This window comes from Rutidosis leptorrhynchoides, chromosome 5 (assembly GCF_046630445.1).
Source record: "Rutidosis leptorrhynchoides isolate AG116_Rl617_1_P2 chromosome 5, CSIRO_AGI_Rlap_v1, whole genome shotgun sequence".
Classification (NCBI taxonomy): domain Eukaryota; kingdom Viridiplantae; phylum Streptophyta; class Magnoliopsida; order Asterales; family Asteraceae; genus Rutidosis; species Rutidosis leptorrhynchoides.
In genome coordinates, this window is record NC_092337.1 from 417,121,962 (window position 1) to 417,194,050 (window position 72,089).

The 72,089-nt window shown below is 34.3% G+C and overlaps 4 protein-coding genes across 6 annotated transcripts; 2 read left to right on the forward strand and 2 right to left on the reverse strand.

Annotated features, from left to right (window-relative positions):
- Positions 1–14,788: 14,788 nt before the first annotated feature.
- Positions 14,789–19,457, reverse strand: LOC139847467 (pentatricopeptide repeat-containing protein At1g14470). Of its 3 annotated transcripts, none has more exons than XM_071837136.1 (3): positions 17,129–19,457; positions 16,525–16,641; positions 14,789–15,837 (listed from the first exon to the last, which is right to left on the reverse strand). In XM_071837136.1, exons 1-2 carry the CDS (start codon positions 19,411–19,413, stop codon positions 16,527–16,529), a joined length of 2,400 nt encoding a protein of 799 aa, XP_071693237.1. In that variant the 5' UTR covers positions 19,414–19,457; the 3' UTR covers positions 14,789–15,837; positions 16,525–16,526. The 3 variants fall into 3 exon arrangements, 2 of the variants coding, with proteins under 2 accessions (XP_071693237.1, XP_071693238.1); XR_011759517.1 differs by having other exon boundaries at positions 15,821–15,837; positions 17,099–19,457; XM_071837137.1 differs by lacking the exon at positions 14,789–15,837 and having other exon boundaries at positions 16,515–16,641; positions 17,099–19,457.
- Positions 19,458–20,673: 1,216 nt separating this feature from the next.
- LOC139847090 (probable serine/threonine-protein kinase PBL7) lies at positions 20,674–24,057 on the forward strand. Its single transcript, XM_071836697.1, has 4 exons — positions 20,674–22,172; positions 23,263–23,579; positions 23,658–23,793; positions 23,895–24,057. The coding sequence occupies exons 1-4, from the start codon at positions 21,002–21,004 to the stop codon at positions 24,038–24,040; spliced, it is 1,770 nt and encodes a 589-aa protein (XP_071692798.1). The 5' UTR covers positions 20,674–21,001; the 3' UTR covers positions 24,041–24,057.
- A 2,820-nt stretch (positions 24,058–26,877) lies between these two features.
- LOC139849972 (pentatricopeptide repeat-containing protein At1g14470-like) lies at positions 26,878–27,486 on the reverse strand. Its single transcript, XM_071839577.1, has one exon. It carries the CDS (start codon positions 27,484–27,486, stop codon positions 26,878–26,880), a length of 609 nt encoding a protein of 202 aa, XP_071695678.1.
- Positions 27,487–28,028: 542 nt separating this feature from the next.
- Positions 28,029–30,239, forward strand: LOC139849973 (uncharacterized). Its single transcript, XM_071839578.1, has 3 exons — positions 28,029–28,994; positions 29,345–29,524; positions 29,898–30,239. Exons 1-3 carry the CDS (start codon positions 28,029–28,031, stop codon positions 30,237–30,239), a joined length of 1,488 nt encoding a protein of 495 aa, XP_071695679.1.
- Positions 30,240–72,089: the final 41,850 nt, after the last annotated feature.

Genomic DNA, 72,089 nt, shown 5'->3' on the forward strand with positions numbered 1-72,089 from the left:
AAAATTCGGTCTTTGCTGATTATAAGTATTATTGGATACTTGTTGATTGCTAGGACCTTGTTGGTTATTGTATGGAATATTTCGGTTATAATTCTGGTTTTGATTGTAAATCGGTCTTGGCGGTTGATAATTATTCTGATAATTATTTCCAGACCTTTGGTTTATGTATGAAATATTCTCTCTTTGTTCCATTGTTAATTCAATACTGAGACAATCTTTTGTCAAATGTGGTCCTCCACACTGCTCACAACTAATTCGTATAGCATGAATATCTTTAGTCATCTTTTCCATTCGTCTCTCGAAAGCATCTATCTTTGCGGAAATGGAATCTAAGTCATGGCTAGAATCGGCTCTAGCTGCTTTAGATGATCTAATGATATCTTTTTCTTGGTGCCACTCATGTGAGTGGGAAGCAGTGTTATCAATAATTTTGTAAGCATCAGTTTCGGTTTTCTTCATAATAGAACCACCAGCTGCTATATCTATGTCTTTTCTTGTAGTGATGTCGCATCCTCGGTAAAATATTTGTACTATTTGACAGGTGTCTAAACCATGTTGCGGACATCCTCTTAGTAACTTTCCATATCTTGTCCACGCCTCATATAGAGTTTCATTTGGCTTCTGTGTGAACGTAACAATTTCTGCTTGAAGTCTTACGGCTTTAGATGCAGGAAAGAATTGTTTAAGAAATTTGTCAATTAAAACGTCCCATGTATCGATCGCCCCTTCAGGTAACGATTCCAACCAATCTTTGGCTTCTCCCTTTAAAGTCCAGGGAAATAACATGAGATATATCTGTTCATCCTCCACTTCTCGGATTTTAAATAGTGTGCAGATCCTATTAAAGGTACGTAGATGTTCATTTGGATCTTCCTTCGGCGCACCACTAAATTGGCATTGATTAGTCACCATGTGTAAAATTTGTCCTTTGATTTCATAATCTGGCGCATTAATGTCTGGATGAGTAATTGCGTGACCTTGGCCAGTGCGTTTAGCTCTCATTCGGTCTTCCATACTTAAAGGTTCCAGATTCTCCATAATTGAATTTGTTGAATCGGTATCACTAGATGGTTCTGATTTAATGGTTCGTTCCTCAACAATCTCTGTTTGAATGATTGGTGGTTCCGGAGGAAAGTTTAATGGTTTAGGATCTATGAACCGTTCCTGAATATTTTCTGGATTCTCAATTGTGAGGTTTGTTTCAAAAACTGGATTATCGGAAATTTGAACTGAAGTACTTGGTCTACTGGATGACGATTCTAAAGAAAAATCAACGGCGGTTATATTTGTTAAACGATGTCTTGATCGAGTTACAGGTGGTGAACGTACAAAAGGTGATGAACGTCTTGCTCGGTGCATTCACAGAATATCCTATTAGTTTTTAAAAGGAAAGAAAAATTATAATAAGTTATCCAATCAATAGACTTTTCTGATTTTGCCCACGTTTCGAATAGCCAAAAGATGCAGCAGAGGGGCAGGATTCGTTTGGTCTCAATATAATTGAGGACTGTTTGGCTCCAATAACCCGGTCCACGTACAAATCCAACTATTACTACGAACCAGAAAATTTTGATGTCTATTAATTTAACCACTTAAAATAAATTTTCGTAATTTTTAGAAATTTTAGATAAGAAGTAGAAAAAATTCTATGTCCTAAAAACTAGAATAGCGAGAAATAAGAAAGACAAAGAGTTCGTCGAAAAATGTCGAAAAAGAAAAAATGGTTGAAAAATAAAAGGTGACGGAAAAATAAAAGAAACTTATCAAAACTTAAAAATACTTAACTAATTTAACCTTATTACTACAACTAACTTAAAATTATAATCGCAAATTGAAATTACTAATTGGAATGATAATTGGTACATAGTAAAAGGTCTAAAAATATTAAAGCTTACAGGAAAAACTAAATCCCAAATGGAAATAACTTAAAAAGAAACTAAAACTTAAAAAGGCGTCGCAAAATTCTAAAGCACCTAAATCTTAGTCTAAAGAAAAAGCACTTAAGGAATTCTACGGCAAAGCCTAAAAATCTAGGAGTAAAAATAACTATAGCTAAAACTAAGTTTAAAATTAAATATGAGCTAAAAATATAAATATTACGCTACAATGATTAAAAAGGTACAAAATATAAAAATATACAAAAAGTTGTAAAAAGTACAATTTTTATAAAAAATATTATTTTTATATTATTTATTTAATAAAAACTACTAATTTTACAATTTTAATAAAACTAATTAAACAAAATACATAAATATAAAGTAAAAAGTAAAAATAAAACTAAAATTAATAATAATAATAATAATTAAGTAATTAATAATAATAATAATAAATTAAAACCCCGTAATCAATGCGAAATTAGGGTTTTGTCCGTGTGTCAGAGGACCTCCGCGAGTTGCGGTGAATAAAGAGTAAAACTCCGCGAGTCGCGGGGTTCAGTAATTCAGTTGACAGGTAGTACTTTTTACGCGTTTTCTTTATTTTTTTTTTTTTTTTTTTTTCTGTTTTTAATTTAAATAAACGATTTTTAATAAAATTTATATTTTTATAAATTAAAATAAAGATAAAGAAACTTATAAAACTTAAATATTTAACAAAATCCTAAAAATACTTATATTTTTGTTTTTCTTTTTATATTTTTGAATGATTAAAACGTAATTTTTACAAAAACGACTTTTAATAAAAGTAAATAAAAATCTTTTTTTTTTTTTTTATATTAGCGTTGCGCTTCCGGCTTTTAAGATAGCTCCCCGGCAGCGGCGCCAAAAATACTTGATGTGCAGCGGGGTGGTATATAAAATAGTTATTATTTTACTAGGAAAATACTATTAAATACGATACAATTTTACACAAGATATTTATTTATTTATAGAATGGATATACTTAAACCTTGCTACAACACTTATAGGCAGTGTACCTAATCGTACAGTAGTGTAGTTTTTAGTAAGTCCGGTTCGTTCCACAGGGAGATCTTTAAGCAAAGCTCAACGCTATATTAGTTTACTTTTATAAAAATACAAATATATATATAAGTAATATTATTATTATAAAGAGGGGTTTTTTTTTTTTACCGTTTAATGACCGGTTTGTCGATTTTAAAACTTTAGTCGCAGTTAAAACCTAATGTAAAATATAAAATAAATACAAGACTTTAAATTAAAGCGTAAAGTAAATAACGATAATGAAATTGCGAATAATAAAAATGCGATAAAATTAAATTGCGATAATTAAAAAGTACGATAATTAAAAGTGCGATAAAATAAAATAACAATAAATAAAAGTGCGATAATTAGAAGTGCAATTAAATATAAAATAAAGGAAATTAAATATGAAATAAAAGAATTATGCTTATTTAAACTTCCGTAATCATGATGTTTGACGTGTTGATTTTAGTTTTATGCCCATGGGTTAATTGTCCTTTGTCCTGGATTATTCAATATGTCCGTCTGGTTTTTGTCCATAACAGTCCATCAGTCATAAATATAAATTGCAAGTGTCCTTGTCAAATTATTATTATACCCGAAGATAAATATTCCAACTAATTGGGGATTCGAATTGTAACAAGGTTTTAATACTTTGTTTAATGAATACACCAGGTTATCGACTGCGTGTAAACCAAGGTTTTACTACTTTGTTAACAATTACACCAATTACCCTTGAATGTAATTTCACCCCTGTTTTGATTATTCTAGTGGCTATTAATCCATTCCCGTGTCCGGTTAAATGAACGATTATTCGTACATATAAATACCCCGCCCATCGTGTCCGATCGAGTGTATATGGTAATTTATAGGGACGCCCAATTGTAAATCTTTATATTAACATTAACAAACTTTCATTTAGTTAAACAAATATAAAGCCCATTAATAGCCCATAGTCTAGTTTCCACAAGTGTCGTTCTTTTGTCCAAACCCCAATTATGGTACAAAGCCCAATTACCCAATTTTAGTAATTAGCCCAACATCATGATTACTTCGTTTTAAACAAGCATAATAATAACTTAGCTACGAGACATTAATATAAAAAGGTTGAACATAACTTACAATGATTAAAAATAGCGTAGCGTTACACGGACAGAATTTCGACTTACACCCTTACAACATTCGCTAACATACCCTTATTATTAGAATTATAATTAAAATTAAAATATAAATTATAAATATAAATATATATTACTCGTATATATTGAGAGAGAGATGAAAATAATGATGATGTTTTTGATCAGAATTCGGGTTGATTTATAGCCAGGAATGATTTTTGGGGCTCCGCGACTCGCGGCAAAAAGCCCTTCAAACTCCGCGAGTCGCGGAGAGGTATTTTCATTTCACACCCTTGGAGTTTCTGGCTGCCGACGGTTTTTATTATATATATATAATATATATATAATTAATATAATTAATTATATATTATATTATATTTATATACATAGTTAACTTGTAATTTTTAGTCCGTTGCGTCGAGCGTTAAGAATTGACTCTGGTCCCGGTTCCGGATTTTCGAACGTCCTCGCGTACAATTTAATATCTTGTACTTTGCGTTTTGAATCTTGTACTCTTGTGATTTTGAGACGTTTCTTATCAATAATTGGAACCTTTTTGATTGTCTTTTGTTCTTTTGAGCTTTCTGGTCGTTTGCGTCTTCAAATCGTCGAATCTGTCTTTTGTCTTCACCTTTTATTATTTAAACGAATATCACTTATAAATAGAACAATTGCAACTAAAAGCTTGTCTTTCTTGAGGAATAATGCTATGAAATATATGTTCGTTTTTAGCATTATCAAGTACCTCGCGATGTAATCAACTGTTGTGAATCGTTTATAATCGATATGGACTTCGTCCGGATAGATTAGGAAGGGTCACTTCATAGACTAAGAATGATAGGCAAGTGATTCCCTAATAATGATAAGCAGGTAATTTTCGACACGAAATGATAAGCAAAACTTTTTGACATGCAGCTAAGGTCGATGAAATGTCCCGTTCATATCGATTATAAATGTTCCATATTAATTGATTTCGTTGCGAGGTTTTGACCTCTATATGAGACGTTTTTCAAAGACTGCATTCGATTTTTAAAACAAACCATAACCTTTAAAATATTACGACGATTATCAAATAATGATAATCTAAAATATAGCATTTTCACACGACCATTACATAATGGTTTACAATAATATTACACAACAATATATATGTCTTCGAATGCAGTTTTTAAACAATATTATACAAGCATGCTGACTCCAACTCTTGTCCATAAATTAGCATGCAACAGCGGAAGCTCTTAATAATCACCTGAGAATAAACATGCTTTAAACGTCAACAAAAATATTGGTGAGTTATAGGTTTAACCTATATATCAAATTGTAATAATAAACCACAAGATTTCATCTTTCAATAACATGCAATCTGCATAAAAATCATTCATATGGTTGAACACCTGGTAACTGACATTAACAAATGCATCTAGAATATCCCCATATATAAATATCGAAGTACTAAAGCAGTTCAAATTCTCTGACTGGGGCTTGTCAAAGCCCATAGATCTATCTTTAGGATTCGCGTCAATTGGTGGCAATTATAACAAACACCAATTCTTAGGCTACCAAGTTCAACAAGGGCGATATCTGGTATAACGATTCAACATAGAATGTAGTTTCAATACTTGTGTCTATTTTGTAAATCATTTTCAAAACTGCATGTATTCTCATCCCAAAAATATTAGATAGTAAAAATGGGACTATAACTCACTTTCACAGATTTTCACTTCGTCAGAAAATAAGACTTGGCCACGGGTCGATTCACGAACCTATAACAAATATGTACATATATATCAAAGTATGATCAAAATACATTCACAACATTTTTATTACGTTTTAACGATTTAAGTTTATTAAGTCAGCAGTCCTCGTTAGTAACCTACAACTAGTTGTCCACAGTTAGATGTACAGAAATAAATCAATATATATATTATCTCGAATCAATCCACGACCCAGTGTCTACAAGTCTCAGACTCGATCACAACTCAAAGTATATATATTATTTTGGAATCAACCTCAACCCTGTATAGCTAACTCAAACATTACTGCATATAGAGTGTCTATGGTTGTTCCAAATAATATATATACATGGGTCGATATGATATGTCAAAACATTGTATACGTGTCTATGGTATCCCAAGATTACATAATATATGTTAGAATACATGTATAATACAATATAAGTTGGTTAAGTTATGATTTGTATAGATTTATTACAACTTTCACGTAGCTACAACAAATAAAATTATTCAATCATTTTACCCATAACTTCTTCGTTTTAAATCCGTTTTGAGTGATTCAAGTTGCTATGGTTTCATATTGAACTTACATTTATGAATCTAAATAGAAGAAGTATAAGTTTATAGTCGGAAATACAGGTTACAAGTCATTTTTGTAAAGGTAGTCATTTCAGTAGAAAGAACGACGTCTAGATGACCATTTTGGAAAACATACTTCCACTTTGAGTTTAACCATGATTTTTTGATATAGTTTCATGTTCATAATAAAAATCATTTTCCCAGAAGAATAGCTTTTAAATCAAAGTTTATCATAGTTTTTAATTATCCAAACCAAAACAGCCTCCGGTTTTACTACGACGGCGTATATCCGGTTTTACGGTGTTCTTCGTGTTTCCAGGTTTTAAATCATTAAGTTAGCATATCATATAGATATAGAACATGTGTTTAGTTGATTTTAAAAGTTAAGTTAGAAGGATTAACTTTGTTTGCGAACAAGTTTAGAATATACTAAACTATGTTCTAGTGATTACAAGTTTAAATCTTCGAATAAGATAGTTATATATATTAATCGAATGATGTTATGAACATCATTACTACCTCAAATTTAGTAGGTAAAACTACTGGAAGTGACAAGAAATGATCTAGCTTTAAAGGATCTTGGATGGCTTGAAAGTTCTTGAAGTAGGATCATGACACAAAAACAAGTTCAAGTAAGATTTTTACTCGAATTAAGATAGTTTATAGTTATAGAAATCAAATCAAAGTTTGAATATGAGTATTACCTTGAATAAGAAAGATAACCTACGATAAATAACAAAGGCTTCTTGATCTTAGATGATTACTTGGAATGGATTAGAAATCTTGGAAGTAAACTAGTAAACTTGAAAGGATTTTTGAAGTGTTCTTGAAGTGTTCTTCCTATGATGATTATAGCTTGATTCTTGAAGTAATTTTTGATGAATATGATGATTAGTTTACTGGAAAAATTCATTAATAAGTGTGTGTAGGTGTTGAGAGAGAATTAGAAAGAGAATTGGAAGTAAAATGAATTGATTGGTGAGTGGTGAATGATGAGTGGTGAGTGGAGTTAAAAGGAGTTCTAGTTAGTTGACTAGTTCATGGTAGAAGTTAAATTTGATTAGTCATGCATGACATAATCAAGAGTGGAATCCCATGCTAGTTTCTATTGGTATAAACTCATAGTAAGTACGTCTAGAAGCTGTGTATAATACGGATACGAATACTGAATGACTACGAGTAGAATTGTTGATGAAAATGAATGGAAATGTAATTGTAAGCATTTTTTCTAAGTAGAATTACTTTGATATGTGTCTTGAAGTCTTTCAAAAGTGTACTAATACATCTTAATACACTACATGTATATTCATTTTAACTGAGTCGTTAAGTCATCGTTAGTCGTTACATATAAGTGTTGTTTTTGAAAGCTTTAAGTTAACGATCTCATTTAATGTTGTTGAAAGCTTTAAATCAAATTTTAACACATTTTTAATAAAGCGATATTAACCCAAACAAAAAAAATTCTGAGCTGACCTGGCAGCTCGATCCCAGCCAGGGGCTCTGCCCCTTGGACCCCGGTCAACTTGGGTGGTCAATTGTCTACATGAAGCCTATTTCAATTAATCAAGTCTTAACAAGTTTGATTGCTTAACATGTTGGAAACATTTAATCATGTAAATATCAACTTCATTTAATATATATAAACATGGAAAAGTTCGGGTCACTACAATCGAAGTCCAGACTCGCTAATGCATCCTAACGACCATCAGTTAGACACACTAATGCAGACCTGGTTCGCTAAGACTACCGCTCTGATACCAACTGAAATGACCTGTTCATATCGATTATAAACGATTCACAATAGTTGATTACATCGCAAGGTTTTGACCTCTATATGATACATTTTACAAACATTGCATTCGTTTTTAAAAGACAAACTTTCATCACATTTAAAGTTGACAGGCATGCATACCATTTCAGAATATATCCAATCTATAATTGACTTAATAATAGTCTTGTTGAACTCAACGACTCGAATGCAATGTCTTTTGAAATATGTCATGAATGACTCCAAGTAATATCTCTAAAATGAGCAAATGCACAGCGGAAGATTTCTTTCATACCTGAGAATAAACATGCTTTAAAGTGTCAACCAAAAGATTGGTGAGTTCATTAGTTTATCATAAATAATCATTTCCAATAATATAATAGACCACAAGATACTCATATTTAGAAAACAATCTGTGCAGGTCTACTCCTGCTATAAAATCATTCATATGAAGAACACCGGAACATTTCAAAACAACTCACCAGCGGTAGCTAATGCGTCGTGCAATGCAAACTCATCTCACCGTGGTAGTTAATACAATATAATTTCAATAACGGTAGCTAATGCATCGTGCAATGCAAAAATTTCTCACCGTAAATAATTTTACAATGGTAGCTAATGCATCGTGCAATGCAAAAATTTCTCACCAAGGGTAGCTAAAACGGTAGCTAATGCGTCGTGCAATGAAAAATCATCTCACCATTACTAACTACTAAATCGAACCATTTCGGTAGCTAATGCGTCGTGCAATGCAAAATCATCTCACCGAGGGTAGCTAAAACGGTAGCTAATGCGTCGTGCAATGCAAAATCATCTCACCATTACTGACTACTAAATCGAACAATTTCGGTAGCTAATGCGTCGTGCAATGCAAAATTATCTCCCCGATGGTCGATAATACAATCTTTATAGAAATCGAACCTCTGAATCCAAATAATTCTATCATAGAATGTAGTTTTGAATACTTGTGTCTATTTCGTTAATCATTTATAAAAAAACAGTTCATGTATTCTCAGTTCAAAAATATATCTCAAAAGCATTTAATAAAACAGTTATAAAAACAGCGCATGTATTCTCAGTCCCAGAAATTTAAAGAGTAAAAGGGAATCAAATGAACTCACTATACTGTATTTCGTAGTAAAAATACATATGACAATATTGAACAATGCAGGGTTGGCCTTGGATTCACGAACCTATACCATTTGTATATACATTAACACACATAATTGAAATCGAATAAATTTATATATATATAAATTTATTAGTTATATCATTTATATATATATATATATATATATATATATATATATATATATATATATATGTATATATATATTCATTTATATAAACTTTTGTTTTGTTATAAGTATTAAATATATTTTTATATATGTATTATATGTTTGTTAAGATGATTTTTATAATAATGCTAAAATAATATTAATAATGGTAAAAATGATTATAATACTTAATATTACTAATAAAGGTAATATTATTAAAATAATAATTTTAATACCAATGATGATTTTAATACTTTTAAGGATGATGATAATAATAATAATAATAATAGTAGTAGTAATAATAATAATAATAATAATAATAATAATAATAATAATAATAATAATAATAATAATAATAATAATAATAATAATAATAATAATAATAATCCTACTCCTTTTATTAATAATAATAATACATATATTAGTAATACTAATAATAAAAATAGTAATAATTATAATACTTATGATGATAATAATAATAGTAATAGTCATGATAATGATAACTATGATAATAATAATAATTATATTACCAATTATAATTAGAATACTAGTAATAATACTAATACTAATACTTGTAGCAATAACAATAATCAATAATAATAATGATAATCATAATAATAACCTTAATACTCATCATACTTAATAATAATGCTATCAATGATGATAATACTTACTAATACTTAATTATTATAATAATAATAATAATAATAATAATAATAATAATAATAATAATAATAATAATAATAATAATAATAATAATAATAGTTATAATTGTAACTATAATATTAGTAATAATAATATTTGATAGTATATACTTTTATTAGTAATAATAATATTAATAATAGTTATAATACTAATAATAATAATAATAATTAAAATCATAATAATAATAATGATAATAATTATAATTCCAATAATAATAACAATAATATTAATAATAAAAATTTTGATATGAAAACTACCTCAAAAGAAGCTTTAAAAAAATATTGTCGCGAACCAGACTCGAACCCGTGACCACTCGTTAACCCGTAAACACGCTTAACCGTTGGGCTGTTGCCCAATTTCTGGAATTAAACCCCACAAAATTACTTATAACCCGTAATAAACTGTTTCCATTTCCTTCTTCATCTTCTTCATTAAAACTGACTGTGACTAAAACAATTAAAATCGAGAATTACAATTTCGAATTAAGACATGGTATTGGAATAGAATCGACCAAAATTGTGTTTGTCTTGGATTAACAAACAAAGAAAATGAAAAAAAAAATTACTAATAAAAAGAAGAACAGAAGTTGTTCGCGAAAAAAAAATATATGAACTCAACATTTGATTTTGAATTCACGAGCGTTTTAGATAATACTTATAACATGAATTGTGTTTCAAATGACTCCTATAAACTTTCTCAATCATTAATTTCAACAAAAACGATCTATAAAACTTCAATTTGATTGAAGAACACATGTTTGACTTTTAATTTTTGAAAGTTTGACTTCAAAATTCATGAGCAATTTGAGAAATTAAGTAATGGAAACTTACAGATAGTTTGTATGGATGATTTCTAAGAACTCTGCATTAATACATTTTGGGAATTCATTCGATTTCAAGCTTTTGAATAATTGATACAAGTACAGGGTGTCCGAGTTTTTTTTTTTATAAAAAAAAATTCTGTTTAATTTCATAAATTAAAAGCAGATGATAGCAATGTATGTTTGATGAATATGGTGGAAGATTGAATATCCTTTCAACAATTTGAGATGCTCGATTTTTATAGAAAATTATGGTGTCGACAAGAAGTATCGAGCAGAGGATGAAACAAACAAGAAAAACAAAAAAAATAAAGCCCGATGGTGATGGCTAAAAGAATTCGTCCAATTATCTGATATGATATCTAAAAATCTTGTTCTCATCTAATTTATTATATTAAGTATCAGTAATAATAAAAAGCTGTTAACATCTTTAATAATAACAAAATACTTACTATAATAATAATATTAATATTAATATTAATAATAATAATATCAAAGTAATAAAAAATACTGATATAATAAGAATAATAAATAAAATGGAACTTTTAATGAAAAGCTAGGTTTAATACAAATTAATAAAATGATGATAATAACTATAAAAATGATAGTAATAATATTATTAATGAATATAATAATAAATTGTATTTATTTTTATGATAACTATAATAATAATAATAATTTTTAATGATAATGGTAATAATAATATTTAATAATAATACTAATATTAATCATAATAAATAAAATTATAATTTTTACTACTAGTTATAATAATAATAATGATAATAATAATGATGACAATAATGTTAGTAATAATAATTTAAATATATCAAATTTCATATCTATATATTATTAATAATACTGATATTACTATTAATATTGATATTTATTTTAATAATAATAATGAAAGTAATAAGAATAATATTAATATAATAATTATATTTAAATCTTGTAATTATATATATTAATATTACAACTCATTAATTATAATATATATATATATATATATATATATATATATATATATATATATATATATATATATATATATATATATGGGCAGGATCAATGGGGAAGTAACCAATCGGGGGGAAGCGGGGGGAAGCAAAAAAATTTTTTTGAAATTTTTTTTTTTGAAATTTTTTTTTTTGGCATCAAGATCACACAAAAATATGAACATTTAGAAGAGACACTTCGTGACGAATGTTATTATTTATGCGGGAAAACGATCGACAAAACTAACATTCAAGATAATATTGTTCGTGAAGAATATGAACATTTTTTTTTCTTCATGTTTTGTGAAGTAAAATTTAGCCCGATTTAGAGTTTAGGGTTTGGTGTTTTGGGTTTATAGAATAAACCCAAAACACCAAACCCAAAACTCTAAACCCTAAACCCGAAACCCTAAACCTTAAACTCTAAACCGTTCGTGTTAAAAACTCAATCTAAATCCTAAATCTAAACCCTAAACCCTAAATTTCTAAACCCTAATATCTAAACCCTATAAACCCTAATATCTAAACCCCAATAGCTAAAACCTCAAAATACGCTCGAAAAACACGATAATTGTTATATATTACTTCTTCGAGCGTTTTCCCGCCAAAATAAAAACATTTATCACAAAGTGTCTCTACTAAATGTTCATATTTTCATCTCATCTATAATGTTCGTGAACAAAGTTTTTTCAAAAAACGAAAAAAAAAATGTTTTTGCTTCCCCCGCTTCCCCCTGAATGGTTACTTCCCTCTTGATCCTACCACTATATATATATATATATATATATATATATATATATATATATATATATATATATATATATATATATATATATATATATATATATATATATATATATATATATATATATATATATATATATATTGAATATTTATTAATTATACATTTTAATTATATTACACTATACATATAATCATTAATTAAGTATAGAAATTATATATGTATTCATTTTAATAGAACTGAATTATTCTGTGTAATAGTTTACAATTTAAATTTTAAATGTTTAAATTGTGTTTTATTATTTCAAATTATTATGTATACTTTTGTTTATAATTATTTATATATATATATATATATATATATATATATATATATATATATATACACACACACACACACACACACAATTGTTCGTGAATCGTCGGTAATAGTTAAAAGTCAAATGAATTCATGAAATAGTTCAAAAATTTAGAGACTCAATATTACAGACTTTGCTTATCGTGTCGAAATCATATAAAGATTAAGTTTAAATTTGGTCGGAAATTTCCGGGTCGTCACACTTGATCTTTTAGGTTTGAGATCTGGATAGTAGATGAAAGAAAAAAGGGTGAAAAAATGAGATACCACTACAGATCGTGTTATATAAGTGGGTTTCTTAAATTAGAGTAACAGCACCTCAAATGTACTTTGTTTAATGGGTTTATTTTCATGTTTAATTGTTTATTAATGTTATTGATTGAATTAGGAAAAAAAATTAGATGAAAAGAAAGACAAGTAGAACTATGGTTGTTGGGTTTTAATCTTTAAATACATACCAGGTTCTATTTTTATTTTTATTGAAGTGATTTGAATTTACTTAATGGATCTAGTGATTTTAACTTAATTTTAATTTTTAGGGTTTAAAGGGTGTTGATTTGGGGAAGATGAATATATACAAGTGATAAAATTAAAAGATAAAAGGAAAAAAATAATAATGAAAATGACGAATTTACCCTCATGTGAGTGGCATGTGACTAGAGTTAACGGACTTTTTTAACGTCCGTCAGTCAGAGGGACGAAATCAGCACTATTTGCAAACCACGAGGATGAAATCCATAAAAAAACCATGAGGACTAAATCAGCATTTTGGTACAAACCACATGGCCTATTTCAGCAATTTTGTCTTTAAATTTTTACTATTGATATGAATTTTAATCACTAATTAGAATTATAACTACAACATTATTTGTTTTTTAATTAATTATGGAGACATCCATCTTAATTAGTTACTGTATTTGTTTATCTCCAGATTAATTTCCGTCTCATTTCTAATAAATTATAAATTTTAAATTGTAGCTAAATAATAATAATTGTTATTATTATCATTATCATTTAATTTATTAGTATTAATTCATGATGTCGCGAGCTATAAACCACTAGTAATATAATATAATATATGATATGATATGATAATCATCATATGATATGATAATAATACAAGCCCTCAAAATAAAATTTAACTAGAAGAGTAGAAGTTTAACGAGTTGTTTCTTATAGAACACAATTAATGATGTACCATCTTTTAAGTAGAAGTTTGAAAGTCACCTTAACTGATAATTGTTAAAATAAGTTTCATGTTCAAATTTCATTAGCTTCAAACCTCAAATATGCAGCGAACGGGTCATAATACGCCCAACGCCGAGTAAAAATATTCACACATTTCGTGTGCGGGATAGCTAAATTAGAGAACTAGATTGTTCCCTTATGTTTTAATTAGATGTGAAGTTCTAGTAATTATGTTTATTGTTTTACAAAAATTACAACTCAAACATTCACTAACACGAATTAATCCACGAATATATATAATTATTTCATCCCAATACTTAAACCCCAATCTTATGGTTAGAAAGATCACTTCGATATCGATATCATTAGATCAATGTTTCTTTGATAAATTTGTTTAAGTTGTAATACATTACAGGGTATGATGATCTTTGAATTGCAAAAGGGAGTTTAAGAATCAATCCGTAATTGGTTAGCAAAGTTTCTAGTTACTCAAATTATTGATTTATTAAATTAAATTAGAAACACAAAAAGTTTACATTAGATTAGCACTGAGCAGATTGGTAACATCATTTTTGTGTCTGCGGACCAAATTAGTATATATGAAATCATTATTGAATCGTTACAAACGCCAAAACTCGAGTGAGCTGAAATTGGCTAGCGACGGAGATGAAGCATAAATGGAGTCATTCATACTAATGTCAGCAAATAATCTTAATCTTTTGAGTTTTGAGTCAAGGCATAATAACTTTACCAAGATCCAGTCTATCTTTACGTCTTAGCTCTGCACAAAAAGAGAGTACTTTGCCCAAAAAAAAAGAGTACTGGGCACTCGCGAATCCATATCTCAGCAAAAGTTTCTTTCTTAATATCGCTATCGATTCGACATTTCAAACCCATTAGTGGTTTAGCTGTTATTAACTGTAAAAACATAACCCTAAAGGAAAAACATCCGACTTTACACCAAGCATTCCTGTTTAGCTGGTACTCAGAATCTATAAAATGTGCCTACTGCAGAAGTCATATGGTATCGAGTTAGTGAATCTTGAACCGAAGCTAATACCAACATGGCTAACCCTACGTCAGCGGAGTATTTTACTAGCAAAGTTACGGCCAAGGTAAAATGTTAGCGAGTTTGAGGTTGTAGGACACAATCGGTTTGGCCGTTGGTTCAATGGAGGAAAAGCAATCCGCTGCAAATCTTAGATGCTGTTCTGAACCAATGTTACCATGAAAGTGGTGGTATTCTGTTCTTTCCTGTAATACCATCTTCTAAGCTTCCATTATGCATGTATTTATATAGCTAAGCAGCCGTATTCTGGACTTCTTGTTATAACTACTGTCATCACTCATCTCCCTTGAGTAGCATCGGGTCTAAGAACTTAAACGGAAACAGTTGTGTGGTCTAAATGACACTTGTAGACTTGAACATACCCACCTTCACCGGTTCTACGAAAGACTTAAAAAATATTTGGTTGCTTCTTCAAGTCCTTCAATGGTGCAACACCAACAGTGGCCCAAATCCCGCCATTGGCAGGGCAATTTCTTTAGAGGTATACCTTCTATATCTGGAATCTTATTGAGTAAAAAGAAGACTCGGCTTTGACTTTTTTTTAGATTCAAGCTCTGTGATCTTCTGATTTCTATAGCATACAACAGCCACATGATCTGTTAGGTGAGCCGCATAGGTTGATAGAACATTTTGTCTAGCTTTATATCTTTATTAATAATTTGTAAATGTGGCGAAATGGGCATGTTGGTGGTTCAGTCAGGTTGGATCCCGGGTCAGAACTAGTAATTGTTGAAAGAACTGAAAAAGGGGGTGGGCTGAATTTACCTAAAACACTTCTTGGCCAATATTATATCATCTCAAATCAAGTTTTAAGCTTTAAAAACACTTCGACAGACTTTTAACCTATTAGGACCATACGATCTCTTCTCTTTTTAGCTAAGTTTATATTCCTCCGTGTGACCCGATAGAGCTTAAACAAAACCCAAGTCGTCCATACTCCCATTCATAAGTGAAGGGGTTAAATTTGCTTCTAAATAATTTGCGTAGTAAAAATATAAGAACGGAAAATATCTTATAACAATAACAGTCCAACTTTGTTTTTTTTATTATACTTTCTAGATATTATACTTTTATGCATAAAAAAAAACTCTCAGGGAGACTTTTAACCCTCTTGACCCATTCAACATGTTCCCTTTTTGGCTACATTTGTTATTTACCATTACCAATTTCACCCCTCATAATGGCTATGACCAGTAAAATGAACAATTTGACTGTTGAGGTCAAACAAATGAAAATCTAAAGAAGAAAGTTAGCAGACCTTTAATTTTGCTGTAAGGGCTTCTTTGCATGCTGTACGGTACAATCCATGACCAAATCGGATTGTTTCCGGTTTGTCAACCTGGGTACTTTGTATCGAAGCAACCATCGATCATTGCTGCAAAAAAAAAAAAAAACATTTACAATTATCACCAACAGATCTAGGCAGAATTGATCAAGCAATCATATGGGAAATATGTTTTAAAGCGCTTGTCAATCAGTTCAAGCAATCTATCATTAGTTTATGCTTTAATTGTTATCCATTTGCTAACCTTTCTAACTCTACACATCCCCAATCACTGTAAACAAAGGAGGCCCCATTAACTTAATTTTACAGGCACCAAAAGTTTAACATGATTATAATTTGATCAAATACGAACCAGGAGAAGGGAAACTAACAGTATATCAGTGATCATGAATACATAGTGTATGTGTTTCAGACTATACAAATAAGTCATTATACTTGGTAAAAGCTGCAATAAGTGCACTTCTATTTAACTGTGTGTTTTAATGGGCAAAATAAATAAATTTTGGACGGAAGATGTATATAATGCCTAATCACATATTCAGCCTACCTGCCCATTTTGCCACCATGTACAAGTTACCAGTAATCTTTGCAAGAGCATAAACCGTCAATAAAACAATGAAATCTGTTGTTATCCCTCACAATTATCTCTCTTTTCTCCAACTTTGAGATCATCTTCATAGCATCATGACAATCCCAACAGATCCTTAAGTTTTTCACAATTCTAATAACAGTCCCAGGTTCACTAACAAGAATTGCAAACGAAACAGCTAACTTCTCACTATGAGTCCCCACCATTTCTTCCTTTTCTTCATCTTCAACATCTCTAATACCACTCTCCTTATCAACTACATAACCAGCCATCCTCATTTTCTTTCTTAATTCTAGCAACATTTCATATATATCGTTTGATCGTTCATGCGACTTGTCACCTACTATAAACTTATGTAATTTTCCATTAAACTCCACCCAACTCCATCCAGTTATTTTTTTGACACCCGTTAATTTCATTACACATCTAATTCTCTCAACATCGCCCCATTTCCCCAACGATGCGTACATATTCGAAAGCAAAACATAATTCCCAGAATTTTCTGGTTCAATTTTTATGAGCTCCCGTGCTGCAAATTCCCCGATATCAATCCGTCTACGAATTCGACTAGCGTTTAAAAGTGAACCGTACACTCCTGCATGTGGGGCCATGGGCATGTTTGCAATTAAATTCATCGCTTCATCAAGTTGACCCACTCGACCTAACAAGTCGATCATGCATGCATAATGATCCACATCTGGGTTACTAATCGACTCAAATACCCTTCTACCTTGTTCTAATAGTCCTGCATGGCTACAAGCTGTTAAAACACCAATATAAGTTATTCTATCAGGTTGAAAACCATGTTCTTTCATCTTATAAAATAAATCAACGGCTGAAAATCCATCACCATGAGCTGCAAATCCTGTTATTAATGTGTTGAAGGAAATAACATCTTTCGTCTTCATATTATGAAAAACCTGTTTGGCGTCTTGGATGTTTCCGCATTTGGAGTACATAAAGATTACAGCGTTGTAACCCGAAACGCTTAAAGTAATTTGATTTTCATCTATGAACTTTAAAGCCCATATTCCTAACTCCAAAGCACCTAAATGACCACACGCAGATATCACACTCACCATAGTAACTTCATCCGGTTTAACATCTTTCGAAGTTGTCATCCCTTTAAAAACTTCAATCGCCATTGTTGATTCACCATTTTGTGCATAACCAGCAATCAATGAATTCCATGAAACTACATTCTTTGTTGGCATCTTATCAAAAACTATTCTAGCCGAACTCAAATCACCAACACGTGCATACGCAGATATCATCGCGTTCCACGCAACAACGTTTTTAAACATACCCAACTCATCAAATATCTTCCTAGCAGCCACAAGATCCCCACATTTTGCATATATGTCGAGTAAAGCAGTTTTAACAAACTTGTTCAATCTAACACTCTTCTTTTCACTGATCATCTTCACGAGTGAATTCACAAGTTTAAGATCGCGTCGTATAGAACACGATGAAATAACAGCAACCCATGTTGTTTCATTAGGTTGAACACCACCACCACTACACATCTTTTTAAACAATTCTAATGTTTCTTCTGCATATTCATTCTGTGAATACCCAGATAACATCGCGTTCCAGGAAACAACGTTTTTCTCCGGCATCAGATCAAAAAACCTCCGTGCAGTAACTAAATCTCGTGCCTTAGAATAACCCGTAACCATTGCAGTCCAAGTAATCACATTTCTCTCAGGCATCAAATTAAACAACTTTTCAGCTTCAACATCATTCCCATATCTCCAATACCCAGAAATCATCGAGTTCCAATCAGCTACCTTCCTGTCAGACATTTCATCGAACACTTTGCGTGCAAACTCAACAAACCCATACTTAGCATACATATCCATAACAGCATTACGCACATAACAATCACACTCATGTCCCATTTTCAATACATGACAATGCAGCTCGACCGCTATTCGACCGCAAGATTTTATCAAAATCGGATAAACAAACGCATCAGGGATGATACGGGATACCTGCATTGAATGGAACAGGGTGATGACGTCATTATCGGCTCCCAGTTGGGAGTAGAACTTGAGCATGTTGGTGTATACATATACATTGGGTTGGTGTACGGAATCAAATATGAGACGGGCGTATAGAGGTGGTGCACGGAGGCGCGTGCAGTGAGTGATGAGGAGTGAAATCCAGTAGTTATGGTGATGCAATGAGTAGTGAATGATTTGTGCATGGAGTTGTGATAAGTGTTTGAAACTGGATATTGCTGTTTGTGCAATTACGTTCAAGTGTGACATTAAAGGCTGCAGGTTGTTACATGTGATCACAGTTGGTATCGAACTTTAGCGAGTCAAAATTAAAAGGGCTAACTCGGTAGCTGACGTGGATCGTACTTTTTGTGGCGAATAATATTCAATGAAAAAGATGATTTATGCTTATTTAAGAATCTTGAATGTTGAATGAGTAAATATGTAACTATATAAATCTTCTTATGCTGTTTCCAACCCAGCGTCACTTTATCTCCGTCATCCCACATGGCAAGCTGTTTGACTCCCTTGACGCCTCTAACGCGGCGTCAAAATTTGACGCCCGAGGCGTCAGTCGGAAATTTCACGGGTGTGTCACTTTTTTTTTCAGCCAATCAGATTTTTTCAAGTTTTTTTTTATATTATTAATTAATATATTTTATACCCAACTACCAATAATATTTTACCACATCACCCATTCACAAATTTAACCCTCAAATTTGACACTCCCCTTTATTTAACTTTCATCTCTTGACCTTACCACATCATCAAAAAGTACATCACTTGTTTTTGACGTCACCGGCACGGTTAGAAACAGTCCCTGTTAACAATACTAAAACCCAGATTTACAGTCGCACCAGTTACAAATCTGATTGCAAATAAATCAAATACTGAATATTCGCCTTTTGATTGCTTCTTAGGTTATCCCGTGACTAATATTATTATTTTTTTTTAACTTTCGCTAATTAAAATATATTGTTTTTGACGAAAAGAAAACGACAGTTTTTATAAATCAAGAGGTACTGTGATGGATTATTAACGGTTCAAACTTGATATTAGAATGGGTAAAACCAAGTGTCAACTAGATAATACGGAGTAATTGCTAAATATTAAATTGTACTTATACTTATAGAATTTTTTTTTGAAATAGTAATATTTTTTAATATGTTTACAAAACTAGAAATTTTGAAAAAAACTTTACAAAACTAGTAAAACCGGAGTTTCAAACTCCGTTTTGGCCAAATCGGTGTTCCAAAGTCCGGTTTCTATCTACTTTGTCCACATGGCAGAGTGACATGGCAAACCGGACTTTGAAACACCGGTTTGCCACGTGGGGATTTTTTTTTTTTTTTTTTTTTTAGAATTCTGGGATGAGCTCGTTTATTTGTTTAGAAAAAAATTTTAATACTTCAAAAAAAAAATATTACTATTTCAAAAAAAAATTCTATACTTATATGCTACCTTGAAATATTCAAACACTCTCTCTCTCTCTAAGGTTTTGGATAAGCAAAAATAACTACCCGTACTACGTGTAACAACACCAATTTGACCAATTCTTCTATTTATATTATTCTATCTATAGTCAATAGTCAACTAGTTGTTGACTTGTTGTTCATGTGAAGAATCTTGTATCCTGAGACCTGAATCATTCATGGCTGCTTTTGTTAGATTTTGTTTTTTATTTATGTTACTGCAAAACGTATCATCCACAGTTGTTAGTTTTCTAGATTATTCCGGCAACAACAATCGATATCATGATTGCTGTTGTTTTCAGACCGATTCTTGGACTTCACAAAGATCGAAGTCAATATTATAGACCGGAAAAGTTCAAGAAGTTGTGTCTGGTTTGATACTTGTTATGGTTCTGATAAACGTTGTTGTTTATAAGCTGAAGAAATTAAACGAAACAAGGCTCGATGACGATAAAAGTAACAATAATAATAAGCTGAAAAGGTTATCATTATCAACCGAACATTCATGTCGTCAATTTACGTTTGCTGAGATGCAGTTGGCAACCAACGATTTCGATGAATCAATGATTATAGGAAAAGGTGGATTTGGTAAGGTTTATAAAGGTATTATTGACCGTGTTGGTGTCACAATGACAGTTGCAATCAAACGGTTGGATTCGAAATCGAAACAGGGAGTCGATGAATTCTGTACAGAAATTAGTATGCTTTCTAAGTTTCGTCACAGCCACCTTGTTTCGCTCTTCGGATACTGTAACGAAGGTGATGAGATGATGGTTGTGTACGAGTATGTCTCCGGTGGAAACCTCGCAGAACGACTGCATAAAAAAGCGTGTAAATATGATCAGGGTCAACCACTTTCATGGGTCGAGCGTCTCAGAATATGCATCGGGGCTGCACGTGCGTTAGATTATCTTCACACCGGGACAGGAACACGTCACCGTATAATACATAGAGATGTTAAAAGCTCGAATATATTGTTGGATGATGATAAGGCAGCTAAGCTATCTGATTTTGGGGTGTCAAAAATCGGTCCAGTTGATCAGGCGTGTACACATGTGAGTACAGATGTTAAAGGTTCGTTTGGTTATTTTGATCCTAATTATTTCATGACGCGTAGATTAACAAGGAAGTCTGATGTTTACTCATTTGGGGTGGTTTTATTGGAAGTTTTGTGTGGGAGGCCTGCAGTTGATCCAACTCTTGGAGACAATGAACTTGGTTTAGTTGGTTGGGCTCAACGGAGCATTAAGGAAGGACGCTTGAACAAAATAATTGACCCGAGTTTGATGGGTTCTTGTTTTAGGGTGATGGGCCAAATCATGCCTAAATGTCTAACAGCGTTTGTAGAAATTTGTGTTAAATGCTTACAGGGTCATCCTAATGAACGACCGACTATGGCTGAGGTCGTAGTAGCACTTGAAACAGCATTGGCACTGCAACACAGAGGAGAACTCTTTGTTGTCCATAAAGAAGAAGGTGTGAAGTCTGGAAAGTTGTTAACATTTTCAAGAATGCTGAGAAATATGTTACCGGTCAAAACCCCAGTTAGATCACCCGGTAAGTCAAACTTTGTATATTGTTTTTCATATGTAATCCTAGAAAAATTGGTTTAAAAACTTAGTAAAAAGAATAACTACTACTACTTTTATGAGTGAAAAGGATCGGATTAGGTTGAGTTGAAACAGACTGGATTGGGTTGGATGGATGGACACAAAACCCTTACTTTAACACGTACATCTAAGTAAAAGTAGTGGCCTTCCTTAGGTTTGCCTGAATAGGAAAAGCCTTATCAGTTTAATTTATATCTGGCAATTGAGACCCATAATCTCAAATTTGGGTCAATTAGGTCAAGTTTTCGGGTCAACTGGGTCTTGAGAGAAATTAGCCATGGCAATGCAATCCAAAACTTAAAAAAAGTTTTAGTGGGTTTCCCTCCAACCTACAACCTATTGGGTCTTATACCAAATTTAAAGGAACGGGTCAAATGGGTATCAATTCCTAGCCCCATGTCCCTTTAAGCATGAGTTACGCGATTTGCCTCTCACATGTTGGCCGTGGGACCGGTTGGTGTGGGGCCGCCAGAGGGTTGGTTTTACCTCCTTCTTTTTTTACATGGACAGTTCTAATGGTTTATGTGAATGGTTAAATGGGTCAAGCATAAAAAGTTTTATTCGTCAAACATTTATGAAAGTAAACATGGTTATATCGTTTATTGTGTATATTAATTTTTCTTATATATGGTAAATCGTAAATTTAAACGTAAAACGTAGTCATAAATGAAAAAGTTGCATGTGAAAGTAAATATCCTGTTTGGACTCATTTGACCAATGACCCGTTTCAACCCGTTCGACCCGTTACCCAGCCCGACACAACCTTGCACATTTGGACCCAATTAAAAATTTAACCTGTTTGGTCCATGACCCATTTCAACCCAAATTAGTTTTGACCCGTTACCCAAACCGACCCATTTGCCAGGTATAGTTTAATTTCCTGTGGCGGCTATCGACACATCTACATCTGACTCTTTATTTTTTGATAACTTCTTATATTTACTAGTGCTAGAGATAAAATATACATCGTCTTTTGCATACAAGTAGATAAGTTAAATTTGTGTCACTAATCACAATATTTGCGGTGGGTGACATAGAGCCATTTGAAAAGAAGGAACGCCCAAAGAAATGGGTTCTCTCCGGCATACATTCTAACAGGGACGGAAAAGGTGAAGATACTCTTAAAGAAGCTAAAGTTGTAGATTCATCGTTGAAAATATTCAGTTTAGATGGACTTAAAAATGCAACTAGGAATTTCAGTGACGATAATGTGTTGGGAGAAGGAGCATTTGGAAAAGTTTTCAAAGGGTGGGTTGAACGTGAAACATACGTTCCTTCAAAGGTTGGTTCCGGGATACCTGTTGCTGTTAAAAAGCTCGATCCAGATGGTTTACATGGACTTGAAGAATGGAAGGTAATTTATATGCCATCATTTGTCACACCGAAATTGTAACAAAGTTGCTTCAGTTGTTAATTGGTATTATGAATGCAGGCTGAGGTGGAATTTTTGGGAAAATTGAGTCATCCAAATCTTGTCAAATTGTTGGGATACTGCTCACAAGATGATGACCTATGCCTCGTTTACGAGTTTATGCCCAAGGGAAGCCTAGATGATTACATACTGAAACGTAAACATATTTCTTCTTTTTTACCATAATAATATTCCATAAGATATATAAGATATATGCAACTAAGTAGACATTCAACTGAAAGATTGTCACATATGCAGAAGGATTAGTAAAAACACTTTCATGGTCAATGAGGGTCAAAGTCATGGTTGGGATAGCTAAAGCCATTGCTTTTTTGCACAGTACAGAGAACCAAATCATATTCCGTGATTTGAAGACTTCCAACATATTACTTGACCAGGTATAGCTTGCTTTTAGTTATAATTTGTACCTTGGTTTCCAGGCCCGCTTTGAGTGTCGACTAATGCCATGCTGACTACCCGCTTTGCGGGCAACCCGGATTCATCGGAGGTTCATTTTAAACAAGATTGGCATCACATTTGTGTTGACATTTTACAGGAGTTTAATGCAAAAATTGCCGATTTTGGGTTGGCAAAGCGTGGTCCAATAAATAGTGAGACACATGTTTCTACACGGGTTATGGGCACATATGGGTATGCAGCGCCAGAGTATGTTGCAACAGGTTAGTTACCTAGTATCTCCACTAGTTCCCTTGATTAATATGTGACAGTTTCAACCCATTTACCTGTAAGTACCTCGTTTTGGGTTATGTTTTTAAACGTAAAGATCAAAGAACTCGAAAATCCGAAAGTCTATTCAAATGCATAAACATCTCCCACGTCTCTTTATCAATAAAATTAGACTACTATTCTTTTACTAATATATTTTTTTAATTATTTTATATGTTGTTCATAACTAATATAATTTGTTAGGATAGGCAATTTCAACCCATTCACCTTCATATGGGTCAGTAAGGTAGTACTGATATCTCTAATCCGTCAAACATGTAAAATCATTATGAATACCTAAAAGTGAAATACTTCTCGGGTTGAGCACGCCAAACGAGTTGCAAGATGCCCCAAAAGTGTATTTATCAGGCATGAACCTCCTTTTTTGTTAAAAATATACTGTATATTTTTTATTAGAACATACATATTTTAAATTTTATTTTTTAAAATATTTTCATTTTTTAACAATATTAAAAATTCTGATTTTTTATTAGCAACATTCAAAACTTTTGGCATAAACTATTACTGTCAATCCAAACCTATGTGAATATACGTTTTTTGACAAATCTGGTGTGAAGTACTAAATATTGCCATGTACAGGTCATTTAAATGGGACGAATGATATATATGCATTTGGAGTGGTGCTATTGGAAACTCTTACTATCGACCCGAAACTTCCGGAAAACGAGAAAAATCTGTTAGAACTGGTGAGGCCAATGCTACCCAACAAGAAAAAGCTCAAGACTATTGTAGACCCGAGTCTTGATCATGACTACCCACCAAAAGCAGCCTACCAATACGCTCAACTTATTTTAAAATGTACTCACCACGAACCACAAGAAAGACCGTCCATTGAACGTGTTTCGCAGCTTAGAACGAGCTAGTGGTGTCAAAACAAAAAAGTTCAAAGGGAGGTTTAGAGATCATATGACCTGATTTACGCCTGCTAGATTGGTAGTGAAACTTGGATGTTTTGTAATTAACTGATGAGGTTTAGTTTTAATAGGTACATATAGTCAGCTTTGTTTTGTACTTGACTGATGAGGTTTAGTTTTAATAGGTTTAGTTAAACTTGATGTTTTGTTTTTGACCAATGTTTTTGTTGGGTTAAATAAAATAGATATGTGCACTTTCAAACTTATTGAATATAAATCCACGATCAACATAGTCTGAAGCCTAAGGAGTAAGGAACTACAATACACCAATGGCGAAGCCAACTTGTTAATTGATTAAGAAATATCCGTATTAATAATCGGTTAAAAGATGCAAACCATATCGAAAGTATAAAGAAACTCATGTATGCATATAAGCTTATGCATTTGAACAGACTTTCGGGTGACTTTCAAGTTCTCTGACCTTTACGCTTAAAAACATAATCCAAAACGAGGTACTAACAAGTAAATGGGTTGAAACTGTCACCTAATAATCAAGGGAACCAGTGAAGACACAAGGTAACTAACCTGTTGCAACATACTCTGGCGCTGCATACCCATAATTTGTTAGCAAAGTTTCCAGTTACACAAGTAGATGATTTTATTAAATTAGAAACACGAAAGTTGACATTAAGTAGCACTGAGCAAGTGAGAAGATTGGTATCATCATTTTTGTGTCTATGGACCAAATCAGTATATATGAAATCATTACTGGGTACCTTGTCTTGTTTTCTACAAGATAAAATTCAAGCTCATCTTCAAGATGCATGCCTTCCTGAGTTTCTGCTACATCATAAAACAACTTAGGAGACTGGATGAATTAACAGTACACTCTTGGGCGACATTCAACCCATTTGACCCGTTTATTATTAGTACAATTTTTTAAATTTGATAATCTAACTCGTAAGGGGTAAAACATAAAAACGACCTGCAAATAAATAAATGGGTCTTGTCTGTAGATTTGGAACTGACTCTGCTGAACTTAAGACAGTTGACTGAAAGTATGGAGATGAAGCAAAAACGGAGTCATACATACTCTTGTCAGCAAAGTGATCTCAATCTTTTGAGTTAAGTCATAACAACTTTATCAACATCCAGTCTTCATAACAACTTTATCAACATCCAGTCTATCTTTCTGTCTTAGCTCTGCACAAAAAAAAGTACTTCGCAAAGCCGAAAGCCTCATCAACGGGCCAAAGTTGGGCACTCCCGAATCCGTATCTCAGAAAAAGTTCCTTTCTTGATAGCCCTATAAATTTGATTACTCAAACCCATTAGTAGTTTAGCTGTTATATAACTGTAAAAACATAACCCTAAAGAGAAACATCCAACTTTACACCAAGCATTCTTGTTTGCTGGTACTCAGAACCTATATAACAAAACATGCCTGCTGCAGAAGCGTATGGTATTGAGTTGCTGAATATTGAACCGACGCTAATACCAACATGGCTAACCCCACATCAGCTAGTTTACTAGCGAAGTTACAGTCAAGTCAAAATGTTAACCAGTTTGAGGTCACAGGACACAACCAGCTTGGTCGTTTGTTCAATGGAGGAAAAGCAATCCGCTGCAAATCTTAGATGCTATTCTGAACCTATGTTACCATAAAAGTGGTGATATTCTGTTCTTTCCTTTAAGACTTGGCTTTGAGCTTCAATATCATTCCCATTTCTCCAATACCCAGATATAATCGAATTCCAATCAGCCACCTTTCTGTCAGACATTTCATCAAACACTTTGCGTGCAAACTCAACAAACCCGTACCTAGCATACATATCCATAACAGCATTACGCACATAACAATCACATTCATGTCCCATTTTCAATACATGACAATGCAACTCAACCGCTATCCGACCGCAAGATTTTATCAGAATCGGATAAACAAATGCATCAGGAATGATACGTGATACCTGCATTGAATGGAACAGGGTGATGACGTCATTATCGGCTCCCAGTTGGGAGTAGAACTTGAGCATGTTGGTGTATACATATACATTGGGTTGGTGTACGGAATCAAATATGAGACGGGCGTATAGAGGTGGTGCACGGAGGCGCGTGCAGTGAGTGATGAGGAGTGAAATCCAGTAGTTATGGTGATGCAATGAGTAGTGAATGATTTGTGCGTGGAGTTGTGATAAGTGTTTGAAACTGGATATTGCTGTTAGTGCAATTGCGTTCAAGTGTGTCATTAAAAGCTACCGGTTGGCGGTTGGTTGTTACATGTGATCGGAGTTGGTATCAAACTTGAGCGAGTCGCTCGGTACCATTTTGACTATAGAAGTCAAACATTTAACTTAAAGACAAAACATTTTAGCTGATTGGGTTAAGTGGGCCTAACATACACAAAACTAAAGCCCAATTCAAACTCACAAACCGACCCGTTTGTGTCGATATTTTCAGCAACCCGAATAAACGACGGCGGGATTTGTTCAAAAACCAAAATAATAAGCGGGTAATTATATCAACTTTGGATTCTTAAGTTAGTTTTCTATAAGTTAAAGAAGTTAGTCTCTGTTATGATTTGATAAGATCTAGAATCATAAAATTATTAGCATAGGAATAATTTATTGATGCTGTATTCAATTGATTGTTGCTGTATCCTGATTCGTGTTACATATTTAGTTGGGGTTGTTTGCATTTTACATCAATATTACTCGTATTTTTTATCCAAGTAATTGATACAAATTTATACATTGTCAACTACAGGTTAAACTCTTGTTATATCGAGTAAATGGACTTTGACCATAATAATGTTAGAGCAGCACTCAATGACGATAGATTGAGCAGCTTGCCTCTTGAGCTTATTCATCAAATCCTATCTCGCTTTGACACCAAATTTGTTGTTCAAACGTGTTTGTTGTTGTCTCCAAGATGGAAGCTTATCTGGACATCTATGCCCTGTCTCAACTTTTTAAGTTATGAATTTAAAACTTTACCAAAGTTCTCAAAATTCGTGACCCATGTTCTATCTCACCGCAACCATCAAGTAGAAGTGTCCACTGTAAATCTAAAATTCCATGGAGCTGCTACTCAAGCGTTTGTGAGAAAGATTGCAGATTATGCATTTTCTCACAATGTCCAAAAACTAACCGTTGATAGTAGTCCCAAGGCACACTATGGATTTCCTCCATGCCTTTTTACGTCTCAGACTCTTAAGCATCTCACCTTTAGAACCTCCTTTTATTCGCATTGCCTTTCACCCAAAACACCTTGGGATTTTCCAGCGTTAACGACACTGTATCTGGATGATATTTGGTTGTGTGATGATGATCAACACGAATCCTTTGATCTTTTCTCTAAGTGTGTCAATTTACAGAACCTCACTTTAGAACGCTTTAGGGTCAAGGCTAAGGTTTTTGACATTATTACACCTCGACTTTCTAATCTCACACTTATTAAAGGCATAGACTCAATTGTTATCAATGTGATTGCACCTCTACTTGATACTATCACTATAAATGATTGCGAAATGAAGGACTTGATTATTCCATCAGGACTTTCATCATTCTACTACCGAGGTTACCATCCTCCACAATGGCTTAAAGATCGTTTTCACCCTGTGAACAAAGTGACTGTGGTTTTTCCCATATATTGTCCAAAATGGCCATATAAGCAGGAACAAGCTCATGGTATTATTAACATGCTTCAACAGCTCCATAGTGCCAGATTTCTTACACTTAACTTGGACATTGTTGGGGTACGAATATGTATTATCAGCTATAATGAATAATGATATGTTAATTGTCTGATTATTCTTGTGTGACAATCTGACACCATTTTCTTAGCATAAATAATCAGAGTTGTAATTACAGTTAAATGGAAAAGAAGTAGATTTGAATGCATAATTGTTTCCATTACCTATACTGGCTTGTTTTGATTGACCATGTCATAATTCTTTTGTTTTTTTTTTTTTTTTTTTTTGGCGTGCCATTTTAAGGTCTTATTCAGATGACCTGATGGCCTGAAATATCTTTTAATGCGCAAAATTTCGATAGGAGAATGGGAGTTAAATTTGTTCTATATTTATATAAATCTTTATATTTGCAGTGTATTTCCGCATTCCCGGATTTACTATATGGTCAGCCTTCGCCCTTTAGCAACTTGATTAGCTTGAATATTGACTCTGGCACGAGGGATACATGCAAACATAAAATGTCAACTGAAGCCAGAAATTTCTTGCTTGAGAACTCTCCAAACGCCACATTCATCATGAAGGTATTTTCATCAGTTTGGTATTTTATTTATACTTTTTATAAATATAAATAGAATATACTTGTACAGTAAAAAGACAAAAGATAGTAATTCATTTTCATTCTTTCCAATTCCAATATGAAATATTAGATCGGAGCCTTTGCGCACAACTCGCGTATTTTCCTTGTCTGTTTAAAGCGGAAAGCATCCTTTTGGTATTTTTATTAGCATTGATAATAATTAACGCCGTCTTTATAGATATCTGAACCGATTATTTCATTCTAATTTTTTTTTCACATGTCTAAATAAAAACTGGAAGATCTCTCATGTCTTAACTTTACCGTTTTCTATTGATGTGAGTTATAAATAATGGACAGGGCACGTGATATTCTTGTAAACTTGCTTGCAGGAACTACCTACGCAAGCAATGAAAAACAAAGAGATTAATGACAAAAAAAAGGCCAAAATGGTTGCAGACATTAAAGATCTTATGAAAGAACTAGAAGCATCACTAGAGCAGGACACTATAATTATTGAGAGAAACCAAGCTATCGATCAGACAAAATTAGTTTTTGAGAACCTTTTGGATGATATAAAAGTATGGAAAAAGAAAAAAAATTTGCAAAATGAATCCGAAAGGGGTGAAATAGAGGAGAATATGACTAGGCTGGTGGTACAGTTGTGGAAAAGTGTGGTAGAATTGACGGATATGTTTACTAAAGCAAATCGCGATGTCGATCCCTTGATATAAAAAATGGAGCAGGTCAGATTCTTATTGGATAGCTTGCCTAAACAAAAGAGGAAACCGTTGGATGCACGCTATATACGACAGCTTCAACAAGCTGAAACACTGATTGCTCATAAAAACTCGCATAATAATTTCCTTCACAAAATTATTGATGCGTTTAGTAAAGATAATTCTTCAACATCTGAAGGTGTTTCCAGTGGCACACATCCTCTGCCATTACAAACATCATCTTCTTCAACAACTGTAAGTTCTTTGACTTCATATTTGACTCTGTTTATCCATAGTTGTTAATATAAGTAAACTTTGGATACTTTCAACTAGTCTGATTCTTACTCCTTTTCTATATATTATTCTAATTCTATTCTATATGCGTAAAATAAAGCTCAACTAAAGTCGACCCATTCATAAATCATAACCAAATGGGACCTCAATTTCCACATCTAATAGTTTAATCTCAGGTTCGTACATCCTCCACCTCAACTATCAAGCCAGTGCCATGAGGTCTGAACCACCGGCCCAGGTAACTATTCTTCTATACAACGGCTTGCCTGTTTATACATAGATTTAAATCATGCATTGTGCTGTTTGAGAACGTATCCCAATTACATAACTGTTTTATTCTTTTTCTTCACATTGTAGTTTCTAATTAACTGATGTACATCGAAGTTACATTTTCTTGTGTATGCAATGCATTGACAATTATTTGGCGAGTATCATGAACTCAAATGTGATGACCTCTAAATGATACAATTAAAGTGCTAACAAGTAAATTGTGTACTTACAGTCATCGTGTCTTTGAACATGTTGCTTATATGACTTAACTCTGCAAACTTAGTTGCTTTTGGTTTCATTCAATCTATTTGAATTATTGATTTCATACACTCTTAATGTTATTTTCGATGATCTAACCCAAATCTATGCAGATCATACCAACTTGAAGATGGTGGCTGTTAAGGATAGTGCCAACTTGAAGATGTTTGTGCTCGTTGGATTAATGAATTGTTTTCAAGAAAATGTTAGGTTATCATCATTGTTAGTGCATATTTTGTAATCCCTAGTTCCATGAACTTTAATGTTTTATTCGATCATGTTGTAACCTGTAATATTGTTAAACGTTGAGTGTCGATTTGTTACTTTATATATTTGTAATCGTTTAAATGTAATGTGTAATGTTACTCGACAGTCGGCCGACTGACCTAGTCAGTCGACCGACTGTCAACCACAGTCGACCGACATAGGATCTGGGATATTTAAGCCAAGTTAATCTCCACTAATTTGGTTAATCACTCTACACAATTTTACATACATACAAACAGTTCTAAGTCCGGTTTCACTCAATCTTTATGTCCAAATACCACAGAATGTCAGTCTAGGCTTCGTGTTTATCAAGATCTAATCTTGGTTTGACTCGTACGAACCCGAAAACCATTAGATATTCGTTTAAGCTCGTTCTAGTGTTATTCCGCCTCTAGATCGTGTTAAGTTGATTCTAAGATCCTCTCCCAGCGTCTACAAAGTGGTATCAGAGCGATGGCTTGTTAAATCAATTGTTTTAAACGAGTTCTTGGTATATTTTTGGGTCAAAAATTGGTTTTGGATTGAATTTTGCATACTTTTATGTTAAACTTTTGGTCTTAATTGCTTTAGAGTGTTTACAGAAGTAATTCTAAGTTGTTTAAGATGTTGGTCAGTGGTTTTAGTTCGTAAATTGAGCTTGAAATCGTTTAGAAGTCAAAAACCTGATTTTTGGATTCTAGTTCTGAGAGAAATAACAGTCGACCGACTTAGGTGTCAATCGACCGATTTTAGTTTATTTCGACCGATTGTCATTAGCTCGACCGATTGTCAGTAGTTCGACCGATTATCTGAAAAGCGACCGACTTTAGTTCTAAACCGACCGACTTAAACTCTAAACCGACTGATTGAAGTAACATCGACCGATTGAGAAAAGTAATACCATTTGACTAAATGTAAACAGAACTTCGACTGATTAACCGTTGACAGTCGACCGACTGTAGCTATTCATCGACCGATTGTAACTCAATCGACCGACTTTGGATCAGATTCAACCTTAATTAATTTTAACGATGTCTGATCAGGCAATGGCAATTACCTCCGGCGTTCAAAATATTTTACTATTTGATAGTGAATCAGGCAGTGCCAATCGTGCTCCTAGACTTGATAATATAAATGATTACATTAGATGGAGGTCTAGGTTTATGAATTACATTAGAGGCCTTGATCCTAGAATGTGGGATTTGATACAACATGAATATAAAGAGCCTTTAGGTACTGATGGTAACAGTAAAAAGTATGAAGATTATAGCGTGACCGAAAAAGAAACATATGCCTTAGAATGTAGATGTTATGCTCAATTGACTCAGGGTTTAGATGGTGATATTTATCATCAATATCAGATGCACTCAACATCATATTCTCTTTGGAATGCTATTAAGATAGGTGTAGAAGGAAATAAGGCGTATCGTGAAAAGAAAGCTAAAGTAATCAAAAGTGAATGGAAAAGGTTTGTTGCTCTAAGTCATGAAACGTTAGAGGAGACAATCATTCGTTATCGTCATCTTGTCTCTGAATTGGGTAACTTAGGTGTAGAAGTTACAGAACAGAAAGCTATCAAACAATTAACAGATGGTTTACCACACAAGTGGGATGCGTTTATTGAACAGGTAGAAGACAGATCTTCGTCTGCTGGTGAAACACTTACCCTAGATAAATTCACATCAAAATTGATGGTAAAGGACTTGGATATGGAAACCAAGAAGAAACGCCTTGAGGGTCAGCAGAGTCCTATAATTTACAAAGCTGGTACTTCTGGATTGAGTAATGTTCATGCTCCCTTACAAACAGCGTTTGTTTCTAGTGATAGTGCTGTAAATAGATCACAACCTGCTCAAAATGTGATGTTTCAAACCCAAGTAAATAAGCCTATTAGTACAAATCAGTCCACTATTAGACTGGAGACAAAAACTGTAGTTCTCAACACTGAGAATTTAAGAACTAGGCCCCTTGCAGTTGTAGAGGAAGATATGGCTTTAGTTGCTTTGGTAGTTAATTCTTATAATGAAATGGTTGGTGGTCAAATTAGTAATGCTCATTTAGAAGCAGAAGATTATGAGCAGATTGACGAGGATGAACTTGAAAAGATGGATATTCTCTGGGCTATGGGTAGTGTGATTAGACGAGCGAAGAAATTTCTGAAAATGACAGGTCAACAGAGCTTAGGTGTTACTAGAGATACTAAGTTAGGCTTTGATATGTCAAAAGTGAGATGTTTCAATTGCAATGAGTTAGGACAATTCAAAAGAACATGTACCATGGTTTTCACAATCCATTTCACAATCAGTATAATAAGACAAAGGTTAATGTGCCAGTTGAAACAACTAGCAGTGGTACTATCAGAAATGATAAAGCAAAAGGCTTAATTGCAACATATTCAGACGAAGGTTGTGATTGGACAGTATTTGCTGATGATGAAAATCATGCTAATGTTGTTAGAATGCCTAAGACCGTAGAATAAACTGAAAGTGAGAAACAAGAGAGAGAGAAAGCTGATTGTGTTGGTACTGCAAATGAATGCATGTGTTACATCTGCAAGATGGAAGCAAGAATTGAGCGAACTTATGCAATGATCAGATATGTTAGAAGAGGTGTTCTTAACAAGAGAGTGTATGAGAAGTTCAAATACGCAATGCACAATGACGGCGATGTATGGACTGATTACAGTAGTTCATCTTCATCAGATGGCGAAACTATTGTGGTAGATGATGTCAAGACTTCAGTTGAGTTGAGTAATTCTGACTGTTCCAGTTCTAGTTCAGAATCTGAACCTGAATCAGAGACTGAAGAAAAGGAATATGCGTTCATGGCAAACACATCAAGTGATTCTAAGGTACAAACTGAATTTTCTTTGGTATGTAACGATTGTGCTGATCATAAGTTAGAAATTGCTAAACTTGAATGCATAGTTTCTAAACTGAATGATATCCCCTTAGGATGTATTTATTGTCCTGAAGTAAAACAGGAACTTAGAATTGTTAAAGCAGCTTATCTTGAGGTAAAACACCTATATGAGACTAATTTAACTCAGTTTAACAATAAAAAGGAATTCAGGGAGACAATCAAAACTCTAGAAAATCAAGTTCATGATTTAAGAGCTACAATTTCAGGTGACCAAAAGGCCATAATGATGTACTTAAATCAACTTGAATGTCCTAAGAGAGAAAATGAAGAGTTTAAGATTAAGTATGAGTCAGAAAATGCTAGAAATGACACTTGGCAACGAATGTCATATGTCATTGACTATACTGTCTACAACAAGAATGATAGTAAAAAGGGTTTAGGTTATAAAGAGTGTCCTCCTCCTCTTAGGAATGAGTACATTAATAAACCTTCTGATTCTTGCCTTAGTGAAATCCTAAGTGTTCAGCCTGTAGAGAATGAACAATCAGACAGTACTAAGCATGTTGTCGAAGGCTTATTGGAGGACAGTAAATCTGACTCAGAGTATGAAAAAGTTTCTGAGATTGTAACACCAAAATCCAAACCAATCACTATCCTGAAAAATCCATTGAATGCTAGTAAGGTTAGTGAAAGCAGAGGACCCACACCTAGAAAACAAGTAAACTCTAGGAATTCTAATGGAAAGAAAATATTTCAGACACCTGTTAAGTATCAGCAGGGACTCAACCTAGATAAAGAATATGTTCTTACACAAGCACCCGAAGAGCTATTTAATAAGAGGAGCCCTAATACTGACAATGTGCCTAAATATGTACACCCTAACCGTCGATCGGGCTTGAAACATCAAGTTGAGAAGCCTATGTCACCTAAGAAACAGTCTTTTCCCAATAAGAATCTGAGTTCAAAAGCACCTACTCAAGGAACTCAAAACTGTAATAAATGTGGGAAAAAGGGTCATTGTGCTGTTAACTGTCAACAGGGTTGGAAAACACCAAACAGAAAATCTGACATTGAAATGAAAACTAAACACTATGCTTCTAGTACCAGTTCCATAGGTACTTCAAGTAATAGTTCAAAAAGTTTTTATAGACCAAAGTCAAATTCTGTTGCTAATTCATCCACAAGGGTACAGTCAAGGGTGAACACCAATTTTCAAACGAATGACTATTATAAGAAATCTGTTGGTAAACGTACCGTTTGGAAACCTAAAACCGAGACAAAGGTTGTTGACAAGTCCAAAGATCCATCAGGATCAAAGGGTCAATGGATGGATGTGCAAGTTATTGGTGTTGATGGGAAACCCACTGCCATTCGGGCATGGGTGTCCATCTCAAACTAACTTCTTTTCTTGTTGTGCAGGTCGCCTAAGATCCGAGTAGAAATACCTGGATTGTTGATAGTGGGGCGTCCTGGCACATGACAGGAAACATGTCCTTACTTTCTAATGTCAAGTCAGTAAATGGAGGATCTGTTTCTTTTGCAGGAGATGAAGGAGGTTTTATTACAGCTCAGGGTGTGATTTCTAATGCTAATGTTAGTTTTGATAAAGTGAATTTTGTGAAGCAGATGTCAAATAATCTGCTGTCAGTTTCGCAAGTAGCAGATAAAAAGCATAAGGTTGCTTTTGATGATCAAAGATGCTACATTTTGAAGAAAGAATACGTAATACCGGAAGATATGATTCTTATGACAGCTTCAGAAATAAAGATTTGTATATTTTGGAGATGTCCACAGCCCATGTTAAAGCTGCAACAGGTCATCAAGCTTTCATATCCAAAGCTACAGAACAAGAATCAATATCATGGCACAAGCGTATGGGTCATTTGAGCTTGAGAAAGATGAACAATCTTGTCCATAATAATCTGGTTGAGGGAGTAAATGTTAAGAGTTTTCAAATTCCTGAAGGATGTCTTCCGTGTAAGAAAGGCAAACAGACTAAAAGGTCACATGCAACAAAGAAACATCATTCAATTGTTATTCCTCTAGAGTTGTTACATATGGATCTTTTTGGTCCGATTAATCGAACAAGCATCTATAGAGATTCATATTGTTTGGTAGTGACTGATGAATACTCACGATACTCTTGGGTAGTGATGTTAAAGAAGAAGTCTGACACGTTTGAAAATATAAAGTTGTTGTTTTTGAAGCTGGAATCTTTGTACAAGTTAAAGGTTAGGAAGACTCGAACAGATAATGGTACTGAATTCAAGAATCAGCAGATGGAGAGTTTCTGCAACGAGAAAGGCATTCAACAACAGTTCAGTCCAGCTTATACTCCGCAATCAAATGGTGTTGCTGAAAGACGTAACATAACGTTAATTAAAACTGCGAGAACAATGTTAGCCGACTCAAGTTTACCCGTTAACTTCTGGAGTGAAGCTGTGGCTACATCATGTTATACAATGAACCGATTGTTAGTAGTCAAGAGGCATGGAAAGACTTGCTATGAATTGCTACATAAAAGGAAGCCTAACATTAAACATTTCGAACCTTTTGGTGCACCGTGTTCAATCATGATACGAGATACTGGAGGAAAATTTATTCCTAAGGCTGTTCCTGGTATATTTCTTGGTTATGGGAATTCAAAAAAAAGAGTTTTCAACACTGTATTTAAACGTGTTGAAGAACATTTCGAAGTAGATGTTCAAAGAAATGCTGCTATTCCTGCTGGGAAAGGTTTTTCATGGCAGTTTGATTATGAAGATTTGTTTGATTCTTTTGGTCTTCCGTCTATTGCTACTGATGATGAAGTTATTACAAAATTGCTGAATGAAATGCATACGTCTCCATCACAAATGGTTCCGCAATCACAAACTGCACCACAATCACACAGTGCCACAGCAACAAATTGTTCAAGATGATGAAGAATCCGGTGATCATCAAGCTGATACATCTTATGATGGATCTGATTCTGAAGAGGAGTCACAACCTATAGATAGTGGCAAAAGTGTTCATAATCTGCCATAAATTGTAGAAGTTCAGGAAGAACAACCAGAACCTGAAGGTGTTCGTAGATCATCACGAACAGTTGTCCTACCTCGACACTTAGATGATTTTATTGTTGATTCAAAAGGAGTTTTTGGAGCACCATCAAATGATGCCTCAACGCCTGAAAATCAGAAAACTTCAACTGAAAATGTTATGCAAGCTTTCTATTCTTCGCTAAATTGGTCAGGCAAACTCTTCTTACATGCATATTCATGCTTTGTGTGTCAAATTGAACCAGACTCTGTTGAGGAAGCTCTTCTATATGATGATTGGGTAAATGCTATGCAAGAAGAGCTTTTGCAATTCAAGCATTTAGGAGTATGGAAACTGGTGAATCCGCCTCATGGTTGCAAACCTTATGGGCTTCGATGGGTATGGAAGAATAAAAAAAGATGAGCAAGGTATTGTAATCTGAAATAAAGCTAGACTGGTTGTGAAGAGATATCAACAGATCCCTGATATAGATTATGATGAAGTATTTGCACCAGTGGCTAGACTGGAGGCAATTCGAATATCTTTGGCATTCGCATCATTTAAAGGCTTCAAGGTCTATCAAATGGATGTCAAAAGCGCTTTTTTGTACGGGACTCTCAATGAGACCGCGTTTGTTAAGCAACCACCGGGTTTTATAAATCCACACTCTCCAGAAAAGGTATATAGTCTAGAAAAAGCACTGTATGGGCTTCATCAAGCTCCAAGAGCATGGTATGGTACGTTGTCCAACTATATGATTGATAATGGTTTCAGAAGAGGTGTCATCGATCAGACACTTTTCATCAAAGAAAAGGGCAAGCATATTATGCTAGTACAGGTGTACGTGGATGATATTATCTTTGGATCTACAGATAAGACGATGGTGGATGATTTTGAGGAGGTAATGCAGAAACGGTTCAAGATGAGTTCAATGGGAACTATCAAATTCTTCCTTGGTATTCAGGTTGTACAAACAAATCAAGGTATCTTTTTACATCAGACGAAATATGTATCAGATATTCCGAAGATTCAAAATGGAAGATGAACGTCCTGAAAGGATGCCGCTATCGGTGAATCACGGTATTACACCAGATAAGGAAGGTGCTAAGGTTGATCAAACCTTATATAGGGCCATCATTGGTTCTTTGATGTATCTGACAGCGTCTCGCCCTGATATCATGTTTGCAGTTTGTTTATGTGCTCGCTATCAAGCAAATCCTAATGTACATCATTTGCTTGTGGTGAAAAATATTATGCGTTACTTAAAGCAAACTCCGAATTTGGGCCTATGGTATCCTTGTGATAATGATTTTGAACTGACGGCTTATAGTGATTCCGACTATGGTGGATGCAAGAAAGATTTTAAGTCAACATCAGGAGGTTGTCAATTCCTTGGAAACAGACTAGTTACATGGCAGTGCAAGAAGCAGACAGCAGTAGCCTTGTCCACTTGTAAAGCTGAATACATTGCTGCAGCAAGCTGTGCATCTCAGGTTGTGTGGATACAACAGCAGCTTCGTGACTACGGTTTGAATATTTCTAACACTCCTATTTTCGTTGATAATTCTGCTACCATAGCTGTTAAGAAAAATCCTGTGAATCACTCTAAGACCAAACACATAGGGATTAAATACCATTTTATTTGAGACTGTTGTAATGACCCGCATTTTTTCGATCATTCTATACTTATAAGATTAATATTTACATAAATTAAACTTACCAACATGATAAGCAATCCAAATTGTTGAGAATTATGTTTTGAAAAGAGTTTTACACAACGTTTGACCGTCTAGTTGACCGATGATATCACGAACTATATAACATATGATAATTATATGTTTGTGTATATATATGTATATATACATATTTAACATGATCTAAGAATGTTGTAATATCTCATTTTGTATTAATAACAATAAGTTATAAGTATATTTTGAAACTACTAACTTAAGTTTTCAAAACGATAATCATACGTAACGTTATTTGACATAAATACTTATGACCTATAATGTTTATACATATATCGTATATGTAATGTATTTAATCACTTTTTAAGGACTTAAATACATAAAACAATATAAGTGTATTCACAAAAGATAGCTATATTTGAATTCTCATTCCATTTTTCACAAGATTTCTATACGTATATCTAGAGTATATGTACTCGTATCATACCTAGCTTCTATACGTATTTACTATTAGTATATACACATCAAATCACCACCTAACTAGCCATTATTACTGCCCTAGATGAGGGGTAATTAGAATTTGGAAGTTTGTTGACTAATTTCACAAAATAACAACTTGAAAATCTTGTCCATGTTTCCCATGAAAAACGTTTTTTTAAGGCTTTATATACTCCATCCATTTTCAATCTTTACTACCTCATTTTCTCTAAACAAAACACAATCTTAAGAACCTTAAGTGTTCATCATAATCCCAGCAAGATACCATGAATATCTAGCTTCAAAAACATCACTTAATCACCATAATAAAACCCTTACAAAAACACTTCAAGAATTCTTCCAAGAACACAAACTTACTTCCAATCTTTCATCCAATTCCATCACCCTTTTGGTTCTAGGTTCTTACTCCTCTTTTACAGCAACCTTGTCCAAGGAACTTGAGGTAGTAACTATGTTCATAACCTTATTCGATTCATATATATATAGCTATCTTATTTTGTGGTATAAAATTTTAACAACAAGAACATAGTTTGAATGTTTTCAAACTTGTTTGCAAACTAAATAGATCCTTCTAACTTAACTTTTAAAATACTTCAAGACCTGTAATATATCTTAAATATATGCTAATTTAACAAGGTTTAACTTGGTTTTTCAAAGAACACCTTAAAAACTGTTTTTACGACGTCGGAGTGTAACCGGGGGCTGTTTTGGGTTGGATAATTAAAAACCATCTTAAACTTTGAATTGGAGGTTTATTTTCTGGAAAAAATGATTTTTACTATGAATATGTTAACGCATAAAAATTTTATGATTTAACTCAAAGTATAAGTATTTTTAGAAAAATAATCATTTAAGGTTGTTTACATGATGGAAAATGATTAACTTCATAAGTTTCACCAAAGTTTGACCTATGACCTGTGATTTTGAATACAAACTAAGGTATTTACAGTTCATATTCTTAAAGAGGGACTCGATCCAAGGAAGTGGCAAGTTGAACCAACGAAAACGGAGTTGTAACGAAGAAACTATGACCAAAACGAAATCGGATATCCAAGACTAATTTAGCTACGTGATTAATTGGAAAAAAATTAAATAAATCACATCTTTCTAAAATAACATGATATTTTATATATATGTACTCATAATTTAATTTTATATGGTTCAGGATCACCCGTAAACAATACGAGAAGATTAATCATAAGATCCCATGATTGTACGCAACACGTCATTTGACAACACCGGTACTTTATGTACGCAACACGTCATTTGACAACACCGGTACCGTGGGTCAAGATTAATCTCGACCAATACATATACGATGGGGTTTTTATTTATTTCATTGGGGGTTTATTAATCACCTAAAAATGAACCATTTAAAATTGAATTACTAACATCGAACTGCTAACTACGGACTAAGGAATTATTAAAAGTATTATAAGTATATATATGTGACGATTGTTTAAAAAGAAAAGGTATTGATATATTATATATGGTTAGGTTTGTGATATCAATCGGAGACCAAGTCAAAATTACATATCTTCAAGACGAAAGTGAGTATATAGTCCCACTTTTAAACTCTAAGTATTTCAGGATGAGAATACATGTATTTTATGTTTTACGATATGGACACAAGTAACTGAAAAATATATTCTACGTTGAGTTGTACCACTGGCATACTTCCCTGTAGCTTGGTAACTATTATTTACAGCGGTATTGTAAACGCGAATCCTGTTGATAGATCTATCGGGCCTGACAACCCCAACCGGACTGGACGACCAGTATTCAACGGTTGCACAGTACTTCGTTTCGTGACTACACTTGGTACGGTGTAGTAAGATTTCATAATAAAGGGAATATGCGACGTGATTAAATGTTAAGTATGGTTATCAAGTGCTCAACCACTTAGAATATTTTTATTAAAATGTTTACATATGAAATCTTGTGGTCTATATTTATATCGCTGCCGGCATTAAACCTATATCTCACCAACTTTATGTTGACGTTTTAAACATGTCTATTCTCAGGTGATAACTAAAAGCTTCCGCTGCAACATGTTGAATTTAAACAAGATCTTGAGTATGCATATTTGTGTCAAAAATAAAACTGCATATCGGAGGATTTGTAATGTAAAATATGCTAGAAATCGTATTGTTATCATCAAATGTAAAGTTTGTAAGTCTAAGATTATCGCTAAACGATAATCATCTTTTTATTGTCTAAAGCTTGTATTAAAATAAGAGTTATGGTTTGTAATGTAAAATAAATGCAGTTGTTCTTTTAAAAATGTCGCATATAGAGGTCAATACCTCGCAATGAAATCATACGTTATCTAACTCGTTCTTATGGTTAAGGATGGGTTATGACATGTGGTATCAGAGCGATGGTCTTAGCGAACCAGGTTTGCATTAGTGTGTCTAACTGATAAGTCGTTAGGATACATTAGTAAGTCTGGACTTTGACCGGGTCTGATTTAAAAACCATTGCTTATCATTGTTGGTTAAAATTTATATGTAAATATTATGTAGTACTAATGGGTTAGTTGTTGTGTGATAGATGTCGGGCTCAAAACTTGTTATCACATTCAGCGACTCCGAACCAGAATCTTCAGATGGTGTTCCAGTCATTAACCTATCCGATGACGAAAATGATATCTTTGGGGAAGACTCACAAATTCCGGATGAACCAACTATAGAGAACCCGGAAAGTGAACCCGAGGAGGAAAGTGAACCCGAGGAGGAAAGTGAACCCGAGGAGGAAAGTGAACCCGAGGAAGAAATACAGGAAATTACAAAAGACGAGTTCGAACTAGGAAAGAAACGAAAGGCTAATGAATTAGAAAATTCAAATCCCGAGTTTAGTGAGGATGATGTGGCACCAACTCCACTAGACACTACCACCCCTATTCCCGCTATTCCTATTCGTTCTATCCCGGCATCCAGTTCTTCAGCCCCACAGCCAAAATATAGGCAGACAGCCAGGATAAGCGTTAAGCGATTCTTTGAACCTAAACGTCCTAGAAAATAGACCAAACGATGCGCTGCCGTATTAAACCATGGGATCATATAATGTTTTGTATAATATTATTAGTGTGGTTTGCTTAATGTTCGATGTAAGATAAGCATATGTAAAATAGTGAAGTGTGAAATGCAATAATTTTCCATGGTTAAGTATTATTTAGATGGTAGTAATTGATTCTGTACTAAGCTATTAAGTATGGACATTAACGGGTAGGTACTACCCTAGATATAATTATAAAACGCTAATAAGAAGAAAAGGCTTTTATAATAATACCTGGTTCATATTATAAATAAGCTATAATGTACTGTAAATATACACTACATCTATACTATTCCATGTGAATAATTATTTTCTTTTCATTCTTATAGAAGAATATGGCGCGATTGAACCGAATGACGGAACAAGAAATCCAGGAACTCATCAATCAGCGAGTGAACGACAGAATGTTATGGGTCGAGGCTGCAAGAGGTGCTGCAGTTAACCCAAATCCTCGTGTGGGGTGCACTTACAAAACTTTTCAAGCTTGCAAGCCCTCATCATTCAGTGGAACAGAAGGACCGATCGGTTTAACCCGGTGGATAGAAAAGATGGAGACTGTGTTTAAAATAAGTGGTTGTGTTGAAAAGTACATGACCAAGTATGCATCGTGCACTTTACAAGATAGTGCACTCACGTGGTGGAAAAATTATGTGAAGGCTGTAGGAGGAGATGTAGCTTATGATACTCCTTGGGAAGAATTCAAAACAATGTTAATCAACGAGTATTGTCCAAGGAACGAGGTTAGGAAGTTGGAAGATGAATTACGAAGCCTGAAGGTTGTTGGTACTGAAATCACCAACTACAATCAGCGATTCATGGAATTAGTTTTGCTATGTCCTAAATTGGTTCCAACCGAAGAATGGAAGATTGAAATGTACAAAGATGGTTTGCCCAAAAAGGTCAAGGCAAATGTTACAGCATCGAAACCTAAGACAATTCATGAAGCTATAACCATGGCAAACGAGCTAATGGATCAGGTCATCATGGATAAGAAAGTATCTAATACTGATGTGAAGGTATCAGGTAACAAAAGAAAGTGGAATGGAAATTATGGTCGAGGTAACCAACAACAATCTTTTAAGAAACAAGAAATCACGCAAGGTGCGGGTAGTAGTTTAAGCTTTGGTTACAAAGGACAAAATCCTTTATGTAATCGATGCCACAAACATCAATCTGGTTACTGTAATGTGGTATGCAACAAATGTAATCGAAAGGGTCATCTTGCTGAAGATTGTAGGGCTCTCGTTACAAATACAAATGGTACCAAGACTCCTGCCACCAATGCAAATAGAACTGCTTTGGCTACCATTACTTGTTATGGGTGTGGAAAACAAGGTCACTATAAGAGCCAGTGTCCGAATCCAGAGAAGAATAATGGATCTGCACGTGGAAGAGCATTTGTTATTAATGCTAGAGAGGCGTGTGAAGACCCGGAGCTTGTTACGGGTACGTTTACCATTAATAACTTATCCGCATCTATTATATTTGATACTAGTGCTGATAGAAGTTACGTGTGTAGAGACTTTCACGCTAAATTGAATTGTTCATCATTACCTCTAGATGCTAAGTACATGATTGAGTTAGCTAATGGTAAACTAATTAAAGCCGATAAAATTTGCCGTGATTGTAAAATAAATTTAGCCGGAGAAACATTTAAGATTGATTTGATACCCGTAGAATTAGGAAGTTTTGATGTAATAGTCGGCATGGACTGGATGTCCAAAATAGGAGCTGAAGTTGTGTGCGCCAAGAAGGCAATTCGCATTCCTCGTAAGGATAAAACGCCAGTAATGATTTATGGAGAGAAGGGTAACTCAAAGCTAAAACTCATTAGTTATTTGAAAGCTCAAAAGTGCTTGAAGAAAGGGTGCTATGCTATCTTAGCACATGTTAATAAAGTCGAAAAGAAAGAAAAAGAGAAGTGCATCAATGACGTGCCTGTGGCAAGAGATTTTCCTGAAGTATTTCCGGAAGAGTTGCCGGGATTACCTCCATTTAGATCTGTAGAATTTCAAATAGATCTTGTACCAGGAGCTGCACCGGTTGCCCGTGCTCCATATAGACTTGCACCGTCCGAGTTAAAAGAACTTCAGAGTCAGTTAAAAGAATTACTGGATCGTGGATTCATACGACCAAGTACTTCACCGTGGGGAGCTCCAATTTTATTCGTCAAGAAGAAAGACGGATCTTTCCGAATGTGTATAGATTATCGTGAATTAAATAAGTTAACTATCAAGAATCGGTATCCACTACCGAGAATTGACGACTTATTTGATCAACTCCAAGGATCATGTGTGTACTCGAAAATTGACCTAAGATCAGGCTATCATCAATTACGCGTCAAAGAAGAAGATATACCGAAAACTGCTTTTCGGACACGTTACGGTCATTACGAATTTTTGGTCATGCCGTTTGGATTGACGAATGCGCCAGCTGTATTCATGGACCTCATGAATCGAGTTTGTAGTCCATATTTAGATAAGTTTGTTATTGTTTTCATTGATGACATTCTTATCTATTCCAAGAGTGAGCAAGAGCATGAGCAGCATTTAAGTTTAATATTAGAGTTGTTGAGAAAAGAACAGCTATACGCTAAATTTTCTAAGTGTGCTTTTTGGTTGAAAGAAGTGCAATTTCTTGGCCACGTTGTTAGTAGCAAAGGAATTCAGGTTGATCCAGCAAAAATTGAAGCCATTGAAAAATGGGAGACTCCTAAGACACCAATGCAGATACGCCAATTTTTGGGTTTAGCCGGTTATTATAGAAGGTTTATTCAAGATTTTTCCCGAATAGCTAAGCCGTTGACAGCGTTAACGCAAAAAGGGAAGAAATATGAATGGACTTCTGAGCAGGAGAGTGCATTTCAATTACTGAAAAAGAAGTTGACTACGGCGCCTATTTTATCGTTACCAGAAGGGAACGATGATTTTGAAATATATTGTGACGCTTCGCGACAAGGTTTTGGTTGCGTTCTTATGCAACGGAAGAAAGTTATTGCATACGCATCCCGACAATTAAAGATTCACGAGCGGAATTATACGACGCATGATCTAGAACTGGGAGCAGTCGTGTTTGCATTGAAGATATGGAGACACTACTTGTATGGGGTTAAATGCACTGTGTTTACTGATCATAAAAGCCTTCAACATATTTTCGATCAAAAACAGCTGAACATGAGGCAACGTAGGTGGGTTGAGTTAATAAATGACTATGATTGTGAAATTCGTTATCATCCCGGGAAAGCGAACGTGGTGGCCGACGCTCTAAGCAGAAAGGAACGAGAACCAATTCGAGTACGAGCGATGAACATAAAAATTCGCATGAATCTCAACTCACAAATCAAAGAAGTTCAACGAGAAGCACTTACTAAAGAAAATATAGGAAATGAAATAATGAAGAAGTATGAGAAGCAACTCGTTATACGGGAAGATGGAATTCGATATTTTGCAAACCGTATTTGGGTACCGAAGTTGGGTGGATTAAGGAAGTTGATATTGAATGAGGCACATAAGACAAGATACTCGATACATCCTGGAGTTGGAAAGATGTACCAAGATCTTAAGACACATTATTGGTGGCCTAATTTAAAGACAGACGTTGCAACATATGTTGGGGAATGTTTAACTTGTTCCAAAGTCAAAGCTGAACACCAGAAGCCGTCAGGGTTACTTCAACAACCAGAAATCCCAGAATGGAAATGGGATGGTATTACCATGGATTTCATCACGAAGTTACCAAAGACTGCCTGGGGATACGACACCATTTGGGTGATTGTTGATCGTCTCACCAAGTCTGCACATTTCTTGCCTATAAAGGAAACGGATAGAATGGAGAAACTATTACGATTGTATATAAAGGAAGTTGTTTCAAGGCATGGAATACCTATTTCCATTATATCCGATCGTGATAGTAGATTTACATCAAAGTTCTGGCAATCACTACAGGAGGCCCTAGGAACTCGTTTGGATATGAGTACCGTGTATCATCCGCAAACCGACGGGCAGAGTGAAAGAACGATTCAGACTCTTGAAGACATGCTCAGGGCATGTTTGATCGATTTTGGAAACGGATGGGATAAATATCTACCATTAGCAGAATTCTAGTATAATAATAGTTATCATGCGAGCATTAAAGCTGCGCCATTAGAAGCATTGTACGGAAGGAAGTGTAGATCTCCTATTTGTTGGAATGAAGTAGGAGATCGACAATTAACTGGTCCCGAGATCATACACGAAACGACTGAGAAGATAGTACAAATCAAGGAGAGATTGAAAACAGCCCGTAGTCGCCAAAAGAGCTACGCCGATGTTCGAAGGAAACCATTAGAGTTTCAGATCGGTGACATGGTTATGTTAAAGGTGTCACCGTGGAAAGGTGTAATACGCTTCGGAAAAAGGGGTAAACTGAACCCAAGATATGTAGGCCCGTTCAAGATCATCGAACGCATTGGACCGGTAGCTTATCGACTCGAGTTACCGCAACAACTCGCCGGAGTACATAATACATTTCACGTCTCAAACCTTAAGAAGTGTCTTGCAAAGGAAGATCTCACCATTCCTCTTGAAGAAATCCATGTCGACGAGAAACTACAATTCATCGAAGAACCAATCGAAATCATGGATCGTGAAGTTAAACGGCTCAAGCAGAGCAACATACCGATCGTTAAGGTTCGTTGGAATGCTCGAAGGGGTCCTGAGTTTACTTGGGAACGAGAGGATCAGATGAAACAAAAGTATCCACACTTGTTTCTCGATGACGCAAAATAGGTACAATTTTAAAATTTCGGGACGAAATTTATTTAACGGGTAGGTACTGTAATGACCCGTATTTTTCCGATCATTCTATACTTATAAGATTAATATTTACATAAATTAAACTTACCAACATGATAAGCAATCCAAATTGTTGAGAATTATGTTTTGAAAAGAGTTTTACACAACGTTTGACCGTCTAGTTGACCGATGATATCACGAACTATATAACATATGATAATTATACGTTTGTGTATATATATGTATATATACATATTTAACATGATCTAAGAATGTTTTAATATCTCATTTTGTATTAATAACAATAAGTTATAAGTATATTTTGAAACTACTAACTTAAGTTTTCAAAACGATAATCATACGTAACGTTATTTGACATAAATACTTATGACCTATAATGTTTATACATATATCGTATATGTAATGTATTTAATCACTTTTTAAGGACTTAAATACATAAAACAATATAAGTGTATTCACAAAAGATAGCTATATTTGAATTCTCATTCCATTTTTCACAAGATTTCTATACGTATATCTAGAGTATATGTACTCGTATCATACCTAGCTTCTATACGTATTTACTATTAGTATATACACATCAAATCACCACCTAACTAGCCATTATTACTGCCCTAGATGAGGGGTAATTAGAATTTGGAAGTTTGTTGACTAATTTCACAAAATAACAACTTGAAAATCTTGTCCATGTTTCCCATGAAAAACGTTTTTTAAGGCTTTATATACTCCATCCATTTTCAATCTTTACTACCTCATTTTATCTAAACAAAACACAATCTTAAGAACCTTAAGTGTTCATCATAATCCCAGCAAGATACCATGAATATCTAGCTTCAAAAACATCACTTAATCACCATAATAAAACCCTTACAAAAACACTTCAAGAATTCTTCCAAGAACACAAACTTACTTCCAATCTTTCATCCAATTCCATCACCCTTTTGGTTCTAGGTTCTTACTCCTCTTTTACAGCAACCTTGTCCAAGGAACTTGAGGTAGTAACTATGTTCATAACCTTATTTGATTCATATATATATAGCTATCTTATTTTGTGGTATAAAATTTTAACAACAAGAACATAGTTTGAATGTTTTCAAACTTGTTTGCAAACTAAATAGATTCTTCTAACTTAACTTTTAAAATACTTCAAGACCTGTAATATATCTTAAATATATGCTAATTTAACAAGGTTTAACTTGGTTTTTCAAAGAACACCTTAAAAACTGTTTTTACGACGTCGGAGTGTAACCGGGGGCTGTTTTGGGTTGGATAATTAAAAACCATCTTAAACTTTGAATTGGAGGTTTATTTTCTGGAAAAAATGATTTTTACTATGAATATGTTAACGCATAAAAATTTTATGATTTAACTCAAAGTATAAGTATTTTTAGAAAAATAATCATTTAAGGTTGTTTACATGATGGAAAATGATTAACTTCATAAGTTTCACCAAAGTTTGACCTATGACCTGTGATTTCGAATACAAACTAAGGTATTTACAGTTCATATTCTTAAAGAGGGACTCGATCCAAGGAAGTGGCAAGTTGAACCAACGAAAACGGAGTTGTAACGAAGAAACTATGACCAAAACGAAATCGGATATCCAAGACTAATTTAGCTACGTGATTAATTGGAAAAAAATTAAATAAATCACATCTTTCTAAAATAACATGATATTTTATATATATGTACTCATAATTTAATTTTATATGGTTCAGGATCACCCGTAAACAATACGAGAAGATTAATCATAAGATCCCATGATTGTACGCAACACGTCATTTGACAACACCGGTACTTTATGTACGCAACACGTCATTTGACAACACCGGTACCGTGGGTCAAGATTAATCTCGACCAATACATATACGATGGGGTTTTTATTTATTTCATTGGGGGTTTATTAATCACCTAAAAATGAACCATTTAAAATTGAATTACTAACATCGAACTGCTAACTACGGACTAAGGAATTATTAAAAGTATTATAAGTATATATATGTGACGATTGTTTAAAAAGAAAAGGTATTGATATATTATATATGGTTAGGTTTGTGATATCAATCGGAGACCAAGTCAAAATTACATATCTTCAAGACGAAAGTGAGTATATAGTCCCACTTTTAAACTCTAAGTATTTCGGGATGAGAATACATGTATTTTATGTTTTACGATATGGACACAAGTAACTGAAAAATATATTCTACGTTGAGTTGTACCACTGGCATACTTCCCTGTAGCTTGGTAACTATTATTTACAGCGGTATTGTAAACGCGAATCCTGTTGATAGATCTATCGGGCCTGACAACCCCAACCGGACTGGACGACCAGTATTCAACGGTTGCACAGTACTTCGTTTCGTGACTACACTTGGTACGGTGTAGTAAGATTTCATAATAAAGGGAATATGCGACGTGATTAAATGTTAAGTATGGTTATCAAGTGCTCAACCACTTAGAATATTTTTATTAAAATGTTTACATATGAAATCTTGTGGTCTATATTTATATCGCTGCCGGCATTAAACCTATATCTCACCAACTTTATGTTGACGTTTTAAACATGTCTATTCTCAGGTGATAACTAAAAGCTTCCGCTGCAACATGTTGAATTTAAACAAGATCTTGAGTATGCATATTTGTGTCAAAAATAAAACTGCATATCGGAGGATTTGTAATGTAAAATATGCTAGAAATCGTATTGTTATCATCACATGTAAAGTTTGTAAGTCTAAGATTATCGCTAAACGATAATCATCTTTTTATTGTCTAAAGCTTGTATTAAAATAAGAGTTATGGTTTGTAATGTAAAATAAATGCAGTTGTTCTTTTAAAAATGTCGCATATAGAGGTCAATACCTCGCAATGAAATCATACGTTATCTAACTCGTTCTTATGGTTAAGGACGGGTTATGACAACTGTTATGAGAAAAGACTAATCGATGTTGTCCAAATTGGCACAACTACACAAAGGGCTGATCTTTTCACAAAAGCTTTTGATAAACCACGTTTTGATTTCTTGTTAACTGAGTTAAGTGTCAAAATATTGTCAGATGTCGTTCCTGACGAAGAGACCAAAGGGTAACATCATTTTATGTGTTCTGCATGTATAGCTCTATATACTGTGTGATTATATTTATCTGATTGTTTCTGTGTTTTTTTAAAATCTAAAAAGCCAAAAAGATTTTAAGTTTTTAGTAATTTAGGGGGAGTAATGATTTAATGATGCAACATCAGAAATTCAGAAAATTAAAAATTTAGAAAGGTTTAAATGTAAAACGAGTTTGATCTAAATGAAAAATGAGATGCGGACTTAATCATAGAATGAGATGATCATAATCACAATCATGTAAATATCTTGATAAGGAATTCATGGAAAGGTTTACAGCGGTTGAGGGTAGTCACTTAATTACCACAGGTGCATACTTTAAAGAAAATTGTTGAGGAAATCAACAAAAGGTGAGGGTATCCCCTATCATGACGTATAATCTAGAAATACATGATGTAGAATATCCCCAAGCAAATTCCAAATTGCTGCACCATTGAGTCTCACGGCTAATTGGGATATTCAAGCGATCAATAAGCGTTGAGAATGTTCTGATTGACTGTGCATACCGACTTCTATCAAACTTTAATTCTTGAATCGTACCTAAACTCCAAAATAGTAAGTTTATCTCAATGAGAGTGTCTTTCCTGTGAACGGGTTGAAAAGTGTGGTTCTATATTACAGACAGTCCATGAATGAATGATTTAAGTTAATTGTTACACAAATGAAGAAAAGAGATCTTCATCGCAAGGAAGTCAATTCGAAAACTAAATCAAAGTCAAGACTGCAATGTGTTGTTAAAAAAAAAAATAATAAAAAATAAATTATGGCACATTGCATATCAAGATATTATATCATGAAAACAGAAGTGAAATCATGGAAGACGAAAATATCAAGGTCAAGATAATGATGGAATCGAGAAGAGAAGTCTTTGTAAGAATTCTATTGAGTGTGAAGATTACCAAGAAGAACTTAAATCATTCATACTTCAACAAAACCATTCTATTGGACTTATTATCATTGTCTGTGATATGGGACTGTGCCCATTAAGGCCTAGATAGCGGAAGATGTTTTCAGAGGGATATTCTGAATACTCACTCATTAAGAAAGCTACGTCTTTCATTCCGTTTCCTCCAATAACTTTAATAATAAAGAAGGAATGAGATTGATAGCAGTTGGTTACATAAAAGGTTGCACGATTGACAGAATATTCAATATACTATGAGATCTATCAGAATCATATGAATTGAAAAGTATACGTTACGATAGAAGCTAATGGCTGACAGGGATATTCCAAAACTACTATGAGAACCTTCCTGTTCAATTAGACATAACGTATGGGTTTGTGGTAACGGAAAGCGTCAATAGACTTGTGCTCAATTGACTACCTAAAAAATTGTGCGATCTCAAAATGATGACTAAGAAAGTGATTGAATCTAACATAGCAATATGTTAAAGTAATTAATTAACTTGATCATCAAAATGTCTAAGAGGAAAGTATGTAAAAGTTTAATGAAGATAGATACCATGTTAAGATTTGCTTTTACTTGTGAATTTTTTTTTTCATATTGTTGTCTGAATGTTGATTGCTCATGTATATATTTTGATAATTTAGCTTTCTTAGGTTTATGACTTACAGAAACTGCTTCCTGTAAATAACATGTTTTATGCCATACAATCTTGGATTTTTCTTAACCTTGATCATTGACTTTCTGACCTGAATTGTTCTTCATTTGCACTTCTTATTGTGATAAGTTTAAAATCCTAAAAACTACAAAAAGATTTTTCAGTGTGTTGATGTTTATTTTGAAAAATACAAAAACATTTTATTTGTTTGCTTGTGTGAATATGTGTATATTTCCATGATGTTACAAATTGTGTCTCGGCGTCAAAAAGAAACGAACTGCACATCTCAAATTTTAAACTTGTTAAAGTCTTCAAAATGAAAATATTTTGCGTGTAAAATCAGCAGTGAATGTGAATAGAGGGAGTTATCGGGGTTCCTAAAACGAAAAATATTTTTTTTAAAAAGAGAGACAGTCGACCGATTTGGACAATAAGTCGGTCGATGTTGAACAAAAATCGACCGACTTACTGGCTTGTCAAGTATATCGACCGTTTGTCACGTATGTCGACCGTTTGTCACGTATGTCTCATATGTCGGCCGACATAATCTCATCGTCGACCGACTGTCATCCTGGGTATAAAAAGGCTTCAGACGGCCGAAGTACCCATTTCGGGCGATTGTGTTGTTTTACCAAAAAATCGAACTTTGCAAGGAGGAGTTTTTGATCGTGATTTTCATATACATCTTTAATTTTTGATTCCAGCGCCATTAACCATTCGAGGTAACTCTTTCTAGATCGAAAGTTATTGATGATTTTGTCTATTTTTATATTTTCTATTCGATTTGCACTATTTAGAATCTGTTAGAGTTATTTGTTGAATAGATAATGTAATTCGGCCTCCTCTGTACCTGTATTAGTCATTGATTGAAACAAAACACCATAAAATTGATGAATTTGAGTTTGGATCTGTGTTTTGCTTCGTTAAACAATCGGCCGATTGACTTCCTAAGTCGACCGATTTACCGTATGTCGGGCGACTTTCTAAGACGACCGATTTATATATATGTCAGTCGACTGTCGTTGAAAATCGACCGACTTATATTGTATGTCGACCGACTGTTAAATCTAGTAATTTTTCTTATGTTTTTTTTCGATTTAACGCTTTTCGATTATTGTATATATGTTTGTTTAGCAGAATCAATGGCTCAACAGGGTAGTCCAGTGAACGAAGATGTACATGAGGAAGAGGTGATTCTGTCCAAGAATCTTCCGGGCTTGACGGCAAGCGAGAACGCCAATCTAGAGGCATGTCTAAACGAGGAAGGACCTGGAGCAAAGGAAGGCTTCGTTGATATTATCAAGTTTTTGAAAAGGTCCAAGATTCATACTGCAATCACTCTAGAATGCAAGGCATACTACTCGCACCAACGAGAATTCTGGAACAATGCTTCTATTATCACTGAACATGGAAAGAAGGTGATACGAAGCAGCGTTGGTGGTACAATTGTGAAGATCTCGGCTCAGACAGTTCGTGAAGATTTAGGCTTTCCCGATAATGATTCTATGCCAGTCACACTGAATAAAACTAAGGTCTGAAGGTGTTTAGTAAGATGTGGATACTCTGGTGACCCGATGAAAGGTGCTGTTAAGAGAACTCGATTCTGTCATCAATACAAATACTTAACTTTGGTGTTGTTGAGATGCATGAGTCCAATGGTGGGCGGTTTTGATGAATTGAACGAGACTTATAGTTCGATGTTTGCAGCACTAGTTCTTCATGCAGACTTCAATTTCTCCGAAGTGATCTTCAGAAGTATGTTGGTGAACGTGAAAAAAAGCCACTTAATGTTTTCTAGGTTCTTGCAAGTGATGATTGAAAAACAAGTGCAAGGATTGAATAAGGCTTGGGAGGATGAGATTAAACTGAATCATCTGAACGACTTGACTTTCAATCGAGTCAAGCAAAAGAGAGGTCCGGATGAACCATTCAAGAGACTGGTTGGCCACCTCGCAAATGAAAACTATGTATGTCCACCAGGTGCTGCCTGTCGTCATGAGAACAGTACGTCTGGTAATGAAGATGATATCGTCGCAGTTGGTGAAGACGATCAAGAGGTTTATCAGCCACCGCCAGTTGCTCCATCTGAACAGATACTGGTTGATGAAGACGATGAAAGAGATGACTTAGACCCGGATCAATTCGAGCTGAGAAAGCGAAAACAAGCTGAGGGTCCTTCAGTTACGACAAAACCGAAGCAGAGGCGAATAAGGTTCATTAAAAAGGCAAAAAGAACTGAGTCATCTTCAGCTACTGAACAGCGACAATCACAGCAATCACAACAACAACGACAACCTTCAGCTGCTGCTATACAAGAAATACGTGCTGAAACTGATAAAGGAGTTCATGCTGCTGTATCCACGACTGTTATTACACAAGATACTGCGGTTACTATATTAAGCGAGAAGGTTGTAAATATGGCCTCTGAATTTGAAAAGTTTAAAGAAAAAGCTGATGAACGAGAAAGAAGAAAGGATGCTGAGATTGCTAAACTGACCAAGCAGGTTGAAGATCAACAGGTTGAAATTAAGAAGTTAACAACTAAGGTTGATGCTCAGAATCTGCTGATTGTAAAGGCCGAGTCTACAGTGAGCAAGGCACTGTCGAAGGTGCTTGAGTGGGAAAATAATTTCGATATTGAGGCTGTTGATCTCGAAGAGGATATAGATTTTGGTAATTTTAACGATCAAGGCGAGGATGAGCTAGGTTTGGATCTTGCTAAAGGCACAAGCGAGAACCCACTGTCAGTAATTCCTCTAAATATTGATTATTCTTTACGTGATTTTTTGGCAAAACAGGATCGTTTGAATCACTCAGTTGTATTTGATGATTTAGAAGAAGGGGAGATCCCGCCGGATCTAAGCGCTAAGGAGCAGGCCGAGCTAGTGCGTCAAGAGCAACAAGCAAATACTTCACCTGACGCGACTGCTAGCTCATCTTTTGAGAATTGTTACGATTCTAGTGATGATTTTGAGGAAATTGTCGTAAAAAATGAAAACGACAACGATTTTGATGAAGTAATTATTGAAGATGAACCAATAGGTGATTTTCCGGAGTACGAATGTAATAACGATAAAGATCTTCCTACATTTCAAGATTACTTCAAAATGAATGAAGAGCTTCTAAACCGTAAATGCGAAGAAAAAGAAAAGACCGAAGATTTACCTCCAGGGTTTTTACCGGTCAAAATTAATGAAGAAAAGGTAGAAGTTCTAGAAGCTGAATGGAAGATCCTGTTGAGGATCAGAAAATATTGTGAGAAGCCAGCGCCGGAACCTGAATGGTCGAATTACATTAATAGGCCGGCGAATCTTTTGGCTAAAGGAAAAATCATTGCTTGGGCCTACATCAAAGAATTTAATATATACGCAATAAAGAAGGAGTACGGAGTGGACTACATCAAACATGGATTCGAGTTCACGACTCTACCGTATTTTGAATTTATGCAGGTGGCTAGGCTCAAGATGTTATATAGGGATTATGACGGAATTCCTAATATTGTTTGCTAGAAGATAAGATGATCGTACTTGTCAAAGAACTTTGAGGGTTTCAGTCCTCAATTTCCCACGATCACTTATCGAACAAACAAGAAAACGGGCGAACGAAGAAAGATTGTTAGATACAAGCCGGTAAAATATATGAGAAAGGTTCCTGTGATGAAAATGCCACAGAACTTTAGCCCACATTTTCGCTGGTGGTACTACGATGAATGCTGAGAGGAAGCAGTTATCGTTTTGGACAAATTGAAGGAAGATGAGACCGACTCGATACGGGCTTTAGATCCCGTTTGGTTGAGAAATTGCTGTGAAGCTGACATCTTCACATTGTACTACAATCGGATGCTGTACAGGCCAGAAAATAGAGTTCAAGCACAACAGTACATTCGTGTTGCAAAGGTTTGCTATTTGAACAATATGGTTACAGATCCGTACAGAGATCGAAGCAGATCGAAGACTTATGAGGAACTAGGTCTTAGGGGGAGTTTGTTAGTGCATATTTTGTAATCCCTAGTTCCATGAACTTTAATGTTTTATTCGATCATGTTGTAACCTGTAATATTGTTAAACGTTGAGTGTCAATTTGTTACTTTATATATTTGTAATCGTTTAAATGTAATGTGTAATGTTACTTGACATTCGGCCGACTGACCTAGTCAGTCGACCGACTGTCAACCACAGTCGACCGACATAGGATCTGGGATATTTAAGCCAAGTTAATCTCCACTAATTTGGTTAATCACTCTACACAATTTTACATACATACAAACAGTTCTAAGTCCGGTTTCACTCAATCTTTATGTCCAAATACCACAGAATGTCAGTCTAGGCTTCGTGTTTATCAAGATCTAATCTTGGATTGACTCGTACGAACCCGAAAACCATTAGATATTCGTTTAAGCTCGTTCTAGTGTTATTCTATCTCTAGATCGTGTTAGGTTGATTCTAAGATCCTCTCCCAGCGTCTACAATCATCACACCTTGACTTTATTGCAATTGTTCGTTGATCTTACTTTTGGTGTCTTGTAACTTTTGCCATGTTTTTACTTCTTAGTGGCTTATGATGAAGTTTTATTATCACTTATATGAAGTCCAAGGTACATATCAAAAGTTATGGAGAGACAACCTGATAAGTCGATAAGATGTTTCTTTATTAATCAGCCTGCTTGGACCCGAACAAATTAGATTTTTAAATGTGTAGAGGGTTTTGTTTGAAATTATTAGTCCCCTACACTTGGTATTGGTTTATTGCTATATCTTAACGAGTTAAGCATAAACCAAGTTTCAATATTGTCTGACCTCTGTACTTTTGCTTCAGCTAGCCAAAAGTTAGCCAAATCAATGTATGCAGATAGATGTTCTATGTCAAAAACTAATATAAAAATTATATATTTAGAAATTATATATATTATCAAATAACATGCACTTTTTCATCGCCCTAAGGCCAAACAAATAGATTTAAAATCTCCATAAGCACAAAAGTAGAGCCGCCGTGATAGCCGTCAAACTCTTTTTCATCTGCTTCGTTGTAAACTAGTTTTCCAACTAGGTAGACCATTTATCTCATGTATACATGTAGGGTTAAGTTTGGGTAGAACCAAACGGGATGGGTCCAAACAGGTCGAACACAATCAGGTCGGGTTTGGTACGAGGCCCACTATTTGCCCTAAAAGTAATGAGATAAAAACCTTACAATGAGCATAATTGAAAACTGAAAGTAGAACACGAAACTAAAATTAAAACGGGACTGAAAACTAAAAACTAAAAACTAAATCTCAAACGCAAAGTTGAAAATTGAAACTAAATGAAACTGAAAAACTAATAACTGAAATTGAAACGCGAAACTAAAAAGTAAAATTGTAATGTGAAACTAAAAACTGAAACTGTAACGCGAATGTGAGAACTGAAACGTGAAACTGTATCTTGAGATGGACATTGAAAGCCACACAGCTCGACCCGTGTTATCAATACGCAAGACCCGTTAGACCTATATACAAGACCCGTTGGACCTATCTCTATTTATCGAACTTAATGGATTTTGACCCAATGGACCCATTTCCTTTCAATTGTCTAAAAACCCATATGGGTCTTAGAGAAAACCATATTTGTCTTTTGAACAATTCGAGTTTACTTTGCCAAGCATAATCCAAATAATGGAAGTCAGACAAGCAGTCCAGATTTGTATCTTAAGCCACACATTCATAGCGGTCGGGCAATTTAATAAGACGTGATAAGAGAGTAAATCTCTTAGCCACGGTCCCTCGAAATGTATTTATGTGTTCTTGTGATATGCTCAAGCTCGCCACACATTCATAGCGGTCGGGCAATTTAATAAGACGTGATAAGAGAGTAAATCTCTTAGCCACGGTCCCTCGAAATGTATTTATGAGTTTTTGTGATATGCTCGAGCTCGGGTTCATCCATCAAGTATTTTGAAGAAAATGAATAATAACTTCGTCTTCTTCCTTTGAATGAAAAATGACATAAGGCTCAATTTTTTATAAAGTTGGATGTGCGTGGTGGAAGATGTATTAATAAAGTTGGATGTGTGTTGAAGATGTTTGAAAAATGTACTAGTTTATAACCCGCGATTTCGCGGTATTATAAAACAAGAGTTTTAATAGGTGAGTTACTAAAGCAAAAAGTAATGTAAAACATTTTATTAGTTAATTGAAACATTATTTACACATTTCTATAAGCTTATATCAATTTTATGAATGAAGATGAAATAAAAATAATAAAAAGAATAACAATGATGAAAATGTTAGTAAATACTCTCTACATCCCTTCATAATTGTCCACTTTGACTGTTCTTTGGTGCTTAAACTTTGACTAAGATTTTTTTTGTTATATGATATATAATACTGCGTAAAAATTATATGAATGAATTGGTTTTTAAATGTATTTTTATTAGTATAACTTGTTGAGTTTTATAGTTTATTACATAACACAAATGAAAATATTTAAAGTTGAAATTAAAAAAAAAATTATCAAAAGTTAAAGTGGACATTTGTGGACATTTGTGTTGTCACGAGAGAGTATTAATTTGGACACACGTTAAAAGAAATGCATTTGGATGACCTTACAAACATATTTAAAAAATAAGAATACTAAGTAGTCATACAAATTAAAATGTTATAAAATGAAATGTAAAATAGAACATGTAAACATTGTGATGAGGATTGTCAATTGTTAGATATACTAATACGGAGTAGTAATTAGGGTTGTAAAGTTTAAAGAACCATGTTAAAAAATGAAAAGGAAATGAATTTGTAAGACATCAAATACACTATATTGAAAGCAATGAAATTTTCAAATTTACTAATATAAAACACCAAAATATGAGAACTACAAATGTTTTCTTAACGCATATCAAGATCCTTCAAATCTGATGAATTTTCCCAACTACAAATGTAGCAAGTCTTGTTTATAGACGACGTGTGCAATGAATTTTCCAACTTACTGATACTATAAAATGTGGGAGTACTCGCTTGTTAGCAGAAACACGTCGACAATCCAAAAACAAACTGATGCAACTTAGCCTTTCACAAACCCAAACACTCTTGTTGAACCAGTTTTGACTGACCCTAATAAAACCTGGAATATATCCATACCTTGCTAGGAGTCAGTGGCGGTACTTAGGGGATGTAACAACCATGCTTTTTCTGTTACTTCCGTTAACCTTCCGTTAATTTATTTAACGGCGATTACTTGACGTTTATGTGGTATGAGTAATAAATGCGTACTTGATCCTTGGAGGGTTACAATAATTAATATGGGTTGATATTAATTCGAATAAATATTTCAGATAAAGAAATACGATAAAAACGATACAGTTTTGATAACTTCCTTTTGAACAACGAAACGCTCGGGTTTATTTTAATAATTAAATTATTAATTATTAACTTTTTAAAAATAGTTAATTTATTGGGTTTTTAATAAGTTAACGTTTGGTTGCGTTTAACGATCGGTTTAGCGTTCCGGACCTTCGGTACGACTAAACGGCACTTAAAACGGACCACGAATACGCGTTTTTGCAAAATGAGAGCCCGGGGATACCCTATTGGGCCATGTTCGGCCGACTCCCCCATGTGCACCCCTTGATTTTCTATTTTGGGCTATTTTGTTAATTACATGCTTAATTAGGGCCTAAGTGTAACATTCTAATTAAACCTAAAAACCACTGGAACCCTCCCTCACTCTCACACAAGTCGACACAGTTTTTCCCTCCCTCTCCCTCTTGGCCGTCGCCCATAGCACACACACACACACGTCAAACTTCAATTTTTGCTCAAGTCTTGAACATCAAACTTGTAATTCCCTTCGAGCTCTACGCGTTGGTGTATTTAATTTCTTGATCTAAGGTATAATCACATGAACACTAATCTTAAAAATCTGATTTTCATGGATGTTTCATAGTTATGTTGTCAATTGCTCAAGTCTATACGCGTACATGTTAATTGTTATCGTTAAATTGATCGTTTGATGCGTTAAGGTTTAAAATCGAATTTGTTATTGCATGATCAGTGATTTTGAGTTTTTCAAATGCATGATATTATGTTATATTCAGATTCCTTGCGAAAAACTATTGAGTTTAGGCTTTGGATTCGCTTGATTTCGTTTCCGGATGATCAAGTTATGTCCATTTGAATTAACGTTGCGTTTTTGTTGTGTAATCAGAAATCTGGGTTTGATAGACCACGAATTGGCATGTGAAACTTATACCACTGGAAATATAATTTAAAAACACACAATTTAGACTAGGATATCATGTCGTTTGCTTATGTATAACCCGAGTTATGCTTGAATTAGTGTAAAAGTGGATTTATACAGCACTTGCATGAAAACAGCCTTGTATGATAAAATGTGTTGACTTCTGTGTTTAAAGCTTTGCATATTTGAAAAGTACACAAAAATTACTTCATCTTTCATGTAGATATCATTAATTGTATCTAGATCTTCGGATAATCGCGTGCGAATGTGACTAGCTAAACTAGAATCGAATCTGCAAATTGCTCTCTGTTTTATACTCTGTGGATTGTGTTTATTGAATGAGCATGTATGCTTCTGGAAAATGAAACTTAACATGATATGTGACTTATTGTTAGTTAATGTCAATCTCTTAAACCTTATGCATTGGGCACAATAGGGCCATACTTTTTGTAAATTCTGATTTGAGCTGAAAACTGAATATTCAACTTGCACGAATAAACTGTACAAATTGGCTAAACAAAAATTGCTCTATTTTTTATATGTGTTAGTTTGACTTGTCCTTGAACTATGGCCACTGGTCTTGTGTCAATTGCATGCCCCTAGCTCCGGTTATAGCCAAAACGAAATCAGTGTGCGGTCAGAAACTGACTTGGCAAACTACAAATGTACCCCTTCTGATTCCTGACTTTTAATTATCGTATGAGACCCTGGCCGGACTTTTTGGAATCGATTTTGAGTAGACTTATGATCTGTAGTATTCCATATTTACTTGAATTTTGTACTATGAGATAATGTGCTAAGTATGTTACATGTACATGAACTTTGTGCACAACGATAAACTAAAATTGTGAAAATGACCATTTATGACCTAAAACGTGTTTTTTGACTTAGGTTTGACATTTTGACCAACATTTGACATGAACCTACTAATGTTGACTTTAGTATACCACATTGACCAAGTTTTACTTTCGGTTTGACTTCGGTTGACTTGCATGAATTACTTGACTGTATGTTGACTTTTACTTTGAAACGCGTCGAGTCGAGCAATAAGACAACTTATACTATAAAACCACCCTTATTTAAGATACATATATTGACCAACCTAAATACGTATACTTAGGTTGCATTATTCAGCTATAATCCGTACAAGTTTTTGTCTTTCAATCCGAGCTTTATTCAAAGGTGAGTCTACAGTCCCGCTTTTTACATGTTTTCAAGGATGAGAATACACGTTGTTATACTTACATTATCAAATGCTTTTGTATTGACACGATTACTATAAAACACTATTTGCTACTGTAAAAACGACTTTGCTACAGTAAAACACTATTTGCTACAGTAAAACACTATTTGCTATAGTGAAATCGTATTTTGCTACAGTACTACAGTGAAAACGACTTTGCTACAGTGATTTGCTACAGCAAACACTATTGCTACAGTAAACACTATTTGATGTCGACGAACTAGAAAACAAGCAGAAATGAGCTGTTCAGCCTAGCCATGCGATCGCATGGCAAAAGCACTGAAAACCCATGCAATCGCATGGGGACCAAAAACACTATTTGCTACAGTAAATATTATGTCGACGAACTAGCAAACAAAACGCCATGCGATCGCATGGCAAAAGCACTGAAAACCCATGCGATCGCATGGGGACCAAAATCAGGAAACATGCTTATAAAAGGCCAGTTTACTCGACGAATTATATACACTTTTTTCTTCTTATGTAATTAAATTTTATATTTATAATTATAATTATAATTATAATTATAATTATAATTATAATTATAATTATAATTATAATTATAATTATAATTATAATTATAATTATAATTATAATTATAATTATAATTATAATTATAATTTTAAGTATAATAATAATAAAGTATATTCGAGGGTATTTTTAATTCGGGTTTCAAACTGCTTTAAGCTAAGGAAATATTGGGTATTGTTCGGGGTATTGTTCTTGAATCCAAGGCCAACCATACAGTCGTCTACCATCATTACGTCTACGCAATTTGCCTACAATATTGAGTCTCAATATTGAACTGTGAGTTATAGTCTCCCTTTTTAAATACTTTAAATATTTTTGGGCTGAGAATACATGCAATTTATTTTAAACGCAATAAGACACAAGTACATACTAAATTCTACACTGAGTTAAACCGAAAATCCCTTAGCTTTGGTAACTAGTAGCTGCCAGTACATAGGATATGGACTGGTGGGCGCGAATAATTGTATATGGATCCATAGGGCTTGACATCCCCGTCCGAGCTAGAGCGCTAGCCTTTTAACGGACGTATGTTATTTGAGTTTAAGACACGTTGGTTTGCGTGTATTAAAACGAATGAGGTAATTATCACTATAGCGTTAAGTTTAGTTACCAGGGTGCTCTGTTACGCAGAATCTATTGATAAACTTTTGATGAAATCTTGTGGTCTATCTTTATATATATTTATGACTCAAGCAATTAAACCTATAACTCACCAACATTCGTGTTGACCTTTTTAGAATGTTTTATTCTCAGGTCCTTAGACTGCTTCCGCTGTGATGTGCTTGTTGCCTGCATGGAGTCTCTCATGCTTTGTACAAAGTTTATTGCATTCAAAATAAAACTGCGTTGTGTAATAAATAATTGGACTGTGATGTCAACCTGTAAATTAAAGACTTATGTATTTTGGGGTTTTGCTTATACCTAAGCACTAGCCCACATGTTTATAACTTTCTATGTTTAGAAAGTCACTTATTTTAATGAATGCAATATTTTATCAAAACGTATCATATAGAGGTCAAAACCTCACTGTGGAATCAATGATTAATGTGCCGCGTCAATAGCGATTTTGACGGGTCGTTACAGTTGGTATCAAAGCTTGAGGTCATAGGGAACCAGAAATTACATTAGTGTGTTTAACTGGTAATTGTTAGGATGCATTAGTGAGTCTGGACTATGACCATATCTGTTTTTACTGATTTTTGCTTATCATTTGGTCAAAAACATTATATGTGATATATTTATATGCTAACGTAATTGTTGTTTCAATTATGTGATAGATGACTTCTTCTAATCCTATCATTTTGTACGACTCGGAATCGGACACTGAATCTATTATATCCACAACTGAAAAGGGCGTTCCAATATCTATTAAAGAAGAAATTGTGTTAGCCGGAGAATCTCAACTCCCGGTAAACCCAGAGGAGGTTCCAGCTCCACCCAGCTCTAGTTTTCCGGAGCCACAATATCGTTGGCATGGACCCATGATCCCTGGAGTAAATGAGGATCGTCCATTTCTAAACGAACATGGACATTGGGCCAGATACACCGCCGACGGGCGGGTTGTGAATATTACGCCTGGCAGATTTCGGTTCATGACCACCGGTACATATTCTCGTACACATGATGCAGATAGTTCGTCATCATATTCTCCTACACATGACTCAGACAGATCGTCATCAGAAGAGATCAGTGAGGAAGAGGATTTCGCTAATGAAATAAAAGAAATCACTAAGAAGAAATTCCAACTTGCTATAGATAATAAAAACAACCACAATAATAAAATGTCCTTAATTATTAAAAAGGAACAGGACCATTCGATCCGTAACCACCCTTATTGTATTAAACCCACTGAGGCAACGGATACCTCAAAACCCCAACCAAAAATTAAATACACTGCCAGAATGTCTGTCGGACCATGTGCACACAAATAATTGACAGAGAGAACTAAATGGGAAGAAGTTTCTGATAGTTCTGAATAAACGACCTCGCAACCATAAATCTTCCATGCGCTATTTTATTGCTTATGTGTGCTACTCTATCTTGTTATGTAAAATATCGGTGTTGTATGGTATTGTATTATTTTGGTTTATTAATAATAAATGCATGGAATGATTATTTGTATTATTAATACTTATTATTATTATTACATAATAATGTAGTAACTCGCTATAATTTTTCATAGTAGAATATTATTAGGATTTTAGTAGTTAATTCCTTGTACTAGCTATTATGTATGAACTTAATGGGTATGTAATACCCTAGAAATAATTATAAAATGCTAATAAGAAGAAAAGGCTTTTATAATAATTGGTTCATATTATTAATATGCTACATTTAACTATTGACAACTCATTTTACCTATAATATTCTATATGATTAAGTTATCTCTGTTGTATTTATTGAAGAAACATGTCTCAAATGTCGAATGCTGAGTTTGAAGAACTAGTCGAGAAACGTGTGAATGAAAGAATTGCTGCAGCTGAGGCAGCAAAAGCAACAGCCGAAGCAGCAGCCAAAGCAGTAGCCGTAAACACAAACTCACGAAACGGATGCTCATACAAAACTTTTCAAGGATGCAAACCACAGATGTTTAATGGAACCGAGGGACCAGTCGGTCTAACCCGATGGTTTGAAAAGATGGAGTCCGTTTTCAAAATCAGTAATTGTACTAACGGAGACAAGTCAAAGTATGCTTCGTGCACATTGCAAGACGGTGCACTTACTTGGTGGAACAATTATGCTAAAGCAGAAGGAGTAGATACGGCATATGATATCTCTTGGGAAGAACTGAAAAAGATGCTAATCGAGGAGTACTGTCCTCGAAACGAGATCAGAAAAATGGAATCTGAGTTACGTAATCTGAAGGTTTTTGGCTCGAATCTCAATAACTATGAAAAGCATTTCATGGAACTAGCCTTGTTGTGTCCCGAATTGGTGCCAAACGAGAAACGAAAGATAGAAATGTATATTGACGGTTTATCGATCAATATCAAAGGAAATGTTACATCGTCCAAACCGAATACGATGCAGGAAGCCATGACAATGGCACACCAACTCATGGACCAGATCACAGAGAGTTCGATTAAGGCACCAATTACCGAAGTCAAGACAACTGAAGGAAAGAGAAAATGGGAAGACTATAAGGGCAAAAGTACTCACCTGAAGAAACAAGAAACTTTTAAAGGTAAACAAGATGGGGCAACTGCAAGTCCAAACTATAAGGGACCCCATCCATTCTGCAAAAGATGTTACACACATCATGCAGGTTATTGCCAAGTGGTCTGTGATAAGTGCAACAAGAAAGGACATGTGGCGAAAGATTGTTATGCCACCGTTTCTGAAGTAAAGACAAAACCGACCGATGTCAAGAAATGTTTTGGATGCGGGAAGTCTGGTCACTTTATAAATCAATGCCCTGATAAGGAGAAGAACAAAGAACCCGCACGTGGGAGGGCATTTAATGTTAGTACCAGTGAAGCACGTGAGGATCCTAATCTTGTCACGGGTACATTTACCGTTAATAATCAACTAGATTCTATTATGTTTGATACAGGTGCTGATAGAAGTTATATGTGTAAAGACTTTAGTTCTAAACTAAAATGTGCATCATTGCCTCTAGACGATAAATATACTATTGAATTAGCTAATGGTAAACTGATAAAATCCGATAAAATTTGCCATGGTTGCGAAATAAATCTCGCTGGTGAAACCTTCAAAATCGATTTGATACCTGTAGAATTAGGAAGTTTTGACGTAATCGTTGGCATGGACTGGATGTCCAAAACAAGAGCGGAAGTTGTTTGCACTGAAAAAGTAATCCGCATCCCTCGTAAGAATGAAACGTCATTAACGATTTATGGGGAGAAGAGCAACTCGAAGCTGAACCTTATCAGCTGTATGAAGGCTCAGAAACTTATAAGAAAAGGTTGTTATGCTATTCTGGCACACGTAAAGAAGATCGATACTAAAGAAAGAAGCATTGATGACATGCCGGTTGTAAGAGAATATCCCGGAGTATTTCCAGAAGAATTACTGGGGCTACCTCCACATAGATGTGTAGAATTCCAGATTGATCTCATACCAGGAGCTGCACCTGTAGCCCGGTCTCCATATAGACTTGCACCTTCAGAAATGCAAGAATTACAAGACCAGTTGCAAGAATTATCGGACCGTGGATTTATTCATCCCAGTTTTTCACCTTGGGGTGCTCCTATTCTGTTCATCAAGAAGAAGGATGGATCTATGAGAATGTGCATAGATTACCGAGAATTAAACAAATTAACGATCAAGAATCGGTACCCATTATCGAGGATTGATGATTTGTTTGATCAATTGCAAGGATCAAGTGTTTATTCTAAGATTGATCTACGCTCCGGATATCATCAGCTGAGAGTGAAGGAAGAAGATGTTCCTAAAACCGCGTTCAGAACCCGTTACGATCACTATGAATTTCTAGTCATGCCTTTTGGATTAACTAATGCTCCAGCAGTATTCCTGGATCTAATGAATCGCATCTGTAGACCGTATTTAGACAAATTTGTCATTGTTTTTATCGACGACATATTGATTTACTCGAAGAACAAGGAAGAACATGAGCAACACTTAAGACTGGTACTAGAGATACTCAAGAAAGAAGAATTGTACGCAAAATTTTCGAAGTGTGATTTCTAGTTACAAGAAGTACAATTTTTGGGCCATGTTGTCAGTAAACATGTAATTAAAGTTGACCCCGCCAAGATCGAAGCCATTAGTAAATGGGAAACACCGAAGACTCCAACACAAATCCGCCAATTCTTAGGTCTTGCTGGTTACTATCGAAGATTCATTCAATATTTATCTAGAATCTCCAAACCCTTAACTGCATTGACTCAAAAGGGAAAGAAGTATGATTGGTCCACGGAACAGGAATCCTCATTCCAGTTATTAAAGAAGAAGCTAACGTCTGCACCCATTTTGTCATTACCGGAAGGAAATGATGATTTCGTGATCTATTATGATGCTTCGCGCCAAGGTTTAGGATGTGTATTAATGCAACGCACAAAAGTTATCGCATATGCCTCACGACAACTAAAAATTCATGAAAAGAACTATACGACGCACGATTTGGAACTTGGAGCAGTAGTTTTTGCACTCAAAATATGGAGACACTATCTATATGGCACCAAGTGTACAGTATACACCGACCATAAGAGTCTTCAGCGTATTTTTGATCAAAAACAACTCAATATGAGGCAACGTCGCTGGGTAGAGTTTTTAAACGATTACGATTGTGAAATCCGTTACCACCCCGGAAAGGCTAATGTTGTAGCTGATGCCCTAAGTCGGAAAGAAAGAGTAAAACCTCTTAGGGTCCGAGCTTTGAATATTACAATTCGTACTGATCTCACAAAGCAAATTCAAGCAGCACAGTTAGAGGCTTTAAAAGAAGAAAATGAAAAAGGCGAAATGAGCAGAGGGTTAGAAAAACGGTTAGAAAAATAGCTTGAAGTAAAAGCCGATGGAACCTTGTATTTTGCTGGTAGGATATGAGTACCAAGACATGGTAACCTAAGGTAACTAGTACAAGATGAAGCACACAAAACGAGGTACTCAATTCACCCAGGAAATGGGAAAATGTACCACGATCTCAAGAAGTTCTATTGGTGGCCTAATATGAAGACAGAAATTGCTACTTATGTAAGCAAATATTTGACGTGTGCAAAGGTCAAAGCTGAGCACTAAAAGCCGTCGGGATTACTGCAACAACTGGAAATTCCGCAGTGGAAATGGGAAAGAATAACCATGGATTTCATTACGAAATTGCCAAGGACTGCAAGTAGTCATGATACTATTTGGGTGATAGTTGATTGTAATGACCCGAAAATTTGCGACTAAATTTAAACTTAATCTTTAAAGGATTAATGATTTCGACACGATAAACAAAGTCTGTAAAACTGAATCTCAAAATTTTTGAACTATTCAAGTACCCTTCGATTTTCTCAACGATTCGCGAACAATTATATGTAAATAGATACATATATATACTATAACTTGAAAACGTAACAAAGTTTTCGTTGCATAATACCGTACATTAAACTTATTGGTTTATATATCTAATTGAATATATATGATTTCAAGTTATTTAGTAAACGATAGTAACATTCGATTATTGATTTGATTGATATTTAGATAAGTTAACTAAAACGTTTAAGATGAACCAGTAAAACACTAATTTGATAAAGTATTTTCAAATTGCTACAGTACCCAAAATGCTACAGTGTTTTCGAAAATCACTATTTGCTACAGTAAAATTGACTTTGCTACAGTAACTTTGCTACAGTAAAACACTATTTTAAAAATGTATTTTACCAAATAGTGAGACGATGATTTATAGAAGTAAATGACCAAAATACTCGAAAGTATAAGATATACTTTGAGTGGTATAGTTTAGGAATAATTTAAGGCTATATTTTAACAAAGGTACGAGTCACGAAATATAAAATGCAAGTTTTATCAGCGTACGAAAGGACATTCGAGAAACCGGAACCGGGACATAAGTCAAGTAACAACGTACGACTTATCGGAACAAAAGTTACAAGTTAACTATGCACGTAAATATAATATAATATATAAATAATTATATAAATTAAATATAATATATATTATATTTAAATATGTCGACAAACTAAAATACAAAATGATTGTGAGCTGGAAAAAGAGGCCATGCGATCGCATGGCCATTGTGCCTCAGACCCATGCGATCGCATGGGAAGGCTGGGCAGGCAACCTCTATAAATTCAGTCGAATTCTTCCATTTTTTTTACACATATATTACTCCGTATTTATTATTATTATTATTATTATTATTATTATTATTATTATTATTATTATTATTATTATTATTATTATTATTATTATAATTATTATTATTATTATTAATATTAATATTATTATTAATCTTATTATTATTATTAGTAGTATTAATATTATACATAAAATACTACGACGAGGTCTTGAGCGTGTCACTTTCAAAACGAGTTTCCGAGCGAGCTAGAGCTAAGGAAAATATGGGTTATTACCAAGGAGGTTATGGGTAATGTTCGGGGGTATTTTTGTGAAGCAAACCTCGTGTTTATCATCTCCGATGCTTCTACGTGCTTTCCTACAATATTGTATATCAATATTTAACTGTGAGTTTCATATGATCCCTTTTTAAACTATATTTTTGGGCTGAGAATACATGCGCAGTTTTATAAACTGTTTTACTAAATGGATACAAATACTAAAACTGATTTTGTGTGAGTTTCATTTGCTCCCTTTTTAATTGATTTTGCAATATACATTTTTGGGCTGAGAATACATGCACTTTATTTTAAACGCAATGGATACAAGTACATACTAAATTCTACACCGAGTTTGAACCGAAAATCCCTTAGCTTTGGTAACTAGTAACTGCCGGTTATAAGAACTGGTGGGCGCGAGTAGTTATATATGGATCCATAGGGCTTGATATCCCCGTCCGAGCTAGAGCACTAGCCTTTTAACGGACGTATGCTATTTGAGAAGCGTACACGTTGGTTTGCGTGTATTATTAAGATGATTATACAAAGGGTACAAATTATATATACGTTAAGTTTAGTTACCAGGGTGCTCTGTTACGTAGAATCTATTGACAAACTTTTGATAAACGTTTCTGGATGAAACAACTGAAATCTTGTAATCCACTTTTATATACAGATTATACGAAACAATAAAACTATGAACTCACCAACCTTTGTGTTGACACTTGTTAGCATGTTTATTCTCAGGTTTCCTAGAAGTCTTCCGCTGTTTGCTTATATGTGATACAAGCTATGTGCATGGAGTCATACATGCTTTATTCAAGAAAACTTTGCATTTACAAAATCATCACCGTGTATCTTATTTTGACTTCATTGTCAACGGATGTATTATGGTAAACTATTATTTATGGTGATTGTCTATATGTAGAAATCATCAAACGTTGAAAACCTTAGAAATTGATATTCATTTATTGTGTACCTTTTGAAAAGAATGCAATGTTTACAAAACGTATCATATAGAGGTCAAATACCTCGCAATGAAATCAATGAATGACGTGTTCGTCCATATGGATTTGGAACGATCGTCACATTGATCGTCTAACTAAATCAGCTCACTTTCTACCAATAAAGGAGACAGACAGTATGGAGAAATTAACACGCCTATATTTGAAGGAAGTAGTTTCCAGGCATGGTGTACCTATCTCCATCATATCTGATCGTGACACCCAATTCACATCACGTTTCTGGCAGTCATTACAAAAAGCATTGGGAACTCGATTAGATATGAGCACCTCTTATCACCCACAGACAGATGGTCAAAGTGAAAGAACAATATAAACATTGGAAGACATGTTACGGGCATGCGTGATTGACTTTGGAACCAGTTGGGATAGACACTTACCGTTGGCAGAATTTTCATACAATAACAGCTATCATACGAGCATCAACGCAGCGCCATTTGAAGCACTTTACGGTAGAAAGTGCAGATCTCCTATCTGTTGGAGTGAAGTAGGAGAAAGACAACTTACTGGACCAGAAATTATTCATGAAACCACCGACAAAATCATTCAAATACAATAGTGATTGAAAACGGCCATGAGTCGCCAAAAGAGTTATGCTGATGTAAGAAGAAAACCGCTAGAATTTCAAGTGGGCGACAAAGTCATGTTGAAAGTGACACCCTGGAAAGGCATTGTACGATTCGGTAAAAGAGGAAAGCTAAGTCCTAGGTACGTAGGACCCTTTGAAATCACCGAAAGAATTGGAGCAGTTGCTTATCGATTAAAGCTACCACAAGAACTTAGTAGTGTTCATGACACATTTCACGTGTCAAATTTAAAGAAATGTTTAGCTGAAGAGGATGTCGTAATTCCTCTTGACGAAATACGAATCAATGATAAACTCCATTTTATCGAAGAACCTGTTGAAATCATGGACCGTGAGGTCAAACAATTAAAACAAAGCAAAATACCGATAGTTAGGGTTCGTTGGAACGCAAGACGAGGACCCGAGTTTACTTGGAAACGTGAAGATCAAATGAAGCAAAAGTATCCACATTTATTCACTGATATCGCTCATGAAACAGGTACTACTCAAAATTTCGGGACGAAATTTTCTTTAACGGGGAGGTTATGTGATGACCCGAAAAATTTCGACTAATTTAAACCAATTCTCTATATGATTTAATATTATGTAAATATACATATATATATATATATATATATATATATATATATATATATATATATATATATATATATATATATATATATATATATATATATATATATATATATATATATATATATTATAAGATGTACAAGTAAAACACTAATTGCTACTGTAAAAACGACTTTGCTACAGTAAAACACTATTTGCTATAGTGAAACCGTATTTTGCTACAGTGATACAGTGAAAACGACTTTGCTACAGTGATTTGCTACATTAAACACTGTTTGCTACAGTAAACACTATTTGATGTCGACGAATTAGAAAACAAGCAGAAATGAGCTGTTCAGCCTAGCCATGCGATCGCATGGCAAAAGCACTGAAAACACATGCGATCACATGGGGACCAAAAACACTATTTGCTACAGTAAATATTATGTCGACGAACTAGCAAACAAAACGCCATGCGATCGCATGGCAAAAGCACTGAAAACCCATGCGATCGCATGGGGACCAAAATCAGGAAACATGCCTATAAAAGGCCAGTTTACTCGACGAATTATATACACTTTTTTCTTCTTCTGTAATTAAATTTTATATTTATAATTATAATTATAATTATAAATTTAAGTATAATAATAATAAAGTATATTCGAGGGTATTTTTAATTCGGGTTTCAAACCGCTTTAAGCTAAGGAAATGTTGGGTATTGTTCGGGGTATTGTTCTTTAATCCAAGGCCAACCATACAGTCGTCTACCATCATTACGTCTACGCAATTTGCCTACAATATTGAGTCTCAATATTGAACTGTGAGTTATAGTCTCCCTTTTTAAATACTTTAAATATTTTTGGGCTGAGAATACATGCAATTTATTTTAAACGCAATAAGACACAAGTACATACTAAATTCTACACTGAGTTAAACCGAAAATCCCTTAGCTTTCGTAACTAGTAGCTGCCAGTACATAGGATATGGACTGGTGGGCACGAATAATTGTATATAGATCCATA

Bases quoted from the DNA above. Each gene is read 5' to 3' on its own strand.
- LOC139849973 (XM_071839578.1), top strand. From the start codon at position 28,029: ATGGACTTTGACCATAATAATGTTAGAGCAGCACTCAATGACGATAGA. The intron at 28,995-29,344 runs GTACGAATATGT...TTATATTTGCAG, and splicing joins TTAACTTGGACATTGTTGGG to TGTATTTCCGCATTCCCGGA. The intron at 29,525-29,897 runs GTTTGGTATTTT...ACTTGCTTGCAG, and splicing joins TCATGAAGGTATTTTCATCA to GAACTACCTACGCAAGCAAT.
- LOC139847090 (XM_071836697.1), top strand. From the start codon at position 21,002: ATGGTTCTGATAAACGTTGTTGTTTATAAGCTGAAGAAATTAAACGAA. The intron at 23,580-23,657 runs GTAATTTATATG...TTATGAATGCAG, and splicing joins ATGGACTTGAAGAATGGAAG to GCTGAGGTGGAATTTTTGGG. The intron at 23,794-23,894 runs GTAAACATATTT...TCACATATGCAG, and splicing joins AGATGATTACATACTGAAAC to AAGGATTAGTAAAAACACTT.
- LOC139847467 (XM_071837136.1), bottom strand. From the start codon at position 19,413: ATGTCACACTTGAACGTAATTGCACAAACAGCAATATCCAGTTTCAAA. The intron at 16,642-17,128 runs GTAACTTGTACA...TTTTTTTTGCAG, and splicing joins TGCTCTTGCAAAGATTACTG to CAATGATCGATGGTTGCTTC.
- LOC139849972 (XM_071839577.1), bottom strand. From the start codon at position 27,486: ATGACACACTTGAACGCAATTGCACTAACAGCAATATCCAGTTTCAAA.